Genomic DNA, 72,089 nt, shown 5'->3' with positions numbered 1-72,089 from the left:
TACTACTGACCCCACGTCAACAGTTATAATACTACTGACCCCACGTTCAACAGTTATAATACTACTGACCCCACGCTCAACAGTTATAATACTACTGACCCCACGTTCAACAGTTATAATACTACTGACCCCACGCTCAACAGTTATAATACTACTGACCCCACGCTCAACAGTTATAATACTACTGACCCCACGCTCAGCCATAATACTACTGACCCCACGCTCACTGACAGTTTATAATACTACTGACCCCACGCTCAGTTATAATACTACTGACCCCACGTTCAGTTATAATACTACTGACCCCACGCTCAACAGTTATAATACTACTGACCCCACGTTCAGTTATAATACTACTGACCCCACGTTCAACAGCTTATAATACTACTGACCCCACGTTCAGTTATAATACTACTGACCCCACGTTCAACAGTTATAATACTACTGACCCCACGCTCAACAGTTATAATACTACTGACCCCACGCTCAGTTATAATACTACTGACCCCACGCTCAACAGTTATAAAACTACTGACCCCACGTTCAACAGTTATAATACTACTGACCCCACGTTCAACAGTTATAATACTACTGACCCCACGTTCAACAGTTATAATACTACTGACCCCACGCTCAACAGTTATAATACTACTGACCCCACGCTCAACAGTTATAATACTACTGACCCCACGCTCAACAGTTATAATACTACTGACCCCACGTTCAACAGTTATAATACTACTGACCCCACGCTCAACAGTTATAATACTACTGACCCCACGTTCAACAGTTATAATACTACTGACCCCACGTTCAACAGTTATAATACTACTGACCCCACGTTCAGTTATAATACTACTGACCCCACGCTCAACAGTTATAATACTACTGACCCCACGCTCAACAGTTATAATACTACTGACCCCACGCTCAACAGTTATAATACTACTGACCCCACGCTCAGCAGTTATAATACTACTGACCCCACGTCAGTTATAATACTACTGACCCCACGCTCAACAGTTATAATACTACTGACCCCACGCTCAGTTATAATACTACTGACCCCACGCTCAACAGTTATAATACTACTGACCCCACGTTCAGTTATAATACTACTGACCCCACGTTCAGTCATAATACTACTGACCCCACGTTCAACAGTTATAATACTACTGACCCCACGTTCAACAGTTATAATACTACTGACCCCACGTTCAACAGTTATAATACTACTGACCCCACGTTCAACAGTTATAATACTACTGACCCCACGCTCAACAGTTATAATACTACTGACCCCACGCTCAACAGTTATAATACTACACCCCACAGTTATAATACTACTGACCCCACGTTCAACAGTTATAATACTACTGACCCCACGTTCAACAGTTATAATACTACTGACCCCACGTTCAACAGTTATAATACTACTGACCCCACGTTCAACAGTTATAATACTACTGACCCCACGTTCAACAGTTATAATACTACTGACCCCACGTTCAGTTATATTACTACTGACCTTCAACAGTTATTTCAGGGGTAACAATTTCCCACCTCAGTGACTAGGGCTGAACAGGTTTCTAAATGGGAATGCAGGGCTAAGGTACCTCCCAAATGACCTCCTAAAACCCTATATAGTGCACTACTGTTAACTTGGGTCCATGGGGAACTGGTCAAAAGTAGTGCACTATGTAGGGTTTAGGGTGCCAATTGGGACGGAGCAGAAGCTGGGTTGCAGAATCCAACGTAAGGGACGTGGATCAATACAGAGCTGCTCCACAGGAAACAGAAGGATCAATACAGAGCTGCTCCACAGGAAACAGAAGGTACTGAGTGGCAGTTCAATTCCCACTGAACCAGTTTAACAAGCCTCAATCTGGGAAGGCCTAATCAACTCGTGTTTGTATTTGACAACACCAGGAGGGGACAGACCAAAAAGGAGGTCAACTTGAGGTCATTTCCACGCGAAAGGATCCGTGAGCACCAACACGTGAAGTTTATAGGAGCATTGTCAAATTGGGTGTCAAATGAAACAGCATTTTTCAACCATTTTCCATAACCATTAAGCAAAGGAATAAGCAGAGACTTTAATTTCTGGTCAAACAAATGAAAACATCTCGCAGAAAAAGTCTTAAAGCACATTAATGTCGGGGGCCTCCCGGGTGGCGCAGGGGTTAAGGGCACTCTGGGTTCGCGCCCAGGCTCTGTCGTAACCGGCCGCTACCGGGAGGTCCGTGGGGCGACGCACAATTGACCTAGCGTCGTCCGGGTTAGGGAGGGTTTTGCCGGTAGGGATGTCCTTGTCTCATCGCGCACCAGCGACTCCTGTGGCGGGCCGGGCGCAGTGCGCGCTAACCAAGGTTGCCAGGTGCACGGTGTTTCCTCCAACACATTGGTGCGGCTGGCTTCCGGGTTGGATGCGTGCTGTGTAAAGAAGCAGTGCGGCTTGGTTGGGTTGTGTATCGGAGGACACATGACTTTCAACCTTCGTCTGTCCTGAGCCTGTCACGCCTTGGTCATAGTATTTTGTGTTGTCGTTATATATTTGGTCAGGCCAGGGTGTGACATGGGTTTAAATGTTGTATTTCGTATTGGGGTTTTGTAGGCATTGGGATTGCGGCTGAGTAGGGGTGTAGCATAAGTTTGGCTGCCTGAGGCGGTTCTCAATCAGAGTCAGGTGATTCTCGTTGTCTCTGATTGGGAACCATATTTAGGTAGCCGGGGTTTCACTGTGTATTTTGTGGGTGATTGTTCCTGTCTCTGTGTAGTGTTCACCAGATAGGCTGTAATTAGGTTTTCACGTTCCGTTTGTTGTTTTGTATTTATTTAGTTATTTCATGTAGCGCTATTTTTTTCATTAAAGAACATGAGTAACCACCACGCTGCATTTCGGTCCTCTCCTTCGACAGACGAACGCTGTTACAGAGCAGAGTTGTAGCGATGAGACAAGATTGTAACTACTAACAATTGGAAACCACGAAATTGGGGAGAAAAACGGGTAAAAAATAAATAAAACATTTTTTTATTTTATTTATGTTGATGTAAAGACACCTGCCAGCTAATATCAACAACTATATTTTGATTTAGAGACATTATTATTTCTGTAAGTCTAAAAAAGGGCACTGTCTTTTTATAATTCTGTTACCAAAAAAAACATCTCTGTAACATATTATTCCTCTCCATCATGAGGATAATGAAAGTTCAAACAAGTAACAAGTCAGTGTTTTTACTGCGTTTATGAATTCTTAAGTGTTTAAAACTCATAATTCTGTTACCAAATCAGTAACGGAATTACCGACAAAATCAGTAACGAAATTACTGCAATTGAATTGGCTGCAATGGGAAATCATAGTAGTTCACAATACTGTTACGTTCAGCTCATACAGAGCCTTCAGAAAGTATTCACACCCCTGTTACGTGCAGCTCATACAGAGCCTTCAGAAAGCATTCACACCCCTTCACTTTTCCCACATGATATTGTGTTTCAGCCTGAATTTAAAATGGATTACATTTAGTTTTTTTTGTCACTGGCCTACCCACAATACCCCACTGGCCTACCCACAATACCCCACTGGCCTACCCACAATACCCCACTGGCCTACCCACAATACCCCACTGGCCTACCCACAATACACCACTGGCCTACCCACAATACCCCACTGGCCTACCCACAATACCCCACTGGCCTACCCACAATACCCCACTGGCCTTCCCACAATACCCCACTGGCCTACCCACAATACCCCACTGGCCTACCCACAATACCCCACTGGCCTACCCACAATACCCCACTGGCCTACCCACAATACCCCACTGGCTTACCCACAATACCCCACTGGCCTACCCACAATACCCCACTGGCCTACCCACAATACCCCATAATGTCAAAGTGGAAGTGTTTTTCAACATGTTTACAAATTAATAAAAAATGAAAATCTGAAATGTCTTGAATCAATAAGTATTCAACCCCTTTGTTATGGTAAGGAGCCTGAATAAGTTCAGGAGTAAATATTTGCTTAAGTCATATAATAAGTTAAATGGACTCACTCTGTGTGCAATAATAATGTTTAACAGTATTTTTGAATGACTACCTCATCTCTGTACCCCACATTTACAATTATCTGTAAGATCACTCAGCCGAGCAGTGCATTTCAAACACAGATTCAACCTCAAAGACCAGGGAAGTTTTTCAATGCCTCTCTGAGGGAGGACACCTATTGGTAGATGGGTAAAAAAAAAAAAAAAGCAGACATTGAACATCCCTTTGAGCATGGTGAAGTTATTAATTACACTTTGAATGATGCATCAATACACCCAGTCACTACAAAGATACAGGTGTCCTTCCTAACTCAGTTGCCAGAGAGGAAGGAAACTGCTCAGGGATTTCACCATGAGGCCAATGGAGACTGTAAAATAGGTACTTAGTTTAATGCTTACCAAGAAGAGAGTGAATGTTCCTGAGTAGCCAAGTTACAGTTTTGACTTATTAAATCTGATTGAAAATCTATAGCAAGACCTGAAAATGGTTGTCGAGCAATGATCAACAACCAATTAGACAGAACTTGAAGATTTTTTAAAAGAATAATGGGCAAATATTGTACCATCCAGGTGTGCAAAGCTCTTAGAGACTTACCCAGAATGCTTCACAGCTGTAATCGCTGCCAAAGGTGATTCTAACATGTTTTGACAGGTGTTTAATTCTTCTGTAAATGAGATATTTCTGTATTTTCATTTTCAATATATTTGACAACATTTCGAAAAACATGTTTTCACTTTTTTCATGATGCTGTGTTGTGTGTCGACGGGCCAGAATTCATGTTGAATAAGTCAGCTTCAAGGGGTCTGAATACTTTCTGAAGGCTCTGTAACCATTTCCTGTTCATCTTTCTAGGGCACTCCCGAGTGGCGCAGTGGTCTAAGACACTGCATCTCAGCGCTAGAGGTGTCACTGTAGTCCCTGGTTCGAATCCAGGCTGTATCACATCTGGCCGTCATTGGGAGTCCCATAGGGGCGGCGCACAATTGGCCCAGCGTCGTCCATGTTTGGCCGGTGTAGGCTAAGAATTTGTACAGTAGAGTACAGTACTAGGTAGAGCCATGGCTACATGGAACTCTATTCCACATCAGGTAACTGATGCAGCAGGAGAATCAGATTTTAAAAAACAGATCAAAATACACCTTATGGAACAGCGGGGACTGTGAAGAGACACACTCACCAACCCGTGGCCTGAGGGAACACACTTAATGTGTTGTGAAACCATGTTGCTGGACCCCAGGAAGAGTAGCTGCTGCCTTGACAGGAACTAATGGGGATCCATAATAAACCCCAGGAAGAGTAGCTGCTGCCTTGACAGGAACTAATGGGGATCCATAATAAACCCCAGGAAGAGTAGCTGCTGCCTTGACAGGAACTAATGGGGATCCATAATAAACCCCAGGAAGAGTAGCTGCTGCCTTGACAGGAACTAATGGGGATCCATAATTAATACAAATACACATTACACATACCGTAATTCCCTTAGCGTGTATAAATCCACTTCCCTTCCCTTCAATAACCAAAAGAGATGTTTTCATACTCAAGGTGTGATGTCATAGTGACACCCCATTCTTTCTGCCAACATTCTAGAGTTTTTGGAAAATGTTGTCCCATAAAAACACTGAGGGAGATTTAACTCTGATTCTTGTTACCAAACATTGCATCTTCACTGTTCCTCCAGTGAATGTGTTTTTGTGATATTTTCCCAGGTTGTACATTGTTCAAAGTAGTCCTTATGCATACAGTTGTATGCAGTTGGTTTGTTACACTTTTTGTTTGGCATACATTTTAAAGTGAAAGATCTGAGTCAAAGCGTAATTCCGTTCCCATGGAAATGCCCTTTCCAAAGGCTGTAGAAAACAGACGCCCTGCTCACAGAATTTATTTATTTTAATCTTTATTTATCTAGGCAAGTCAGTTAAGAACAAATTATTGTTTACAATAACGGCCTACCGGGGAACATTGGGTTCACTGCCTTGTTCAGGGGCAGAACAACAGATTTTTACCTTGTCAGCTCGGGGATTCGATCTAGCAACTTTTCAGTTACTAGTCCAACGCTCTAACTACTAGTCTACCTGCTGGTTACTAGTCCAACGCTCTAACCACTAGGCTACCTGCTGGTTACTAGTCCAACTCTCTAACCACTAGGCTACCTGCTGGTTACTAGTCCAACTCTCTAACCACTAGGCTACCTGCTGGTTACTAGTCCAACTCTCTAACCACTAGTCTACCTGCTGGTTACTAGTCCAACTCTCTAACCACTAGGCTACCTGCCTCTAACCACTAGACTACCTGCTGGTTACTAGTCCAACACTCTAACCACTAGGCTACCTGCTGGTTACTAGTCCAACTCTCTAACCACTAGGCTACCTGCCTCTAACCACTAGGCTACCTGCTGGTTACTAGTCCAACTCTCTAACCACTAGGCTACCTGCTGGTTACTAGTCCAACTCTCTAACCACTAGGCTACCTGCCTCTAACCACTAGGCTACCTGCTGGTTACTAGTCCAACTCTCTAACCACTAGGCTACCTGCTGGTTACTAGTCCAACTCTCTAACCACTAGTCTACCTGCTGGTTACTAGTCCAACTCTCTAACCACTAGGCTACCTGCCTCTAACCACTAGGCTACCTGCTGGTTACTAGTCCAACTCTCTAACCACTAGGCTACCTGCTGGTTACTAGTCCAACTCTCTAACCACTAGTCTACCTGCTGGTTACTAGTCCAACTCTCTAACCACTAGGCTACCTGCTGGTTACTAGTCCAACTCTCTAACCACTAGTCTACCTGCTGGTTACTAGTCCAACTCTCTAACCACTAGTCTACCTGCTGGTTACTAGTCCAACTCTCTAACCACTAGGCTACCCTGCCTCTAACCACTAGACTGCCTGCTGGTTACTAGTCCAACTCTCTAACCACTAGGCTACCTGCTGGTTACTAGTCCAACTCTCTAACCACTAGGCTACCTGCCTCTAACCACTAGGCTACCTGCTGGTTACTAGTCCAACTCTCTAACCACTAGTCTACCTGCTGGTTACTAGTCCAACTCTCTAACCACTAGGCTACCTGCTGGTTACTAGTCCAACTCTCTAACCACTAGTCTACCTGCTGGTTACTAGTCCAACTCTCTAACCACTAGTCTACCTGCTGGTTACTAGTCCAACTCTCTAACCACTAGGCTACCCTGCCACCTCAGATTCTCAACAATGATCTCTGAAAAGGATGCCAAGGCTTGACTAGTATATTTACGAGTACAGCCTCAACCCACATGGGGGGGGGAATAACGTACTGTAAGTCAATATAATACAGGACAGGGTCCGCATTCAGAAAGCATCTAGGATCAGATCCCCCTGTGTCCTTATTCACTATGATCTTAAACGAGCTGCTACTCTGAGACCGAGCTCAACGCTGACCTACTTCAGCAGGTCTGCCTGTATCAAGCCAAGCCGTGACCAAACAGCTTCTAGGGCCAAGTGCTGCTGAAAGTCTTCCAAGCTTCCTCAGAGAAACAAGCTGTCGAGAGAGGATGCATCCCAAATGACACCCTATTCCCTGTCTAGTGCACACTATTCCCTGTCTAGTGCACACTATTCCCTGTCTAGTGCACACTATTCCCTGTCTAGTGCACACTATTCCCTGTCTAGTGCACACTATTCCCTATCTAGTGCACACTATTCCCTATCTAGTGCACACTATTCCCTATCTAGTGCACACTATTCCCTGTCTAGTGCACACTATTCCCTGTCTAGTGCACACTATTCCCTGTCTAGTGCACACTATTCCCTGTCTAGTGCACACTATTCCCTGTCTAGTGCACACTATTCCCTATAGTGTAGTACAAGCTCAGGTCAAAAGTAGAGCACTGTGTAGGGAATAGTTAGGGTGGCATCTGGGAACGCAAACAGTGTTCAAGAGATTTCTGCTACATCATTCTGTTTGTTTCAATGTTTAGATTCAAGTTCTGCCATTGGTCTAGGTCTATATTACTGTCCTGCCATTGGGCTAGGTCTATATTACTGTCCTGCCATTGGGCTAGGTCTATATTACTGTCCTCCCATTGGGCTAGGTCTATATTACTGTCCTCCCATTGGGCTAGGTCTATATTACTGTCCTGCCATTGGGCTAGGTCTATATTACTGTCCTGCCATTGGGCTAGGTCTATATTACTGTCCTCCCATTGGGCTAGGTCTATATTACTGTCCCCCCATTGGGCTAGGTCTATATTACTGTCCTCCCATTGGGCTAGGTCTATATTCCTGTCCTCCCATTGGACTAGGTCTATATTACTGTCCTGCCATTGGGCTAGGTCTATATTCCTGTCCTGCCATTGGGCTAGGTCTATATTACTGTCCTCCCATTGGTCTAGGTCTATATTACTGTCCTCCCATTGGTCTAGGTCTATATTCCTGTCCTCCCATTGGGGTAGGTCTATGATACAGTAAGGTGCCTCAAGAAAGAAATCAGAACATCTATTTTCTATGTTCTCCCTTGATGCAAGCACCATAAATTGCATCCAGATTGCTTTGTGCGACAATGGCTGTCTACGTAGGTCTGTCTTGTCCCTCCAGTGGGCTACCAGCACGAGCCTGGTGGAACTAAGCAGACTTCACTTTCACCCCCAGGCTAGGCTACCCTAAATAGCATCTGATTTCCTCTTCAGAAGATGTTTTCATGTTTGGCATGACAACAACCACAAGAGGTAAAGAATAGCCAACTCATATGGTCGTTGTCATGCCAGCCATATGGTCGTTGTCATGCCAGCCAAACATGAAAACATGTTATTACTCGCTCGCCACAGCTGATCATCACCAGATGTGGACATCATCCTTGGCACTTCATGAGAGGTCAGAAAAGGAGATGAGGGCATCCAAAACTTGAAAAAAAATCCATTGGGTGGCATTTTTAATATAAATCAGACTTATAAGCTCCACCAATATAGTTTCATTGCTATGCTATGGATGTCACTCTATCCATCACTGCTGTTGGCATTGGGAGGGAAAACTCATCGGTCCTTGTCCAAGGTTAGTGTCTCACTCAGCCTGGTCTCATACACTAGACGTAACATTGTAAACGAAAATCCGGAACGAACGCTGGTACGGTTACATGGGACAGAAGGTTATTTATTAAGGCTAAAACAAAAGGAGGGAGGTTGGTCGGGTGTAAGGGGTGGCCGTAACACACTTACATCTAGGATGCGTGTTCGAATCTCATCACGGATAACTTTAGCATTTTAACTCATTTACAACTTTGCATGTTAGCGAAACCTTTCCCTAACCTTAACCATTTAACCTACCTCTGAACCCTAACCCCTACCCTACCGAACGTTAGCCACCTACCTAACGTTTAGCCACATTGGCATACTTAGCCACCTACCTAACGTTTAGCCACAACACATTGGCATACTTAGCCACCTACCTAACGTTTAGCCACATTGGCATACTTAGCCACCTACCTAACGTTTAGCCACAACACATTGGCATACTTAGCCACCTACCTAACGTTTAGCCACAACACATTGGCATACTTAGCCACAACACATTGGCATACTTAGCCACCTACCTAACGTTTAACACATTGGCATACTTAGCCACCTACCTAACGTTTAACACATTGGCATACTTAGCCACCTACCTAACGTTTAGCCACAACACATTGGCATACTTAGCCACCTACCTAACATTTAACACATTGGCATACTTAACACAGCATACTTATTGTACATTTGAGGAATAATGTATGAATTGCAATTCGTAACATATCCTAACAATTGTAATGTCACATATGATTTACAATTCCTAACATATCATACAAAATGTATGAAGGACATCCACAAATGAATATCATACCAAACGTAATATATATATCATACCAAATTGGACACAACCGATTTTATTTACTATGTTACGTCTATCCCGTGAGTCCATGGTCTCTCGATATAGCGAACTAGCACTGCCTAAACTTTGGTAGAGTACTGCAGTGGTTAGCGAGCTATCCATCTTTGGAAGAAACGTTTTGGGATAGTCATTGTCGAAAATAGTCACACATTGTCTGCATTACCATAGGAGCTACATGACAGTCATTGCAATGGGCTGGTTGTTCTCAGGCGATAATACTGACGCCACTGCAGCTCGGCGGCTGTATGATTACAACGTAGCTATCATCAGCGCAAACTGTCTGCTTGCTGTGGCACTAACAAGTCTGACAAAGTCTTGATGCAGTGGGAGACAAAGAATGGGGGCTTACCTCGGGATGCAACTCGGGGAAGATCCATCTATTTCCCATGTGGCGAACAGGTTCATAGGCACGGGTCTGTTGAGTCCCCCTCCACCGAGGCTCAGCCGGCCACTTCGCTCCGCCATGGCTCGTTATGAGGCTGGCTAAACGTCCACACGAGCCGAGGCGGTAAAAAAATGATAGCTATCTGACTAAAATATGTCTTTGTCTTAATGTGCGTTAGCAAGTTTAATGAATTATTCATGCGGTTATTAAGTTGGTACAATGGGGAGTCAGCGCAGAGGCTTGTTCCAGGCGAACTGCTCCTCCTTTCTCCTCGCTTGTTTCCATGGAGGACTCGCGCGCACTGTTCGCTAGACCTGCAGTACCATGCCCACACTGCCACCCACAGGAAATAACGTCATTGCTGGCAATGCCATGGACACATTCTCGTTCAGCTTGGGCACAAGCTGACTCAGTTGCATGTATGCAATGTCCTTGCACCGCGGCGCTCTGTCCAACCTACATGCAAAAATATGTCAAGAAAATGTATAATGTAAAGTGCAGTGCTTTCAAGACAGTATTGATTTTCTTCCACATTTTGTTGTGTTGAGATTTTTTTTTAAATCACCCATCTACACACAATACCCCATACTGTCAAAGTGGAATTATATTGTTCAACATTTTTGCAAATTACTAAAAAATGTCAAGTTTAAATGTCTTGAGTCAATAAGTATTCAACCCCTTTGCTTTGACAAGCCTAAATAAGTTCAGGAGTTTTAAAAAAAAGTGCTTAACAAGTCACACAATAATTTGCATGGACTCACTCTGAGTGCAATAAATAGTGTTTAACATGATTTTTAAATGACTACCTCATCTCTGTAACCCCACACATACAGATAATTGTAAGGTCCCTCAGTCCAGCATTGAATTTCAAACACAGATTCAACCACACAGACCAGGGAGGTTTTCCCAATGCCTTGTAAAGAAGGGTACCTGTTGGTAGATGGATCAAAACATTAAAAAAAGCAGACATTGATTAAGGTGAAGTTATTAATTATACAATGCTCAAAAAAATAAAGGGAACATTTAAACAACACAATGTAACTCCAAGTCAATCACACTTCTGTGAAATCAAACTGTCTACTTAGGAAGCAACACTGATTGACAATAAAGTTCACATGCTGTTGTGCAAATGGAATAGACAACAGGTGGGAAATTATAGGCAATTAGCAAGACATCCCCAATAAAAGAGTGGTTCTGCAGGTGGGGCCCACAGACCACTTCTCAGTTCCTATGCTTCCTGGCTGATGTTTAGGTCACTTTTGAATGCTGGCGGTGCTTTCACTCTAGTGGTAGCATGAGACGGAGTCTACAACCCACACAAGTGGCTCAGGTAGTGCAGCTCATCCAGGATGGAACATCAATGCGAGCTGTGGCCAGAAGGTTTGCTGTGTCTGTCAGCATAGTGTCCAGAGCATGGAGGCGCTGCCAGGAGACAGGCCAGTCCATCAGGAGACGTGGAGGAGGCCGTAGGAGGGCAACAACCCAGCAGCAGGACCGCTACCTCCGCCTTTGTGCAAGGAGGAGCAGGAGGAGCACTGCCAGAGCCCTGCAAAAAGACCTCGAGCAGGCCATTAATGTGCACGTGTCTGCTCAAACGGTCAGAAACAGACTCCATGAGGGTGGTATGAGGGCCCGACATCCACAGGTGCAGGACGTTTGGCATTTGCCAGAGAAAACCAAGATTGGCAAATTCGCCACTGGCTCCCTGTGCTCTTCACAGATGAAAGCAGGTTCACACTGAGCACATATGACAGACGTGACAGAGTCTGGAGACGCCGTGGAGAACGTTCTGCTGCCTGCAACATCCTCCAGCATGACCGGTTTGGCGGTGGGTCAGTCATGGTATGGGGTGGCATTTCTTTGGGGGGCCGCACAGCCCTCCATGTGCTCGCCAGAGGTAGCCTGACTGCCATTAGGTACCGAGATGAGATCCTCAGACCCCTTGTGAGACCATATGCTGGTGCGGTTGGCCCTAGGTTTCTCCTAATGCAAGACAATGCTAGACCTCATGTGGCTGGAGTGTGTCAGCATTTCCTGCAAGAGGAAGGCATTGATGCTATGGACTGGCCCGCCCGTTCCCCAGACCTGAATCCAATTGAGCACATCTGGGACATCATGTCTCGCTCCATCCACCAACGCCATGTTGCACCACAGACTGTCCAGGAGTTGGCAGATGCTTTAGTCAAGGTCTGGGAGGAGATCCCTCAGGAGACCATCCGCCACCTCATCAGGAGCATGCCCAGGCATTGTAGGGAGGTCATACAGGCACGTGGAGGCCACACACACTACTGAGCCTCATTTTGACTTGTTTTAAGGACATTACATCAAAGTTGGATCAGCCTGTAGTGTGGTTTTCCACTTTAATTTTGAGTGTGACTCCAAATCCAGACCTCCGTGGGTTGATACATTTGATTTCCATTGATCATTTTTGTGTGATTTTGTTGTCAGCACATTCAACTATGTAAAGAAAAAAAGTATTTAATAAGAATATTTCATTCAGATCTAGGATGTGTTATTTTAGTGTTCCCTTTATTTTTTTGAGCAGTGTACTTTGGATGGTGTTCTCAACAACATGGAACACTGGTCACTTAATTCATGTTTACATACTGTATTCTACTGTATTCTAGTTAAAGCCACTCCTACATTGCTAATCCTAATATTTATTTCTTAATTCCATTATTTTACTTTGAGACTTACTTTGTATTGTTGTGAATTGTTACGATACAACTGCACTGTTGGAACTAGGAACACAAGAATTTAGCTACACACGCAATAACATCTGCTAAATATATATATATATATATATGTGTGTGACCAAAAACATTTTGATTTGCTTGTAATTGAGTTTTTCAGGGAAAAAAATTAAGACTGGAGCTAAGCACAGGCAAAATCCTAGAGGAAAACCTGGTTCAGTCTGCTTTCCAACAGACACTGGGAGATGACTTCACCTTTCAGCAGGACAATAACCTAAAACACAAGGCCAAATATACACTGGAGTTGCTTACCCAGAAGACAGTGAATGTTCCGTAGTTGCCGAGTTACAGTTTGAACTTAAAATCTACTTGAAATTCTATGGCAAGACCTGAAAATGGTAGTCGAGCAAATGATCAACAACCAAATTGGACAGAGCTTGAAGAATTTAGAAAAGAATAATGGGCAAATGTTGTACCATCCAGGTGTGGAAAGCTCTTAAGAGATTTACCCAGAAAGACTCACATCTGTAATCACTGACTGACAAAGGTGATTCAGACATGTATTGACTCAGGGGTGTGAATACTTACGTAAATGAGATCTCTATTTCAATACATTTGCAAAGATTTCTAAAACATGTTTTCACTTCGTCATTATGGGGCCATTGTGTGTATATGGATTAAATATACATGTTTCTCACCCATTTTTAATTCAGGCTGTAACACAACAATGTGTAATAAGTCAAGGAGTATGAATGCATTCTGAAGGCACTGTGCCTAGGCTTGCCATGACAAAGAGGGGTGGCAGGGTAGCCTAGTGGTTAGAGTGTAGGGGCGGCAGGGTAGCCTAGTGGTTAGAGTGTAGAGGTGGCAGGGTAGCCTAGTGGTTAGAGTGTAGAGGCGGCAGGGTAGCCTAGTGGTTAGAGTGTAGAGGTGGCAGGGTAGCCGAGTGGTTAGAGTGTAGAGGCGGCAGGGTAGCCTAGTGGTTAGAGTGTAGGGGCGGCAGGGTAGCCTAGTGGTTAGAGTGTAGGGGCGGCAGGGTAGCCTAGTGGTTAGAGTGTAGGGGCGGCAGGGTAGCCTAGTGGTTAGAGCGTTGGACTAGTAACCGGAAGGTTGCAAGTTCAATACCCCGAGCTGACAAGGTACAAATCTGTCGTTCTGCCCCTGAACAGGCAGTTAACCCACTGTTCCCAGGCCGTCATTGAAAATAAGAATTTGTTCTTAACTGACTTGCCTGGTTAAATAAAGGTAAAAGAGGTTGAATACTTATTTACTCAAGACAATTTCAGCTTTTTTATTTTTTTTTATTTAATTTGTAAAATATTTCTTAAAAACATAATTCCACTTTGACATTATGGACTACTGTGTGTGTAGGTCAGAGACACAAAATCGCAATTGAATAATTTTTTAAAAGTCAGGCTGCAACACCACAAAATGTGGAAAAGGTCAAGGGGTGTGAACACTTTCTGAAGGCCCTGTACTTAAGTAGAACCAGTACAGGTAATTGCTCAAATAAACAGAAGTATCAAAATTATAAATAATTTCAAATTCCTTAAATTAAGCAAACCAGACGGCACGTTTTTTATTTACGGATAGACTGGGGCACGCTCAGACATAATTTACGGATAGACTGGGGCACGCTCAGACATAATTTACGGATAGACTGGGGCACGCTCAGACATAATTTACGGATAGACTGGGGCACGCTCAGACATAATTTACGGATAGACTGGGGCACGCTCAGACATAATTTACGGATAGACTGGGGCACGCTCAGACATAATTTACGGATAGACTGGGGCACGCTCAGACATAATTTACGGATAGACTGGGGCACGCTCAGACATAATTTACGGATAGACTGGGGCACGCTCAGACATAATTTACGGATAGACTGGGGCACGCTCAGACATAATTTACGGATAGACTGGGGCACGCTCAGACATAATTTACGGATAGACTGGGGCACGCTCAGACATAATTTACGGATAGACTGGGGCACGCTCAGACATAATTTACGGATAGACTGGGGCACGCTCAGACATAATTTACGGATAGACTGGGGCACGCTCAGACATAATTTACGGATAGACTGGGGCACGCTCAGACATAATTTACGGATAGACTGGGGCACGCTCAGACATAATTTACGGATAGACTGGGGCACGCTCAGACATAATTTACGGATAGACTGGGGCACGCTCAGACATAATTTACGGATAGACTGGGGCACGCTCAGACATAATTTACGGATAGACTGGGGCACGCTCAGACATAATTTACGGATAGACTGGGGCACGCTCAGACATAATTTACGGATAGACTGGGGCACGCTCAGACATAATTTACGGATAGACTGGGGCACGCTCAGACATAATTTACGGATAGACTGGGGCACGCTCAGACATAATTTACGGATAGACTGGGGCACGCTCAGACATAATTTACGGATAGACTGGGGCACGCTCAGACATAATTTACGGATAGACTGGGGCACGCTCAGACATAATTTACAGATAGACTGGGGCACGCTCAGACATAATTTACGGATAGACTGGGGCACGCTCAGACATAATTTACAGATAGACTGGGGCACGCTCAGACATAATTTACGGATAGACTGGGGCACACTCAGACATAATTTACGGATAGACTGGGGCACGCTCAGACATAATTTACGGATAGACTGGGGCACGCTCAGACATAATTTACGGATAGACTGGGGCACGCTCAGACATAATTTACGGATAGACTGGGGCACGCTCAGACATAATTTACAGATAGACTGGGGCACGCTCAGACATAATTTACGGATAGACTGGGGCACGCTCAGACATAATTTACGGATAGACTGGGGCACGCTCAGACATAATTTACAGATAGACTGGGGCACGCTCAGACATAATTTACAGATAGACTGGGGCACGCTCAGACATAATTTACGGATAGACTGGGGCACGCTCAGACATAATTTACGGATAGACTGGGGCACGCTCAGACATAATTTACGGATAGACTGGGGCACGCTCAGACATAATTTACGGATAGACTGGGGCACGCTCAGACATAATTTACGGATAGACTGGGGCACGCTCAGACATAATTTACAGATAGACTGGGGCACGCTCAGACATAATTTACGGATAGACTGGGGCACGCTCAGACATAATTTACGGATAGACTGGGGCACGCTCAGACATAATTTACGGATAGACTGGGGCACGCTCAGACATAATTTACGGATAGACTGGGGCACGCTCAGACATAATTTACGGATAGACTGGGGCACGCTCAGACATAATTTACGGATAGACTGGGGCACGCTCAGACATAATTTACGGATAGACTGGGGCACGCTCAGACATAATTTACGGATAGACTGGGGCACGCTCAGACATAATTTACGGATAGACTGGGGCACGCTCAGACATAATTTACGGATAGACTGGGGCACGCTCAGACATAATTTACGGATAGACTGGGGCACGCTCAGACATAATTTACGGATAGACTGGGGCACGCTCAGACATAATTTACGGATAGACTGGGGCACGCTCAGACATAATTTACAGATAGACTGGGGCACGCTCAGACATAATTTACGGATAGACTGGGGCACGCTCAGACATAATTTACGGATAGACTGGGGCACACTCAGACATAATTTACGGATAGACTGGGGCACGCTCGGACATAATTTACAAATGAAGCATTTGTGTTTAAGATATCCGCCATATCAGTAGGGATTACCAGGGATGTTCCCTTGATTTTGTGTGTGAATTGGACCATTTTCCTGTCCTGCTAAGCATTCAAAATGTCACGAGTACTTTTAATAGTACTTTAAAATAGTTTTACACCTCTGGTCAGGGAGGTGACCAAAAACCAATTGACAGTACTACAGAGTTCCTTGGCTGAGATGGGAGATCCTGCCGGAAGGACAAGAGTCTCCAAAGCGCTTCACCAATCTGGGCTTTATGGAAGTGGGCAGACGGCATCCACTCCTGAGTAAAAGGTACGACAGCACACCTGGAGTTTCCAAAAAAGGGCAGGTGAAAGACTCAGGGCACAAGTCAAAAGATTGTGGTCTGACACAGAAAAAAATAAATGTGTTCTTTGGCCTGAAAGCAAAGTGCTACGTCTCGAGAAAACCAGACAGTTCATCACCGGTCTAACATCACCCGTGAGGCATGGTGGTGGCAACATCATACTAAGTAGATGCTTTTCAGCAGCAGGGACTGGGAGACTGGGAAGGAGAGGGAACAATGAATGGAGACAAATCATGAGAACCTGCTTCAGAGCACAAACGACCTTAGACTGGGGGGGGAAGATTTTACATTCCTACAGGACAATGACACCAAGCACACAGCCAACGCAACGGTGGAATTGCTTCAGAACAAGCTCTGACTTGTATCTCATTTAAAGTCCGTGGAAAGACTTGAAGATTGCTGTTCACCACCACTCCCCATCGAACGGCAGAAAATCCCCAAATCCAGATGTGCAAAGCTGATACAGAAATACTCAAAGACGACTGAAAGATGTAATCACCGACAACGGTGCTTCTACAAAGTACTGACTCGGGGGGTGTGAATATTTGTTGTAAATGAGATCTGTATTTCATTTACAATAAATGTGAAAAAAAAAAAAAAAAACTTTTGAAATAGGTTTTCACTTTGGCAATATGTGATACTGTTTATATGCTTAAACACAGACAAAATGAGGGCAAACCCAACAATGTCATTCATTTTCATTGTCCGTAATATGACTCTAGTAACAATTTGGAGGGGACAGCTGTCAGACCCATTATCATTTCAGATCAATCAACATGTGATGATCACTGAACATGTCTACACTACAGTTCAATTATGCCACCTAGTGGCATGAAAATCTGACTGTTGACACGTCTATAAGAGTAAAATATTAGCAGTGAGGATTAAGTCTACGAAAGCTACACACAGACTTGACAGCGGAGAACTTCCATTCTCCTTGGTACATGCTGTAAAGATCTGTTTCAGGACGTCACGCTGCTTGCTAAGGCACTGCATCTCAGCGATAGGGCCGTCACTAGTCCCCGGTTCGAATCCAGGCTGGATTTTTATTTATTTTACCTTTATTTAAACTCAGTTAAGAACAAATTCTTATTTTCAATAACAGTGGGTTAACTGCCTTGTTCAGGGGCAGAACAAGAGATTTGTACCTTGTCAGCTCGGGGGTTTGAACTTCCAACCTTCCGGTTACTAGTCCAACGCTTTAACCACTAGGCTACCCTGCCGCCTCTACACTAACCACTAGGCTACCTGCCACCTCTACACTCTAACCACTAGGCTACCCTGCCACCTCTACACTCTAACCACTAGGCTACCCTGCCACACCCGGCCATCATTGGGAGTCCCATAGGGTGGTGTATAATTGGCACAGCGTCATCCGGGTTAAGCCGCCACTGTAAAGAATTTGTTCTTAAATGACTTGCCTAGTAAAAAGGTCAACCTTTATTTTTTTTAAACAGGTAGCGATTCCTCGTCTGCTCACAGAGGATCGAACACAGGACATCTGCTAGCACATGACCGCCCTCCCTTCAGAAAACAGTCTTCACTGACACCACGCCAAAAGCTAGCTAAAATCAGCAGCAGAAGTGGGGCTGAGGATCACATCCACCCATGTGATCTATAAGATGCCAATTTACTCCCTTTTTTCAGGACCATTAATCCTTAAAAATCAGATAAATTTGCAAATAAAAATGGTTTTATTTGCAGCAACATGCAGACCCCGCTCTAAGATCACAAAATGTAGACGAGCAGAAAAACCAAGGACATTAGATCTCTGGAGCCACGTGTAAATTAGGGGCATTTTTTTTAGTTCAATCATTTTGAACAGAAAGAGTCAAATGATGACCAGAATATTCCAAACCTACTCAGGGCTCGCCCATCAAGATCAACAAAGCATGCACACTTAGAAGTGGTGGTTTACACTATGCAATTGTAGTCTTATGTTTATATATATATATTTTTTTTAATTAAAAAAAAATACAAAATCACTTAATTTGTGAAATACTTATTCAGTATACTCAATCATCGTTAAAACACAACAAAATCCTAATAGTAGATTAAATTACTTCACAACACCCATCCAAAACATTTTGGGTGCATTTTAACTTAACTATTAGAGTGTGGATTGGAACACAAATAAGACCAAAACAAGGGGAAAAAAACATTGTATTGATTAGACAAAGTTTACTTCAAAACAATTGTACATTTCATACAACTTATCAATCACAACGAGACTTACAAACCTGCAGGGACAACGATACACATGTTCAACAGGACAGCGACCCAATCAAAAGCTCTCAAATCACACTGTACATTTCATTAACAAAAATAATAAAATACGGTTTTCAAAAGGAAACGCTTTAATTATTCAGATAGCAATAAAAGACTAAATTAGAAGTTGAATTGGGGGACGCAGGGTCCAACTTATAATCATAAAATAACCAGTCCAGGGCCAAGAGGAACTGAACCAACCAGGACTAAAGCTCAGATTTTAAAATTAGATTGTAGGAGAGAGGGCATTACACCCAAGGCAAGGCTCCTCTTCATTACAACCCACTAGCAGGCAGGCAGGCAGGCTGGCACAACGCCAGGTGCCACGTTTCCAGCATGACATTCCCTTCAGTCCATACATACCACTACACCAGTGGAGACTGGTCACTTTTAAATCGGGAGGACAGACTCATTGGTATGGAACAAACAGAACTTTATCAGTGTTCCATTCCAACGAGTCTACTCCTTCCATTGGACTATTCCTCAACAGCTCCCCTCAGAGCGGCTCAGTGCTGGCTCTCCACCGAGGGGGACCGAGACCGGGACGGCTTCCGGGCCGGGGCAGGAGAACGGGAGCGTGCGGGAGGGGTACGGGAACGGGGGGCAGGGGAGCGGGAACGTGGGGGAGGTGTACGGGAACGAGAGCGTGCGGGAGGGGTACGGGATTTGGAACGGGAGGGGGAACGTGAAGTGGAGCGATGTGCAGCCCTGCCCCCTCCTCCTCCTCCTGAGGAAGGCTTCTTCTCCGGAGTACGGCTGGCAGAGCGGGGGCTCCTGGAGCGGTTACGGCTCCTGCTGCGGCTGGGGGACTTGGAACGGGGGGACCGGGAACGGCTACGGGACCGGGAGTAGCTGCGAGAGCCACGGGAACGACTCCTGCTGTGGCTGTTGGAACAGAATAATTTAATTAATTACATTTACCCCCCCCCATCCAACCACTAATGTAAGCAGCTCCCTAAAACACAAGTCTGCTGCATTCCAGTCCTTTATACTCCAATCTCAAGTCCCTTAGTAGTGCTCAACACTGCAGGCCAATCTTTGAAGCTCCATTTCTGTAGCTAGCTAGCTACACTGCCCCCAAACATCAAGACACGGTTGGGCTCACAATTCTAGATACAAACGGAAAAGCCCACAATCTTGTATTTATCCAACTTCACTACAAAATTGGAAGAGGGGATGCCTACCGGCTCTTGCGATCCTCAGACAGCTTCAGCTTTCGTCCATTCAAGTCTGTTCCATCAAGCTTATCAAGAGCGTTCTTCATATCACTGTGTGACGCGAACTCCACCACCCTGTCGAGTCAAATCACATTGAAGTTGACAGGTCAGTTCATAATAATAGCAGCAGGGCAGACCACATTTGTTTGTTTTATTAAAACAAGAGGGTTTCTAAATTGGACAGTCGTCCCTCATTTCAGCCCTTCCATTTTGTGGCTAACGAACAGGACCCTGGTCGGACAACTCACCCTTCATTCTTGTTGGTTCGGTGGGCATCCACAAAGGTGACCTCTCCAACTTTCCTCATGAGATCTTTCAGGTCCTGTGGTGAAGCATACATGAGTCAGTGACAGACCAGCACACGAATGTGGCTGAGAGAACTCTGAACCTGGGGCAAGAGAAAAATCAGTAAAGCAACACAACAGTAACACCCCCCCTGTAATACTGACCTCATCAAAACACAGTAAAAATGTGATGTTCTGGCATTTTCGGACGAGGGGCGTTTAAGTGACGAGCCACTGACATGGCTTCACAGCTAACCATTTCACTTAAAAAGGAGAAACCTGTTCCCTGGTATTGTATTTCAGGTTTGTTAAGTCAAATAGGATTGATGTGACAAATAGGAAGCTGGTGAGACGCGACAAATCCTTTGAGGTGTCGCGTCTTGGACATGTTGTCGGTTAGTGGCAACTATAGTGGTTTTTAGGGGGCGTCGCTAAACTAAAATGAAGTCTATGGAGATTAGAAGTATTTTCATTTCATCATGACCCATTTTGATCAAGGGGTTCTTTCAGTAACCTATTAATTGGCCTACTATAAATTTTCCATAAGTTTTCCCAGTAAGACTAAGGTATAGGATTTTCTACTTCCTGTTCCTCCCAACCCTTAAACCCAATCACATGAGTTATATGTTACTTACCGTTCCATACCCAGGAAGACATTAGCAAAGAGCCACGTGTCCAAATAGAGGACCAATGGGAACCAATGCAGTCACAGTGTTAAGCCCTTGAGAAACGACCTCCCTCAGCCTTGACAGACCCGGACTCCGGCCAGCCTCCACAAGTAAAGGACCACCAGAGATCAAGTAGGGGAAGGGACGAAGGAAGAGGGTGTGCAGTGTGCCCAACTGTCAACACACCCAGCTCCATCAGCAACAGATAAAAGAACCAAATGGGAGAGTGTAGGGAACGTGGGTTGAGGGAGTAACAGGCTGGCTGCAGTCGGGTGGGGGGGGTTTCCACCAGACCAGACCACAGAACCTCCAGACTGGGGCTTTACGAGGGACCATCCTAAGGCTATCCTGCGCTAGACCCCTTTCACCCGCTACGGGGCCCAGCCAAGATTTAGACCAGCGGCAACTGCGTGTAAGGAGAGGCACCAAATGGACACTATTGAAAACACAACCAGCAGAGGGCGCTATGCACATAACACCTCCAAGGAGGTTGTGCATGCAACTCCATTATAAACTAATAACCAGAATAAGAAAAAGCTGTTAAAATAAAACTACGATGTGATTGGTTAGATTTAACTTCTGGTATAAGTGCTTATATATATATATATATATATTTTGTTTTATTTATTGTTGAAAGAAACAGTAAAAACTAAGTCAATAAATAAAACAATGAATTCCTGAATCCAAAAGGGGCCTTGCCATTCTATCTACCCTAATGGACTTTTGAGCATATAGCCGTGTCCTTTGGTAATAAATCAAAGAAAAACATGTTTTCAATAACAATACAGCTTAATAAGGAGAAAAGAAAAAAGCAGTTATCAGTACAGAGTAATGGTCTGAAGCAGACGGGTTTAACCTCTCACCTGCCAACTGATGCGTGACGACAGGTTCTCCACGATGATTCTGTGCTCAGTGCGCACCGGAGGACCATACCTACTGCATGGGAGGAAGGCAGGGGGGGGGTGACCTGTTACTATTAGGACTGAAAGGTTTCATACACATGAGAGCCTGACATTAAATGAAGGTCAATAGATATAATACATGAATGTACAGCATTGTATCAAGACAGGGTCACAACGTATTCTAATCACACTGGGGAAATGACTCCTACAAGTGAAAGCGTTTAAATCGAGCTTGATAAGTCTTAATTATTCAGTTGGTATATTCAATACGTGTAAGACATGCTACTTCTGCACACGGAGCCACCAAGGAAGGTCAATGTCTCCGAGCGATGAATGGGGGGGGGAACTAAAAATCACACCGACCAAAGTCCATTCGCTGCAGGTGAGAAGGTTGAAAATGAAGCGGGTGTGGTCTGTATACCTGGAGCCGCCTCCACCGCGGCGATCACCAGACCCCTGGCGGTAGCTGCTGAAACGAGGCGAGAAACGTCCTCCTCCTCCGCCGCCGCCCATCCCGGGTCCACCACCCCTCCCTCTTCTGGAGCGGGCATGCTCTATAGTCACCCTATTAATAAAAATAAAGACCAGACAGACAGACACTTATAACAGGGCTGCAGAAATGACTAAAAGACTTAGTATTCTTTCTTCATCCTACGTAATCTATTTGTATTATCTGATTACCGTCTCTGAACAGGGGAGGGGGTCGTTGAAGGTGTTAGTAGATCCAGAATTTCCAATAATGGGTCGGATCCGATTGTCACTGGTCTCGGGTGTGTCGTGTTCAAACGGACTTCTCCGGAAGTGTCGTCCAGATTCGAACGTGACATGGTACAGTAGCCAGAGAAACTGTCTAATTTATGCCGCTGCCCTTGCATTTTATGAGGTGCGTGTAGCTTGTTGGCTAATCATTAATCAAAGCAGCAAAGTGCTGGGTGTGTAGCTTGTTGTTGGCTAATCATTATGCTACAGATAGAGACTTGCTCCGTGTGTCGCAAAAGTTTGGAGATAACTGTCAGAAGCTCGTGGTACAGCCCCTCCCGCTATACCAGCGTCATCTCCCTCTCGCCGGTTAGCGGGTTTGGATCCGACCAGGTCCATAAGGAATGCCTCCCGGGTCAGTTTGGAACATGTGTATATATTATTTTAGATGCATATCCATTTTGAAACTGGGCCCATGAAGACCTCTAGTTGTTATTACCAGGATCTGACCACTAGATGCTAATATTAGGTACCATTGAATTGCATTTGACCCACAAATTCCAAGTTTCAACAACAATAGCAACGCATGAATTGGCAACAACAACTGCCCGAGTTACACTAGGAACGCACAATTCCACCATCAGTGATCAGACTGTCCGCAATAGGCTGAGAGGGGCTGGACTGAGGGCTTGTAGGCCTATTGTAAGAAGAGATGCACTGCAGTACTTAATGCAGCTGGTGGCCACACCGGATACTGACTGTTACTTTTGATCCCCCCCCCCGTTCAGGGACACATTCAATTTCTGTTAGTCACATGTCTGTGGAATTTGTTCAGTTTGTCTCAGTTGTTGAATCAAGTATTTACACATGTTAAGTTTCCTGAAAATAAACGCAGTTTACAGTGAGAGGATATTTATTTCCATCAGCTCCATACTACACATCAGACAGAAATTATACTGTCTACTCGTTGTTGGGATTTGTGGCGGTTGACAATTCCCGATGTCAAACTTATTTTTTAAGAAACCAAAAGGTCCAATATGGTACTCTACTCATCGAATATTATTTTAATCCTATACATGAACAATTATAGCGCAATCAATTCACTTAAATCCTCTGTGATCAAATTACACTTCAACCAACTAATGTTGCGGGAAATCTATTTCCAACTCCAGAACAATCCGAGGTGCCTTGGGCTTTCTGGATGGAACAACCCAGTTGTGTACTTAAGTAGTACTTATACAAATTTCTACGTTTGAGTAGTTGTTTTTTTAGTATCTGTACTTTATCTTTTGTATTTTTGACTATTTATTTCACCTCTACTGGAAATAAATGTACTTTTTACTCCATTTTCCCCTGACACCCAAAAGTACTTGTTCCATTTCGAATGCTTAGCAGGACAGGAAAAATGGTCTAATTCACACACTTATAAAGAGAACATCCCTGTTCATCTCTAATGCCTCTGATATAGCAGACTCACTAAAACAAATGCATTGTTGGTAAATAAAAAAAACAAAAAAAACAAAGTGTCATCTGGTTTGCTTAATAAAGACATTTTAAATGATTTATACTTTTAGCACGCAAGTACATTTAAAACAAAATACTTTTAAGACTTACTCAAATTGGTATTTTACTGGGTGACTTTCACAAGTCATTTTATTCTACTCAAGTATGAAAATTGTGTACTTCTTCCAACACTGCCCGTGTGTATTAAATGTCCAAACATAACATGTTGCAATTTATCTTTCTTGAGACTTTACTCAATGTGTATCCAAATCATTACCTTTCACTACAGAGTTCCTTGCCATTCAGCTCGTAAACTGCATCATCAGCGTCTCTGTGGTCGTCAAACTCCTGATTAACGAGAGGGGGGGGGGGTTAACTAATCAACAAACAAAACATTCACAATAGGTGTTTGATCAAGACACGAGGCAAGGCCGACTTACCACAAAGCCGAATCCGTTCTTCAAATTTACTTCCCGGATCCTTCCATAACCTTTGAAGAACTTCTCCACGTCCCGCTCACGAGCATGAGGGCTCAAACGACCGATAAACACTCGACATCCACTCATATTTATCTGGAAAAAAATGTTGACTTGGTGATTAACAGAGAACATTTAACCCCCCCAAACAAGTAGGTTGCCGACAAGGCCCAGATCAGTGTGCTAACTAGCTAACGTTAGCTAAGAGTTATCAATACTAAAAGTGCACTTTAACCAAGTTAATTAGCCCTAATGCTGGTTAGTACTAGCCAGATAGCCGTCTAGTCTGGGTTCGGAACTTATACAGATTCACATATACGCTAAACGAATAAACTACATACCGTTTAATATGAATTAAAACAATCTTGATCATACGTTAGTAAGTTAACTAGCTAACGTTAGTCGCCAGCTATCCGGTCGCAGTTCGTTTTTTCCACGATTCCCAGTTGTCTTGAACGCGGCATTTACAAACAGGCGAAAAGGCCGCAATTATACGAAAAAAAATGTGTTAGTGGTGCTATTCTCTGGGCGCTGAAAACAGTAGTTGGGATTGTTTATTTTTTTTAATGTCATTGTATGTTACATCGGAGATCCAGCCAGTCCACAAAAATAATCGCAGTTTCGTCGGCTACGTACGTTATTAGCTAGCTAACGTTACCATGTCGTGCAGTTGCCCTTTCGCTATTCTAGTTTAGCTGTATTACTAGCTTAGCACTCGGGACAAAATATGAATCATTAACATTATTGATTCGCCAAAATATTTGTGCAAGTCTACTTACGACATTTACAATAATCGAAATTTGAACCTTACCCTTGCCGTTGTCTTCGTTACTTCTGGTAGTGTGCTTGCTTGGTTGATGTGTATCAAAATGGCGACTCCGAGTGAGAGAAAGATGAGGAAACCGGATGTTCATCAGCACCAAGGGTGGTGGGCGTGTTCCAGTCCTGTAGACCTATCAAAAAACGTTCCACAAGACCCATGCCACAGATATAACAATGAGACAGATATTTCACCGGATGTTTAAATGTGAAGCATCCGGTTGATGTTTCAACATTTGGTGGCGAGAGGAAACCAAGTGGGAGAAGATGAAAGCGAGATGGTTTATGGCCAATATTCTGCTAATGTTCTCATCGATTAAATATTTGATCTCAAAACAGTGTTCAAAACTAGAATATGATACGAACAGACTGGACTAAGTTTTCTAGACCTCACCCTTGGTCAAAGTTTTAAAAACTTGCGTTTAGGAGAGCAAGCGCAAATTGAGTTATTTTGCCGCCTGCTATAGACCACCCTCTGCCCCCAGCTGTGCTCTGGACACCATATGTGAACTGATTGCCCCCCATCTATCTTCAGAGCTCGTGCTGCTAGGCGACCTAAACTGGAACATGCTTAACACCCCAGCCATCCTACAATCTAAACTTGATGCCCTCAATCTCACACAAATTATCAATGAACCTACCAGGTACCCCCCCAAAGCCTTAAACACGGGCACCCTCATAGATATCATCCTAACCAACTTCCCCTCTAAATACACCTCTGCTGTCTTCAACCAAGATCTCAGCGATCACTGCCTCATTGCCTGCATCCGTAATGGGTCAGCGGTCAAACGACCTCCACTCATCACTGTAAAACGCTCCCTGAAACACTTCAGCGAGCAGGCCTTTCTAATCGACCTGGCCGGGGTGTCCTGGAAGGATATTGATCTCATCCCGTCAGTAGAGGATGCCTGGATATTTTTTTTAAATGCCTTCCTAACAATCTTAAATAAACATGCCCCATTCAAGAAAATTAGAACCAGGAACAGATATAGCCCTTGGTTCTCCCCAGACCTGACTGCCCTTAACCAACACAAAAACATCCTACGGCGTTCTGCATTAGCATCGAACAGCCCCGTGATATGCAGCTGTTCAGGAAGCTAGAAACCGTTATACACAGGCAGTTAGAAAAGCCAAGGCTAGCTTTTTCAAGCAGAAATTTGCTTCCTGCAACACTAACTCTAAAAAGTTCTGGGACACTGTAAAGTCCATGGAGAATAAGAACACCTCCTCCCAGCTGCCCACTGCACTGAAGATAGGAAACACTGTCACCACTGATAAATCCACCATAATTGAGAATTTCAATAAGCATTTTTCTACGGCTGGCCATGCTTTCCACCTGGCAACTCCTACCCCGGTCAACAGCACTGCACCCCCAACAGCAACTCGCCCAAGCCTTCCCCATTTCTCCTTCTCCCAAATCCATTCAGCTGAAGTTCTGAAAGAGCTGAAAAATCTGGACCCCTACAAATCAGCCGGGCTAGACAATCTGGACCCTTTCTTTCTAAAATTATCTGCCGAAATTGTTGCCACCCCTATTACTAGCCTGTTCAACCTCTCTTTCGTGTCATCTGAGATTCCCAAAGATTGGAAAGCAGCTGCGGTCATCCCCCTCTTCAAAGGGGGGACACTCTTGACCCAAACTGCTACAGACCTATATCTATCCTACCATGCCTTTCTAAGGTCTTGAAAGCCAAGTCAACAAACAGATTACCGACCATTTCGAATCTCACCATACCTTCTCTGCTATGCAATCTGGTTTCAGAGCTGGTCATGGGTGCACCTCAGCCACGCTCAAGGTCCTAAACGATATCTTAACCGCCATCGATAAGAAACATTACTGTGCAGCCGTATTCATTGATCTGGCCAAGGCTTTCGACTCTGTCAACCACCACATCCTCATCGGCAGACTCGACAGCCTTGGTTTCTCAAATGATTGCCTCGCCTGGTTCACCAACTACTTCTCTGATAGAGTTCAGTGTGTCAAATCGGAGGGTCTGCTGTCCGGACCTCTGGCAGTCTCTATGGGGTGCCACAGGGTTCAATTCTTGGACCGACTCTCTTCTCTGTATATATCAATGAGGTCGCTCTTGCTGCTGGTGAGTCTCTGATCCACCTCTACGCAGACGACACCATTCTGTATACTTCCGGCCCTTCTTTGGACACTGTGTTAACAACCCTCCAGGCAAGCTTCAATGCCATACAACTCTCCTTCCGTGGCCTCCAATTGCTCTTAAATACAAGTAAAACTAAATGCATGCTCTTCAACCGATCGCTACCTGCACCTACCCGCCTGTCCAACATCACTACTCTGGACGGCTCTGACTTAGAATACGTGGACAACTACAAATACTTAGGTGTCTGGTTAGACTGTAAACTCTCCTTCCAGACCCATATCAAACATCTCCAATCCAAAGTTAAATCTAGAATTGGCTTCCTATTTCGCAACAAAGCATCCTTCACTCATGCTGCCAAACATACCCTTGTAAAATTGACCATCCTACCAATCCTCGACTTTGGCGATGTCATTTACAAAATAGCCTCCAATACCCTACTCAACAAATTGGATGCAGTCTATCACAGTGCAATCCGTTTTGTCACCAAAGCCTCATATACTACCCACCATTGCGACCTGTACGCTCTCGTTGGCTGGCCCTCGCTTCATACTCGTCGCCAAACCCACTGGCTCCATGTCATCTACAAGACCCTGCTAGGTAAAGTCCCCCTTATCTCAGCTCGCTGGTCACCATAGCATCTCCCACCTGTAGCACACGCTCCAGCAGGTATATCTCTCTAGTCACCCCCAAAACCAATTCTTTCTTTGGCCGCCTCTCCTTCCAGTTCTCTGCTGCCAATGACTGGAACAAACTACAAAAATCTCTTAAATTGGAAACACTTATCTCCCTCACTAGCTTTAAGCACCAACTGTCAGAGCATCTTACAGATTACTGCACCTGTACATAGCCCACCTATAATTTAGCCCAAACAACTACCTCTTTCCCAACTGTATTTAATTTATTTATTTATTTTGCTCCTTTGCACCCCATTATTTTTATTTCTACTTTGCACATTCTTCCATTGCAAAACTACCATTCCAGTGTTTTACTTGCTATATTGTATTTACTTTGCCACCATGGCCTTTTTTGCCTTTACCTCCCTTCTCACCTAATTTGCTCACATTGTATATAGACTTGTTTTTTTTACTGTATTATTGACTGTATGTTTGTTTTACTCCATGTGTAACTCTGTGTCGTTGTATGTGTCGAACTGCTTTGCTTTATCTTGGCCAGGTCGCAATTGTAAATGAGAACTTGTTCTCAACTTGCCTACCTGGTTAAATAAAGGTGAAATTAAAAATTAAAAAATAAATAAAATATGCAAATCAATGCTAGAACGAGCCAATAGGCTCTCACTGGCTCGTGTTTAGCTCTGCCCACCTTCTTTGCTTGTTCTGCCCACTATGAGTAATTTACTCCCAGAGGAAACGACATGCTGTGGTCTATCTTGGGTTAGTTATAACAAAAATCTTTGTTAAGCACTCTAAACATCTCTGAACAAAAATGTACTGAAAATGGACATACAAAATAGCCAGATCTTTATGACACATTTCTCAACATCCTGCTGGTCATCTCATCTGACTGAACTCAAAATAAGATTTTTCTCCCATTCAATGGTGTTCATACGGTGTGGCCAAACTCAAGGACAGGACAACATATTACTGCTATTCTTGTAATCTTTACTCTATTACCATCCTTAACATTTGTGGCATCGTCTTACAATTCGGTAAAGCACATACATAATACAATAGAAAAGGTCTTCTCTGCAGAAAGTACCAAAAATTATTTCAATATAGAGCATGGAATACTGACCTTTACGGAACCCATTTCAATGAATACTGACCTTTACGGAACCCATTTCAATGAATACTGACCTTTACGGAACCCATTTCAATTTCAAGATGACAAAAAAAAAAAAATAATCTTCCTGAATTAAAAAAAAACCCCAAAACAAGGTAGATGACACTACACATTTAAAAAATTAATGAAAATATATAGATGATTTAAAAAATAGGTATATAATAAACAAATAAATATAGTTATTTTATTTTGCCCAGTTGTCATGGAGATGATGGATAATAATGAGACACCGGGTGTAACAAACAACAGGTCATGTGATTCCCTTCCTGAGAGGGGGATGGGATACAGAGGGGTGGAGGCAGACAGACAGACAGTAAACCAAGGAGGAGAAGAGAAAGAAAGGACAACATTGTCCTCCAGAAAGACTGATGTACGGAATGCAATGGACTGGACTTCAGAATGGATACTATTGACTCTACCAGAGCAGCTGTAATATAATGCAGGAACAGAACAGAATAACATGTAGCCTAACGTCTGTCTCATCTGGAAACAGCACTATTGATATTGTTTGATAGGATGGTAGTCAGTGTAATACTCTAGTCCAATACTTGCTGACTGGTAGGATAATTGACTGACTGGTAGGACAACTGGCTGACTGGTAGGACAAATCAAACTGACTGTCCGGTAGGATCAACTGACTGACTGGTAGGACAAATCAAACTGACTGACTGGTAGGATCAACTGACTGACCGGTAGGATCAACTGACTGACCGGTAGGATCAACTGACTGTCCGGTAGGATCAACTGACTGTCCGGTAGGATCAACTGACTGTCCGGTAGGATCAACTGACTGACCGGTAGGATCAACTGACTGACCGGTAGGATCAACTGACTGACTGGTAGGATCAACTGACTCAAACTGGTGACCAGGATCAACTGACTGACAACTGGTAGGATCAACTGACTGACCGGTAGGATCAACTGACTGACCGGTAGGATCAACTGACTGTCCGGTAGGATCAACTGACTGACTGGTAGGATCAACTGACTGACTGGTAGGATCAACTGACTGACTGGTAGGATCAACTGACTGACTGGTAGGATCAACTGACTGACTGGTAGGATCAACTGACTGACTGGTAGGATCAACTGACTGGATCAACTGACCGGCAATCAACTGACTGGTAGGATCCTGAGGTAGGATCAACTGACTGACCAGTAGGTAGATCAACTGACTGACTCTCGGTAGGATCAACTGACTGACCGACTGACTGGTAGGATCAACTGACTGACTGGTAGGATCAACTGACTGACTGGTAGGATCAACTGACTGTCCGGTAGGATCAACTGACTGATCGGTAGGATCAACTGACTGACTGGTAGGATCAACTGACTGACTGGTAGGATCAACTGACTGACTGGTAGGATCAACTGGTAGGATCAACTGACTGACTGGTAGGATCAACTGACTCTCCGGTAGGATCAACTGACTGACTGGTAGGATCAACTGACTGACTGGTAGGATCAACTGACTGACCGGTAGGATCAACTGACTGACTGGTAGGATCAACTGACTGACTGGTAGGATCAACTGACTCTCCGGTAGGATAAACTGACTGACCAGTAGGATAATTGACTGACTGGTAGGATCAACTGACTGACCGGTAGGATCAACTGACTCTCCGGTAGGATCAACTGACTGACCGGTAGGATCAACTGACTGACTGGTAGGATCAACTGACTGACTGGTAGGATCAACTGACTGACTGGTAGGATCAACTGACTGACTGGTAGGATCAACTGGTAGGATCAACTGACTGACCAGTAGGATCAACTGACTGACTGGTAGGATCAACTGACTGACTGGTAGGATCAACTGACTGACGAGACTGACCAGTAAGGACTAGGATAATTGACTGACCAGTAGGATCAACTGACTGACTGGTAGGATCAACTGACTGACCAGTAGGATCAACTGACTGACTGGTAGGATCAACTGACTGACTGGTAGGATCAACTGACTGACTGGTAGGATCAACTGACTGACTGGTAGGATCAACTGACTGACTGGTAGGATCAACTGACTGACCGGTAGGATCAACTGACTGACTGGTAGGATCAACTGACTGACTGGTAGGATCAACTGACTCTCCGGTAGGATCAACTGACTGACTGGTAGGATCAACTGACTGACTGGTAGGATCAACTGACTGACCGGTAGGATCAACTGACTGACTGGTAGGATCAACTGACTGACTGGTAGGATCAACTGACTCTCCGGTAGGATAAACTGACTGACCAGTAGGATAATTGACTGACTGGTAGGATCAACTGACTGACCGGTAGGATCAACTGACTCTCCGGTAGGATCAACTGACTGACCGGTTGACTGGTAGGATCAACTGACTGACTGGTAGGATCAACTGACTGACTGGTAGGATCAACTGGTAGGATCAACTGACTGACCAGTAGGATCAACTGACTGACTGGTAGGATCAACTGACTGACTGGTAGGATCAACTGACTCTCCGGTAGGATCAACTGACTGACTGGTAGGATCAACTGACTGACGAGTAAGATAAACTGACTGACCAGTAAGATCAACTGACTGTCCGGTAGGATAATTGACTGACCAGTAGGATCAACTGACTGACTGGTAGGATCAACTGACTGACCAGTAGGATCAACTGACTGACTGGTAGGATCAACTGACTGACTGGTAGGATCAACTGACTGACTGGTAGGATCAACTGACTGACTGGTAGGATCAACTGACTGACTGGTAGGATCAACTGACTGACCGGTAGGATCAACTGACTGACTGGTAGGATCAACTGACTGACTGGTAGGATCAACTGACTCTCCGGTAGGATAAACTGACTGACCGGTAGGATAATTGACTGACTGGTAGGATCAACTGACTGACCAGTAAGATCAACTGACTGACTGGTAGGATCAACTGACTGACCAGTAAGATCAACTGACTGACCGGTAGGATCAACTGACTGACCAGTAAGATCAACTGACTGACTGGTAGGATCAACTGACTGACCAGTAAGATCAACTGACTGACCGGTAGGATCAACTGACTGACCAGTAAGATCAACTGACTGACCAGTAGGATCAACTGACTGACTGGTAGGATCAACTGGTAGGATCAACTGACTGTCCGGTAAGATAAACTGACTGACCGGTAGGATAATTGACTGACCAGTAGGATCAACTGACTGACCGGTAGGATAATTGACTGACTGGTAGGATCAACTGACTGACTGGTAGGATCAACTGACTGTCCGGTAGGATAATTGACTGACTGGTAGGATCAACTGACTGACCGGTAGGATCAACTGACTGACCGGTAGGATCAACTGACTGTCCGGTAGGATAATTGACTGACCGGTAGGATCAACTGACTGACCGGTAGGATCAACTGACTGACCGGTAGGATCAACTGACTGACCGGTAGGATCAACTGACTGACTGGTAGGATCAACTGACTGACCGGTAGGATCAACTGACTGACCGGTAGGATCAACTGACTGACTGGTAGGATCAACTGACTGACCAGTAAGATCAACTGACTGACTGGTAGGATCAACTGACTGACGGTCAACTGACTGACCAGTAAGATCAACTGACTGACTGGTAGGATCAACTGACTGACCGGTAGAATCAACTGACTGACCAGTAAGATCAACTGACTGACTGGTAAGATAAACTGACTGACCGGTAGGATAATTGACTGACCAGTAGGATCAACTGACTGACTCAACTGACTGTTGACTGACCAGTAGAATCAACTGACTGACTGGTAGGATCAACTGACTGACTGGTAGGATCAACTGAACCGGGGATCAACTGACTGACTGGTAGGATCAACTGACTGACCGGTGGGATCAACTGACTGACGGTGGATCAACTGACTGACTGGTAGGATCAACTGACTGACCGGGCTGGATCAACTGACTGACTGGTAGGATCAACTTGACCGGTAGGATCAACTGACTGTGGTAGGATCAACTGACTGACTGACTGACGGTAGGATAATTGACTGACTGGTAGGATCAACTGACTGACTGGTAGGATCAACTGACTTCTTAATTGACTGACTGGTAGGATCAACTGACTGACCGGTAGGATCAACTGACTGTCGGTAGGATAATTGACTGACCGGGCTGAGGATCAACTTGACCGGTTCAACTGACTGACCGGTAGGATCAACTGACCCGGTAGGATCAACTGACTGACTGGTAGGATCAACTGACTGACGGTAGGATCAACTGACTGACGGTAGGATCAACTGACTGACTGGTAGGATCAACTGACTGACCAGTAAGATCAACTGACTGACTGGTAGGATCAACTGACTGACCGGTAGGATCAAGTGACTGACCAGTAAGATCAACTGACTGACTGGTAGGATCAACTGACTGACCGGTAGAATCAACTGACTGACCGGTAGGATCAACTGACTGACTGGTAGGATCAACTGACTGACCAGTAGGATCAACTGACTGACTGGTAGGATCAACTGACTGACCGGTGGATCAACTGACTGACTGGTAGGATCAACTGACTGACGGTCACAAGGATAATTGACTGACTGGTAGGATCAACTGACTGACTGGTTCAACTGACTGTCCGGTATAATTGACTGACTGGTAGGATCAACTGACTCCGGTAGGATCAACTGACACCTTTGTAGGATCAACTGACTGTCCGGTTAATTGACTGACCGGTCAACTGACTGACGGTAGGATCAACTGACTGACCGGTAGGATCAACTGACTGACCGGTAGGATCAACTGACTGACTGGTAGGATCAACTGACTGACCGGTAGGATCAACTGACTGACCGGTAGGATCAACTGACTGACTGGTAGGATCAACTGACTGACCAGTAAGATCAACTGACTGACTGGTAGGATCAACTGACTGACCGGTAGGATCAACTGACTGACCAGTAAGATCAACTGACTGACTGGTAGGATCAACTGACTGACCGGTAGAATCAACTGACTGACCAGTAAGATCAACTGACTGACTGGTAAGATAAACTGACTGACCGGTAGGATAATTGACTGACCAGTAGGATCAACTGACTGACCGGTAGGATCAACTGACTGACCGGCAGGATAATTGACTGACCAGTAGAATCAACTGACTGACTGGTAGGATCAACTGACTGACTGGTAGGATCAACTGACTGACCGGTAGGATCAACTGACTGACTGGTAGGATCAACTGACTGACCGGTAGGATCAACTGACTGACCGGTAGGATCAACTGACTGACTGGTAGGATCAACTGACTGACCGGTAGGATCAACTGACTGACTGGTAGGATCAACTGACTGACCGGTAGGATCAACTGACTGACTGGTAGGATCAACTGACTGACCGGTAGGATCAACTGACTGACCGGTAGGATAATTGACTGACTGGTAGGATCAACTGACTGACTGGTAGGATCAACTGACTGTCCGGTAGGATAATTGACTGACTGGTAGGATCAACTGACTGACCGGTAGGATCAACTGACTGTCCGGTAGGATAATTGACTGACCGGTAGGATCAACTGACTGACCGGTAGGATCAACTGACTGACCGGTAGGATCAACTGACTGACTGGTAGGATCAACTGACTGACCGGTAGGATCAACTGACTGACCGGTAGGATCAACTGACTGACTGGTAGGATCAACTGACTGACCAGTAAGATCAACTGACTGACTGGTAGGATCAACTGACTGACCGGTAGGATCAACTGACTGACCAGTAAGATCAACTGACTGACTGGTAGGATCAACTGACTGACCGGTAGAATCAACTGACTGACCAGTAAGATCAACTGACTGACTGGTAGGATCAACTGACTGACCGGTAGGATCAACTGACTGACCGGTAGGATCAACTGACTGACCGGTAGGATCAACTGACTGACCAGTAAGATCAACTGACTGACCGGTAGGATCAACTGACTGACTGGTAGGATCAACTGACTGACCGGTAAGATCAACTGACTGACTGGTAGGATCAACTGACTGACCAGTAAGATCAACTGACTGACTGGTAGGATCAACTGACTGTCCGGTAGGATCAACTGACTGACTGGTAGGATCAACTGACTGACCGGTAGGATCAACTGACTGACCAGTAAGATCAACTGACTGACCAGTAGGATCAACTGACTGACCGGTAGGATCAACTGACTGACTGGTAGGATCAACTGACTGACTGGTAGGATCAACTGACTGACTGGTAGGATCAACTGACTGACCGGTAGGATCAACTGACTGACCAGTAAGATCAACTGACTGACCAGTAGGATCAACTGACTGACCAGTAGGATCAACTGACTGACCAGTAAGATCAACACAATATTATTGTAGAAAGACAACTTCCTCCCCGTTGTTTCAGGGATCACCTGTGAATCCAACACATTAAGAGACATAGCCAATCAAAAGACAGCTCACAACCACAACAAAACCTTTTTCCTTCACACAATGCCCTAACTGTAACACCCCCCCCTTCCTTCACACAATGCCCTAACTGTAACACCCCCTTCCTTCACACAATGCCCTAACTGTAACACCCCCCCTTCCTTCACACAATGCCCTAACTGTAACACCCCCTTCCTTCACACAATGCCCTAACTGTAACACCCCCCTTCCTTCACACAATGCCTTAACTGTAACACCCCCTTCCTTCACACAATGCCCTAACTGTAACACCCCCCTTCCTTCACACAATGCCTAACTGTAACACCCCCCTTCCTTCACACAATGCCCTAACTGTAACACCCCCTTCCTTCACACAATGCCCTAACTGTAACACCCCCTTCCTTCACACAATGCCCTAACTGTAACACCCCCTTCCTTCACACAATGCCCTAACTGTAACACCCCCCCTTCCTTCACACAATGCCCTAACTGTAACACCCCCTTCCTTCACACAATGCCCTAACTGTAACACCCCCCTTCCTTCACACAATGCCCTAACTGTAACACCCCCCTTCCTTCACACAATGCCCTAACTGTAACACCCCCTTCCTTCACACAATGCCCTAACTGTAACACCCCCCTTCCTTCACACAATGCCTAACTGTACACCCCCTTCCTTCACACAATGCCCTAACTGTAACACCCCCCACCTTCCTTCACACAATGCCTAACTGTAACACCCCCACATTCCTTCACACAATGCCCTAACTGTAACACCCCCTTCCTTCACACAATGCCCTAACTGTAACTTTCCTTCACACAATGCCTAACTGTAACACCCCTTCCTTCACACAATGCCCTAACTGTAACACCCCCTTCCTTCACACAATGCCCTAACTGTAACACCCCCCTTCCTTCACACAATGCCCTAACTGTAACACCCCTTCCTTCACACAATGCCCTAACTGTAACACCCCCTCCTTCACACAATGCCCGAACTGTAACACCCCCCTTCCTTCACACAATGCCCTAACTGTAACACCCCTTCCTTCACACAATGCCTAACTGTAACACCCCCCTTCCTTCACACAATGCCCTAACTGTAACACCCCCCTTCCTTCACACAATGCCTAACTGTAACATCCCCCTTCCTTCACACAATGCCCTAACTGTAACACCCCCTTCCTTCACACAATGCCCTAACTGTAACACCCCCTTCCTTCACACAATGCCCAAACTGTAACACCCCCTTCCTTCACACAATGCCCTAACTGTAACACCCCCCTTCCTTCACACAATGCCCTAACTGTAACACCCCCTTCCTTCACACAATGCCCTAACTGTAACACCCCCCTTCCTTCACACAATGCCCTAACTGTAACACCCCCCTTCCTTCACACAATGCCCTAACTGTAACACCCCCCTTCCTTCACACAATGCCCTAACTGTAACACCCCTTCCTTCACACAATGCCCTAACTGTAACACCCCCTTCCTTCACACAATGCCTAACTGTAACACCCCCCTTCCTTCACACAATGCCCTAACTGTAACACCCCCCTTCCTTCACACAATGCCCTAACTGTAACACCCCCTTCCTTCACACAATGCCCTAACTGTAACACCCCCTTCCTTCACACAATGCCCTAACTGTAACACCCCCCTTCCTTCACACAATGCCCTAACTGTAACACCCCCCCCTTCCTTCACACAATTCCCTAACTGTAACACCCCCCTTCCTCGACGGGCCTCCAGACCCCTCATACACCTACTCAATCACTCTCTGGGGAGGAGGGGTCAAGACAAGAGGAGTTGTATGAACAGAAAACTGTGATTCAACAACTATGAGTTTCACTTTCACTGCTGAGATTTCTTATGTTGTGTGCCGACTGATCGGTCACAAGGGCTGAGATTTCTTATGTTGTGTGCCGACTGATCGGTCACAAGGGCTGAGATTTCTTATGTTGTGTGCCGACTGATCGGTCACAAGGGCTGAGATTTCTTATGTTGTGTGCCGACTGATCGGTCACAAGGGCTGAGATTTCTTATGTTGTGTGCCGACTGATCGGTCACAAGGGCTGAGATTTCTTATGTTGTGTGCCGACTGATCGGTCACAAGGGCTGAGATTTCTTATGTTGTGTGCCGACTGATCGGTCACAAGGGCTGAGATTTCTTATGTTGTGTGCCGACTGATCGGTCACAAGGGCTGAGATTTCTTGATCAGGTTTCTGTTTCATCTCCTTTTTATGTATTTACTTTATTTAACCTTTATTTAACCGGGCAAGTCAGTTCAGAAAAAAATCTTATTTTCAATGACGGCCTACCGGGGAACAGTGGGTTAACTGCCTGTTCAGGGGCAGAACGACAGATTTGTATGTTGTCAGCTCGGGGGTTTGAACTTGCAACCTTCCGGTTACTAGTCCAACACTCTAACCACTAGGCTACCCTGCCGCCCCTACACTCTAACCACTAGGCTACCCTGCCGCCCCTACACTCTAACCACTAGGCTACCCTGCCGCCTCTACACTCTAACCACTAGGCTACCCTGCCGCCTCTACACTCTAACCACTAAGCTACCTGCCACCTCTACACTCTAACCACTAGGCTACCCTGCCACCTCTACACTCTAACCACTAGGCTACCCTGCCGCCTCTACACTCTAACCACTAAGCTACCCTGCCGGTTACTAGTCCAACACTCTAAAGATTGATTGGTTCCCATTGTAGAAGTGTATAAATGAGACATCTGCCAGTGTTATTCATCACATGATGGTAGTAAATAGCTAATTATATGGGGGGGGACAATGTCTTGTTAAGCAATACATGAGACCATGAAATAGACAAATAACACCCAAATATATAATACTAATACGATAAAATGTAATCATTGAAATCAATATGGTCCAAAACTAACTTGGATGTCTTCACTTTTGTCCAATCCTTTGCTCTTGGCACATCATTTTCAGTTAAGAATGACATTTAACAGAAATGTGCTGGTTTAAATCCCACATGTAATTACTCCTTCTAAACAGAGCACATATCACTATATATATCAGGTTCATATCACTATAGTGCACTACAACGTCCAAAAAATGGCCAGAATATTAACTCCACCCCCCCACACACACACACACACACACACCCACACAACCATAAACAAAGCAAAACATCTTTGAAGTTAAGACTGAAGGCCCAAGTAGGGAGGTTAAGTACCTCTTGAAGTGAGCAGCAAGTAACATCCTGCTAACGTCACAATACCAGTAGTCTCAGGCGTCGTCCCAAATGGAACACTATGCCCTGGATAGGGCACTTATTTTGACCAGAGCCATAAGGGCCCTTGCAACAACAACAAAACATTGTGCACTATATATAGGGAATAGGGTTCTATAGGGCTCTGGTCTAAAGTAGTGCACTATATATAGGGAATAGGGTTCTATAGGGCTCTGGTCTAAAGTAGTGCACTATATATAGGGAATAGGGTTCTATAGGGCTCTGGTCTAAAGTAGTGCACTATATAGGGAATAGGGTTCTATAGGACTCTGGTCTAAAGTAGTGCACTATATATAGGGAATAGGGTTCCATAGGGCTCTGGTCTAAAGTAGTGCACTATATATAGGGAATAGGGTTCTATAGGGCTCTGGTCTAAAGTAGTGCACTATATATAGGGAATAGGGTTCTATAGGGCTCTGGTCTAAAGTAGTGCACTATATATAGGGAATAGGGTTCCATAGGGCTCTGGTCTAAAGTAGTGCACTATATATAGGGAATAGGGTTCTATAGGGCTCTGGTCTAAAGTAGTGCACTATATATAGGGAATAGGGTTCCATAGGGCTCTGGTCTAAAGTAGTGCACTATATATAGGGAATAGGGTTCTATAGGGCTCTGGTCTAAAGTAGTGCACTATATATAGGGAATAGGGTTCCATAGGGCTCTGGTCTAAAGTAGTGCACTATATAGGGAATAGGGTTCTATAGGGCTCTGGTCTAAAATAATTCACTATAAATAAGGAATAGGGAGCCATTTGGGACGTACATTTAGATGTATCTTTGTGGTGTCTGATATCCGTTTACTCTACAATAGAAGGAGCTCTGCAAGAAGAGAATCAGGGTGGATCTGGGATGAAGGCTGACAAAGGTTTAAAAGTTCATGGAAAAAGAGAAATGAGCAGAAAGTAGCCCAGACCTACAGTACATCATGTAGCTGTGGTCAATCTAAAAGAGCCATGCCATGCTCTGAGTTAGTTTGTCAACAAACCTATAACAAATCTCCCTCCGGATATATATCTACCATATCTAAAAGGGAGAAAACCAGGGAAAGGATCTAAGGATCTGTAGGTTTTGCAGGACCCCCGGCCCCGTACTACCAGGCTAGCTAATCATCCGTCGTCCTCGTCTCTGTTCTCAGGGGTGGTACTATGAGGTCAGGTGGTTATTCAGTCAGGCCCACAGATATTACATCACTACATCCCCTGCAGAGGGGACTTGGTGACCTTCTGGTCCAGGGTTCGAAGGTCAAAGGTAATTGAGAGAGTCCTTATTGGCTGTTCTCTTCAGACCTATACAGTCATTGGCTCAGACCCGTGTATGGCGACAGCTGTGTGAGGATCCGGTGCCCGCCCCAGCGGTCCCAGAGGCTGAGTTGGGGTCCTCGTCGCTGGACTCTCCAGCCTCCCGCTCCTCCTTGTGGAGCCCCATGCTGATGTGGCTCTGGAGGGCAGCGGGGGTCAGCCACTCCTTAGGGAGGCAGGTCTGGAGGAAGGGCACGCAGGAGCTGAAGTAGGCCAGGCGGTTCACCCAACGAGGGATCTCACGCCCACACAACAGCTGGAATAAGAACGAAAAACAAACATGTTTTTCACTTGGCAAGTTTTTAAAAAACATACTCCACAAAATATGTATGCCTGTCAATAGGGCAATGTTCCTATTGACAGTAATGGCTCTATCAGATCGTTCACAATACATGTCAATATGTAATGTATAATTCAAAATGTATAATCAAACAGTGATGAAACAGACACTGACCTCAGACAGCGAGGATGAGAAGTGGTTGCAGTTCTTGTGCATTAGATGGTAAGAGTTGCCCTTGAAATCCCTCCCCAGCTCCTCCATGATTTTATCCATGTCCTCCACAGCAAAGTCTGTTGTGCCCAAAGCGATGGCCTCCCTGTGTTAGAAAAAATATGTTTTGTAACCATTAGCAACAGCTAATGGGGATCCTAATAAAATAGCAAAATGAAAGGTGGTAATCAAATCAAATCAAATTTTATTTGTCACATACACATGGTTAGCAGATGTTAATGCGAGTGTAGCGAAATGCTTGTGCTTCTAGTTCCGTCAATGCAGTGATAACCAACAAGTAATCTAACCTAACAATTCCAAAACTACTACCTTATAGACACAAGTGTAAGGGGATAAAGAATATGTACATAAAGATATATGAATGAGTGATGGTACAGAGCAGCATACAGTAGATGGTATCGAGTACAGTATATACATATGAGATGAGTATGTAAACAAAGTGGCATAGTTAAAGTGGCTAGTGATACATGTATTACATAAGGATGCAGTAGATGATATAGAGTACAGTATATACATATGAGATGAATAATGTAGGGTATGTAAACATTATATTAAGTAGCATTGTTTAAAGTGGATAGTGATACATCATTTCCCATCAATTCCCATTATTAAAGTGGCTGGAGTTGAGTCAGTGTGTTGGCAGCAGCCACTCAATGTTAGTGGTGGCTGTTTAACAGTCTGATGGCCTTGAGATAGAAGCTGTTTTTCAGTCTCTCGGTCCCAGCTTTGATGCACCTGTACTGACCTCGCCTTCTGGATGATAGCGGGGTGAACAGGCAGTGGCTCGGGTGGTTGTTGTCCTTGATGATCTTTATGGCTTTCCTGTAACATCGGGTGGTGTAGGTGTCCTGGAGGGCAGGTAGTTTGCCCCCGGTGATGCGTTGTGCAGACCTCACTACCCTCTGGAGAGCCTTACGGTTGTGGGCGGAGCAGTTGCCGTACCAGTCGGTGATACAGCCCGACAGGATGCTCTCGATTGTGCATCTGTAGAAGTTTGTGAGTGCTTTTGGTGACAAACCGAATTTCTTCAGCCTCTTCACGATGCTGTCTGTGTGGGTGGACCAATTCAGTTTGTCTGTGATGTGTACGCCGAGGAACTTAAAACTTACTACCCTCTCCACTACTGTTCCATCAATGTGGATAGGGGGGTGTTCCCTCTGCTGTTTCCTGAAGTCCACAATCATCTCCTTAGTTTTGTTGACGTTGAGTGTGAGGTTATTTTTCTGACACCACACTCCGAGGGCCCTCACCTCCTCCCTGTAGGCCGTCTCGTCGTTGTTGGTAATCAAGCCTATCACTGTAGTGTCGTCCACAAACTTGATGATTGAGTTGGAGGCGTGCGTGGCCACACAGTCGTGGGTGAACAGGGAGTACAGGAGAGGGCTCAGAACGCACCCTTGTGGGGCCCCCGTGTTGAGGATCAGCGGGGTGGAAATGTTGTTGTCTACCCTCACCACCTGGGGGTGGCCCGTCAGGAAGTCCAGTACCCAGTTGCACAGGGCGGGGTCGAGACCCAGGGTCTCGAGCTTGATGACGAGCTTGGAGGGCACTATGGTGTTAAATGCCGAGCTGTAGTCGATGAACAGCATTCTCACATAGGTATTCCTCTTGTCCAGATGTGTTAGGGCAGTGTGCAGTGTGGTTGAGATTGCGTCGTCTGTGGACCTATTTGGGCGGTAAGCAAATTGGAGTGGGTCTAGGGTGTCAGGTAGGGTGGAGGTGATATGGTCCTTGACTAGTCTCTCAAAGCACTTCATGATGACGGAAGTGAGTGCTACGGGGCGGTAGTCGTTTAGCTCAGTTACCTTAGCTTTCTTGGGAACAGGAACAATGGTGGCCCTCTTGAAGCATGTGGGAACAACAGACTGGGATAGGGATTGATTGAATATGTCCGTAAACACACCAGCCAGCTGGTCTGTGCATGCTCTGAGGGCGCGGCTGGGGATGCCGTCTGGGCCTGCAGCCTTGCGAGGGTTGACACGTTTAAATGTTTTCCTCGCGTCGGCTGCAGTGAAGGAGAGTCCGCATGTTTTAGTTGCGGGCCGTGTCAGTGGCACTGTATTATCCTCAAAGCGGGCAAAAAAAGTGATTTAGTCTGTCTGGGAGCAAGACATCCTGGTCCGCGACGGGGCTGGTTTTCTTTTTGTAATCCGTGATTGACTGTAGACCCTGCCACATGCCTCTTGTGTCTGAGCCGTTGAATTGAGATTCTACTTTGTCTCTATACTGACGCTTAGCTTGTTTGATTGCCTTGCGGAGGGAATAGTTACACTGTTTGTATTCGGTAATTGGGTGCATATAGTGTTATTCTATCCCTGTATAAAAACTGGTATCAGTGACTCTCGTCCCAAACACCAACCATCACGATACAATGAATGATTACAAGGCCACTGCTCAGTAGGACATGTCTCCGTCCCAAATTGCATGTCTGTGTCCCAAATTGCATGTCTGTGTCCCAAATTGCATGTCTGTGTCCCAAATTGCATGTCTGTGTCCCAAATTGCATGTCTCCGTCCCAAATTGCATGTCTCCGTCCCAAATGTTGTCTTTATGGGCCTTGGTCAAAAAGGGAATAAGGTGCAATTTGGGATACAGGGTAATGTTGTCTTTATGGGCCTTGGTCAAAAAGGGAATAAGGTGCAATTTGGGATACAGGGTAATGTTGTCTTCACATCACTACTGTAAACAAAGACAGTCTTTGATTTCCTGTTGCTGTCATGAAACAGCGGCCATTGACCACTTCTTTATGTGATTAGGCACTTTGTGTACCCGTGTGTGTGTTTTAATGTAAACTCACTTGAACTTGAAGGTCTCTCCTAATTCAGTGGCGTTTCCGGGATTGATTTCAAATATGCCACTGAAGGGATACGGGTGGCCCCCATATGCAAACTCTGTAGTAAAGAGGAGGAATAAGGAACACACTTGGTAAATGTGCTATCTTCATTGAGACAGCTCATGATACGGGCATGAGAAAAATGATGGCTGTCTCCACCTTGCTTTCCAACAAAGGTACATGAACCGTGTGGCAAACTGAAGGTGAGACGATATCGTGTGGTGTTAGACGATATCGTGAGGTGTGAGAAGATATCGTGTGGTGTGAGAAGATATCGTGTGGTGTGAGAATCTCTATAGAATAGAAGCTGTGTTATAGAATCTCTATAGAATAGAAGCTGTGTTATAGAATCTCTATGGAAAAGAAGCTGTGTTATAGAATCTCTATAGAATAGAAGCTGTGTTATAGAATATCTATGGAATAGAAGCTGTGTTATAGAATCTCTATAGAATAGAAGCTGTGTTATAGAATCTCTATGGAATAGAAGCTGTGTTATAGAATCTCTATAGAATAGAAGCTGTGTTATAGAATCTCTATAGAATAGAAGCTGTGTTATAGAATCTCTATAGAATAGAAGCTGTGTTATAGAATCTCTATGGAATAGAAGCTGTGTTACAGAATCTCTATAGAATAGAAGCTGTGTTATAGAATCTCTATGGAATAGAAGCTGTGTTAGAGAATCTCTATGGAATAGAAGCTGTGTTACAGAATCTCTATGGAATAGAAGCTGTGGAGAGAAACATTCCACATTTCCTCTCCATTTTGTCAACAACACAATGAATAAGTGAGGGAATGAGAAAGTAGTGAAGGTATTCCTCTGTACCTCGGCCATAGATCTCAATGCCTGAGTGGTAGACTCCAACACCCAGAGTGGAAGTGTACTCGTTGATCCAGTACTAGAACGAGAGAGAGAGAGAGAGAGAGAGAGAGGGGGAGATAGACACACAGAGAGAGAGAGAGAGAGAGAGAGAGACAGGGAGAGAGAGAGAGAGAGAGACAGGGAGAGAGAGAGAGGGAGAGAGAGACAGGGAGAGAGAGAGAGAGAGAGAGAGAGAGAGAGAGAGAGAGAGAGAGAGAGAGAGAGAGAGAGAGAGAGAGAGACAGGGAGAGAGAGACACACAGAGAGAGAGAGAGGGAGGAGAGAGAGAGAGAGAGAGAGAGAGAGAGGAGACAGAGACAGAGACAGAGAGAGAGACAGAGAGAGAGAGAGGCAGGGAGAGAGAGAGAGAGAGAGAGAGAGAGAGAGAGGAGAGAGAGAGGGAGACAGAGAGAGAGACAGAGAGAGAGAGAGAGAGCAGAGAGAGAGAGAGAGAGAGAGAGAGAGGCAGAGAGAGAGAGAGAGAGAGAGAGAGAGAGGGGGATAGAGAGAGAGAGAGAGAGACAGAGAGAGAGAGAGAGAGAGAGAGAGAGAGAGAGAGAGGGAGAGAGAGAATAGAGAGAGAGAAGTGGTTTTAAACAATTAGATACAGTATCCTGGAAAGGTTGGAATGCTCTTTTTCAATTGATTCATTCTCCCAGGGATACAGAGTAGATCGTAGTACAACATATCTGGAGACTATTTATGGTATTGATCAGCTCCATACACCAGGGTTTAGTTTGTTAAGTGCATACAAACCTATCATACATCTCCATTATGACATGGCTTCCACTGAATGCAGGGTAAGTGGCTGGTTGACATGGCTTCCACTGAATGCAGGGTAAGTGGCTGGTTGACATGGCTTCCACTGAATGCAGGGTAAGTGGCTGGTTGACATGGCTTCCACTGAATGCAGGGTAAGTGGCTAGATGACATGGCTAGATGACACAGTCTGCTAAATGACTCACTACTGTATGTCTTTCTGGATAAGAGAGTGCTAAATTACTCACTACTGTAAGTCTCTCTGGATAAGAGTCTGCTAAATGACTCACTACTGTAAGTCTCTCTGGATAAGAGAGTCTGCTAAATGACTCACTACTGCCAGTCTCTCTGGATAAGAGTCTGCTAAATGACTCACTACTGTAAGTCTCTCTGCATAAGAGAGTCTGCTAAATGACTCACTAATGTAAGTCTCTCTGGATAAGAGAGTCTGCTAAATGACTCACTACTGTAAGTCTCTCTGGATAAGAGAGTCTGCTAAATGACTCACTACTGTAAGTCTCTCTGGATAAGAGAGTCTGCTAAATGACTCACTACTGCCAGTCTATCTGGATAAGAGAGTCTGCTAAATGACTCACTACTGCCAGTCTCTCTGGATAAGAGAGTCTGCTAAATGACTCACTACTGCCAGTCTCTCTGGATAAGAGAGTGCTAAATGACTCACTACTGTAAGTCTCTCTGGATAAGAGAGTATGCTAAATGACTCACTACTGCCAGTCTCTCTGGATAAGAGAGTGCTAAATGACTCACTACTGTAAGTCTCTCTGGATAAGAGAGTCTGCTAAATGACTCACTACTGTAAGTCTCTCTGGATAAGAGAGTCTGCTGAATGACTAAATTGTATATCATCTCCACCAATCCATTCTGGTTATAGTTCACACAAAGGGAAGAAAACTGGGATGAAGCCTATGACTCTCAATCTAAGCCATGATCACTCTTTCTGGTTGCCTGGCTACCCATCCACATCACCCAGCCAAACTGGTGTTTCTTCTCCACCATGAGTCTGGATTCAACATGAGTCTGGATTTACCATGAGTCTGGATTCAACATGAGTCTGGATTCACCATGAGTCTGGATTCACCATGAGTCTGGATTCAACATGAGTCTGGATTCGCCATGAGTCTGGATTCACCATGAGTCTGGATTCACCATGAGTCTGGATTCACCATGAGTCTGGATTTGCCTCCCCCTACGATATCTAGAATGCGAACACATTCTGACAGTTCTGAATGGTCTCAGAATCTGATAGGTTGGGCAAGAGCCTACATGATGATGTCATTAACTTTCATACTCTGATTGGTTAGAGACAATCCAATCACTGATTCATTTGTTTTGAACAACGGCCCTCGTTTTGACTTCTAGGAGGGCAGCTAAAGACAATGTATGTAGCGATGGATAGAGCAGGGGAATTATATTCAGGCTGAGTCGTCATGGCGATCTTTCTGGGGTTGTGACACGCAGCCCTTGCATGACCTGTAGTTTTCCAGCCAATGACTTGGTCCTAGACAGGAAATGGGCTGGCTGATGGGCTAGTCAGTCTTTAGCCCAGTGGGACTAAATTAGGTGTTTTACGCAAACTTATAATGATTTTAAAAAAAGTATAATTATTTAACCTGGTAGGCTGGTTGAGAACAATTTCTCATTTACAACTGCGACCTGGCCAAGATAAAGCAAAACAGTGCGACAGAAACAACAACACAGAGTTACACATGGAATAAACAAACGTACAGTCAATAACACAATAGAGAAAAAATAAAGTCTATATACAGTGTGTGCAAATGGCGTGAGGAGGTGAGGCAATAAATAGGCCTCAGTAGCGAAGTAATTACAATTTAGCAGATTAACACTGGAGTGATAGATGAGCCGATGATGATGAGCAGATGATGGTGTGTAAGTATTGATACTGGTGTGTAAGTATTGATACAGGTGTGCAAAAGAGCAGCAAAGTAAATAAAAACAATATGAGGATGAGGTAGGTAGATTGGGTGGGCTATTTACAGATGGCCTACGTACAGCTGCAGTGATCGGTTAGCTGCTCAGATAGCTGATGTTTAAAGTTGGTGAGGGAAATGTAAGTCTCCAGCTTCAGCGATTTTTGCAATTCGTTTAAGTCACTGGCAGCAGAGAACTGTAAGGAGAGGCGGCCAAAGGAGGTGTTGGCTTTGGGGATGACCAGTGAGATATACCTGCTGGAGCGCATGCTACGGGTGGGTGTTGTTATCGTGACCAGTGAGCTGAGATATGGCGTAGCTTTACCTAGCATAGACTTATAGATGACCTGGAGCCAGTGGGTCTGGTGACTAATGTGTTGGGAGGGCCAGTCGACTAGAGCGTACCGGTCGCAGTGGTGGGTGGTATATGGGGCTTTGGTGACAAAACGGATGGCACTGTGATAGACTGCATCCATTTTGCTGATAAGAGTATTGAAAGCTATTTTGTAGATGACATCGCTGAAGTCGAGGATCGGTAGGATAGTCAGTTTTACGAGGGTATGTTTGGCGGCGTGAGTGAAGGAGGCTTTGTTGCGAAATAGAAAGCCGATTCTAGATTTAATTTTGGATTGGAGATGTTTGATGTGAGTCTGGAAGGAGAGTTTACAGTCTAACCAGAAACCTAGGTATTTTGTAGTTGTCCGCGTAATCTAGGTCAGAACCGTCCAGAGTAGTGATGCTAGTTGGGCGGGAAGGTGCGGGCAGCAAACGGTTGAAAAGCATGCATTTGGTTTTGCTAGCGCTTCAGCTAATAAGGGGTGCTTCTAGGGATTTTTTTGGGCTGGTGTGGGAGTCTTAATGAGAACAACTGGGCCAGTGTGTTTGAAATGCCTGGGACGATTTCTGGTCCCAGCCCATCCCTCATCCCAGCAGAACAGAGCTACAGTGGGGCGGAAGGTAGCCTAGTGGTTAGAGCGTTGGACGAGTAACCGCAAAGGTTGCAAGATTGAATCCCCAAGCTGACAAGGTAAAAATCTGTCGTTCTGCCCCTGAACAAGGCAGTTTTTCCTAGGCTGTCATTGAAAATAAGAATTAGTTCTTAACTGACTTGCCTAGTTAAATTAAGTTTTTTTTTTAAACAGTGGGATTTAATTAGGTGTTTGAGCACTGTCACTTTCAGACATCCTCATCTGTGACTGCTGGCCTGGAGATATCTGAGGGGAGGAGGGGCCAACACTGTGACTGCTGGCCTGGAGATATCTGAGGGGAGGAAGGGCAACACTGTGACTGCTGGCCTGGAGATATCTGAAGGGAGGAGGGGCTAACACTGTGACTGCTGGCCTGGAGATATCTGAGGGGAGGAAGGGCCAACACTGTGACTGCTGGCCTGGAGATATCTGAGGGGAGGAAGGGCAACACTGTGACTGCTGGCCTGGAGATATCTGAAGGGAGGAGGGGCCAACACTGTGACTGCTGGCCTGGAGATATCTGAAGGGAGGAGGGGCCAACACTGTGACTGCTGGCCTGGAGATATCTGAGGGGAGGAAGGGCCAACAGTGTGACTGCTGGCCTGGAGATATCTGAGGGGAGGAAGGGCCAACACTGTGACTGTTGGCCTGGAGATATCTGAAGGGAGGAGGGGCCAACACTGTGACTGCTGGCCTGGAGATATCTGAAGGGAGGAGGGGCCAACACTGTGACTGCTGGCCTGGAGATATCTGAAGGGAGGAGGGGCCAACACTGTGACTGCTGGCCTGGAGATAACTGAAGGGAGGAGGGGCCAACACTGTGACTGCTGGCCTGGAGATATCTGAAGGGAGGAGGGGCCAACACTGTGACTGTTGGCCTGGAGATAACTGAAGGGAGGAGGGGCCAACACTGTGACTGTTGGCCTGGAGATAACTGAAGGGAGGAGGGGCCAACACTGTGACTGCTGGCCTGGAGATAACTGAAGGGAGGAGGGGCCAACACTGTGACTGCTGGCCTGGAGATATCTGAAGGGAGGAGGGGCCAACACTGTGAATGGCTGGTTGTCTAACAAGGGACTCAATATCCATTATTGTGTGTGTGTGTGTGTGTGTGTGTTTGTGTGAGAATAAATAGTAGGCTAGTACGTTACATTGATTCCCATGCACAGAAAACTTCCAACACACAATCTTACCATATCATACACATTAAGGATAACAGGTTCATTGGCCATGGTTTAATCCTGAGATGGGAAGGCAACGTCCTCCCGCTCCGACGTTATAGTAGCACCTTCAGGCCCCCGACACCCCAAAGGTGCATATAGGATGCGATTCTGCTGATGTGCGCTTCCCGGATGGGCTACTCACACTGCGCCGTATAGGATGGAGCACCGGGATAGAAGGATGGATCGAATGTCTCTCATGCCTCAGCCAAAACAAAAAAATCGGTCCAAGAATTCTACCCGTTCCAAGGCCAAGGGTATCTCGATTGTAGATGTTGAAAAAATTACTGTATCAAATATCAAGGCAGCGAAACGTGAACGACGAATGTTTCGCTTTTTGACTGTAAAGAACACAGGCACGCACATAACGGTACTAGATCCCGACCGGAGATAGCTTGCTACAGTAGCTAGCTCGAGCTAGACAGTTACAGAACTGTTGAACACGGCCCATTTCTATTCCCAAAGCAAGACAAATAGGTCCTCTGGAAATCAAATGAAGGTTAGCGTTAGTTTCACTTAGCTTGCCTCCGTTGTCACATAAATAGCGATCAATTGCGTGTATATTGAGACGCTAAAACAACACCGCTGGGAGGATGAATATGCGAGTGTTCGAATCCGGAAATGTCAGCCAGGTCGAGAGCCACCTAATTTCACTTTTCTCTCAAATAGTATATAAAAGCTAGCTGGCTATAGATTCACCTATTGTTTTACGGTTCACTTTTGGCTTGTCAGCTGTGTGGTGAAAAGCTAGCAACAGCGTAGACGGTATCAGTGGTGGATGATGTGGCCCTCATCACACAGACAAACCGTTAGAGTCGTGTCGTTTTGCCGTAGGTAGTCAACTACCGTCCTCTGTCTCTGTCCGTTCGATGAGATATCCTCCCCTTCCCAATCGTATCTCTCACCGCAACACAAAAAACGGTGTCCTCCGGTCTCGTGAAAACTGCTCAAAAGAAAGTGAATGACATCATCCGAACCGTGTCTCACAGCTGGCGGAACGTCCTGTGGACGAGCCGGGTTCTCTGTGAATGGGAATGGGGGGATTCGATTATGTTGAGCGGTGGCAAACCGGTCTATGGCCCGTGACTAGAACGGGCAAACGTGGTGAGGGATGAGCACCCATCTCAAATAGAATAGTAATTGTTTGTAATTATATTTAACTTTTATTTTTCTAGGAAAGTCAGATAAGAACAAATTATTTTTTTAAATGACGGCCTACACCGGCCTACTCACTTAACAGAGAACATCCCTGGTCCTCCCTACTGCCTCTGATCTGGAGGACTCACTAAACAGAGAACATCCCTGGTCATCCCTACTGCCTCTGATCTGGAGGACTCACTAAACAGAGAACATCCCTGGTCATCACTACTGCCTCTGATCTGGAGGACTCACTAAACAGAGAACATCCCTGGTCATCCCTACTGCCTCTGATCTGGAGGACTCAAAAAACAGAGAACATCCCTGGTCCTCCCTACTGCCTCTGATCTGGAGGACTCACTAAACAGAGAACATCCCTGGTCATCCCTACTGCCTCTGATCTGGAGGACTCACTAAACAGAGAACATCCCTGGTCATCCCTACTGCCTCTGATCTGGAGGACTCACTAAACAGAGAACATCCCTGGTCATCCCTACTGCCTCTGATCTGGAGGACTCACTAAACAGAGAACATCCCTGGTCATCCCTACAGCCTCTGATCTGGCGGACTCACTAAACAGAGAACATCCCTGGTCATCCCTACTGCCTCTGATCTGGAGAACTCACTAAACAGAGAACATCCCTGGTCATCCCTACTGCCTCTGATCTGGAGGACTCACTAAACAGAGAACATCCCTGGTCATCCCTACTGCCTCTGATCTGGAGGACTTTGTTTGTAAATTATGTCTGAGTTTTGGAGTGTGCCGTTGCTATCCTCAATAAGTTTTTTTTTAATGAAAATTGTGCCATCTGGTTTGCTTAATATAAGGAATTTGAAATGATGTATACATTTACTTTTGATGCTTAAGTATATTTAAAACCAAATACTTTTAGACTTTTACTCAAGTAGTATTTTACTGGGTGACTTTTACTTGAGTAATTTTCTATTAAGGTATCTTTACTTTTACTCAAGTATGACAGTTGAGTACTTTTCCCACCACTGGTTAAAAAACAAGCTCCAACGGGTAAAAATCGATTTGAACAGTCAACCAACTCCAGATCTCTGTCTCTTTCCAGAGCTCAGACTTTCCGAACTGAAAATCACTAACGTCATGATTTGACCTCTTATTTTTCCCGAGTTGCCAGTTGTTTTTGAACACAGTATGTATGACTCAACGCCCGGGAGGCAGCCCGGTTCCCAAAACGAATACAATCAATTTTCACCCGGTGCGAAACACGCCTACACGGGCGCCCGAGACAGATTTATCGAGCCCCCCTCAATGAGTGAGGAGGGGAAAAAATGTTGATTACGTCATCGTGCTAGTGCTACTGGCTGCCTCGGGTCCAAGAACCCCCCCAATCCCGCCACCACCAATTGACAATGGACTGCATACATGAGAGAGGGGGGGGGCATGTTGTTGAATTTACCGAGAGATCTATGCTTTTATTTGTAACTTTGTAACTTTTATTTTTTAATCGTCGTCATGAATTATCATAATCCTCATTAACATCATCGGCATTTTACAGAGCAATTCATTTGGGGAATTTCCACTAGGAATCTTTATGGAGGACCCACATGTATTAGGCTACATCATAACACAAATAAATACTCGCTGCTTGGAAGATATATAAAGCGACGAGGATGAACAAATATTTGCGAGAATAAAAAAAGAGGCACATGCTGACCATAAAGGTTGATATCTTTAGGATTGTTTTATCCATTGTGAAAACAAACTGATTTATTTTAAGGCAAACGTTATACAGTCCATAACATTGAAAATCTGCAAGCATATGATTGCCTAACAACAACGTACATACATAGTGAACTTTAATGTGCTGCATACAGTATGCCTCATACAGATAAGTAATCATAAAATGGACAAATATAACTCACGTTCAGCCATTATTTCAAGCCTCATTGTGATTATTTCATACGCACGTCATGCGTATGAAAGGCAGGTAGCCAAGTGGTTAGAGCGTTGGTCTTGTAAACCAGTAAAAGTTGCAAGATCAAATCCCCGACTTGACAAGGATTTTTTTTTTTTTATAAAAAAAATTGTCGTTCTCCCCCTGAACAAGGTAGTTAACCCACTGTTCCTAGGTCGTCATTGAAAATAAGAATTTGTTCTTAACTGACTTGCCTAGTAAAATAAAGGTAAAAGGTTGGAGTGTAGGGTGCTCAGGTTGGGGTGTAGGGTGCTCAGGTTGGGGTGTAGGGTGCTCAGGTTGGGGTGTAGGGTGCTCAGGTTGGAGTGTAGGGTTCTCAGGTTGGGGTGTAGGGTGCTCAGATTGGGGTGTAGGGTGCTCAGGTTGGGGTGTAGGGTGCTCAGGTTGGGGTGTAGGGTGCTCAGGTTGGGGTGTAGGGTGCTCAGGTTGGGGTGTAGGGTGCTCAGGTTGGGGTGTAGGGTGCTCAGGTTGGGTGTAGGGTGCTCAGGTTGGGGTGTAGGGTGCTCAGGTTGGGGTGTAGGGTGCTCAGGTTGGGGTGTAGGGTGCTCAGGTTGGAGTGTAGGGTGCTCAGGTTGGGGTGTAGGGTGCTCAGGTTGGGGTGTAGGGTGCTCAGGTTGGGGTGTAGGGTGCTCAGGTTGGAGTGTAGGGTGCTCAGGTTGGGGTGTAGGGTGCTCAGGTTGGGGTGTAGGGTGCTCAGGTTGGGGTGTAGGGTGCTCAGGTTGGGGTGTAGGGTGCTCAGGTTGGGGTGTAGGGTGCTCAGGTTGGAGTGTAGGGTGCTCAGGTTGGGGTGTAGGGTGCTCAGGTTGGAGTGTAGGGTGCTCAGGTTGGGGTGTAGGGTGCTCAGGTTGGAGTGTAGGGTGCTCAGGTTGGGGTGTAGGGTGCTCAGGTTGGGTGTAGGGTGCTCAGGTTGGGGTGTAGGGTGCTCAGATTGGGGTGTAGGGTGCTCAGGTTGGGGTGTAGGGTGCTCAGGTTGGGGTGTAGGGTGCTCAGGTTGGAGTGTAGGGTGCTCAGGTTGGGGTGTAGGGTGCTCAGATTGGGGTGTAGGGTGCTCAGGTTGGGGTGTAGGCTGCTCAGGTTGGGTGTAGGGTGCTCAGGTTGGGGTGTAGGGTGCTCAGGTTGGGGTGTAGGGTGCTCAGGTTGGAGTGTAGGGTGCTCAGGTTGGGGTGTAGGGTGCTCAGGTTGGAGTGTAGGGTGCTCAGGTTGGGGTGTAGGGTGCTCAGGTTGGGGTGTAGGGTGCTCAGGTTGGGTGTAGGGTGCTCAGGTTGGGGTGTAGGGTGCTCAGGTTGGAGTGTAGGGTGCTCAGGTTGGGGTGTAGGGTGCTCAGATTGGGGTGTAGGGTGCTCAGGTTGGGGTGTAGGGTGCTCAGGTTGGGGTGTAGGGTGCTCAGGTTGGAGTGTAGGGTGCTCAGGTTGGGGTGTAGGGTGCTCAGATTGGGGTGTAGGGTGCTCAGGTTGGGGTGTAGGGTGCTCAGGTTGGAGTGTAGGGTGCTCAGGTTGGGGTGTAGGGTTCTCAGGTTGGGGTGTAGGGTGCTCAGGTTGGGGTGTAGGGTGCTCAGGTTGGAGTGTAGGGTGCTCAGGTTGGGGTGTAGGGTGCTCAGGTTGGGGTGTAGCGTTTGAGCCTGAAGGTAGGCAGGGACAGTTCCTCTTGCTGTTTCTATAGATAAACACCATGGTCTAATACTGGATTCGTAGTTCGACTGGAAGTCAATGGAGTGTGCAGAGGAGCGGGGAGACATGAGAGAACTTGGAAAGGTCGACAACAAAGCGGGCTGTTGCAAGGGTTTAATGGCAATAACATTTTTGGTCATTTAGCAGACTCTCTTATCCAGAGAGACATACAGTAGTGAGTCATTTAGCAGACTCTCTTATCCAGAGAGACTGACAGTAGGGAGTCATTTAGCAGACTCTCTTATCCAGAGAGACTTACAGTAGTGAGTCATTTAGCAGACTCTCTTATCCAGAGCGACTGACAGTAGTGAGTCATTTAGCAGACTCTCTTATCCAGAGAGACTTACAGTAGTGAGTCATTTAGCAGACTCTCTTATCCAGAGAGACTTACAGTAGTGAGTCATTTAGCAGACCCTCTTATCCAGAGCGACTGACAGTAGTGAGTCATTTAGCAGACTCTCTTATCCAGAGACTTACAGTAGTGAGTCATTTAGCAAACTCTCTTATCCAGAGCGACTGACAGTAGTGAGTCATTTAGCAGACTCTCTTATCCAGAGAGACTTACAGTAGTGAGTCATTTAGCAAACTCTCTTATCCAGAGAGACTTACAGTAGTGAGTCATTTAGCAGACTCTCTTATCCAGAGCGACTGACAGTAGTGAGTCATTTAGCAGACTCTCTTATCCAGAGAGACTTACAGTAGTGAGTCATTTAGCAGACTCTCTTATCCAGAGAGACTTACAGCGGTGAATGCATACATTTTCATATGCAGGGAGCCGAGCCAGTTGCAGTAGCCCAGACAGGAGAAGTGACTGGATTAGAACCTGCACCGTTCCCTGTGTGAGCTCAGCTAGTCTTTGAGCAGGCATGCCTGCCCTGTGTGAGCTCGGCTAGTCTTTGAGCAGGCATGCCTGCCCCTGTGTGAGCTCGGCTAGTCTTTGAGCAGGCATGCCTGCCCCTGTGTGAGCTCGGCTAGTCTTTGAGCAGGCATGCCTGTCCCTGTGTGAGCTCGGCTAGTCTTTGAGCAGGCATGCCTGTCCCTGTGTGAGCTCGGCTAGTCTTTGAGCAGGCATGCCTGTCCCTGTGTGAGCTCGGCTAGTCTTTGAGCAGGCATGCCTGTCCCTGTGTGAGCTCGGCTAGTCTTTGAGCAGGCATGCCTGTCCCTGTGTGAGCTCGGCTAGTCTTTGAGCAGGCGTGCCTGCCCCTGTGTGAGCTCGGCTAGTCTTTGAGCAGGCATGCCTGCCCCTGTGTGAGCTCGGCTAGTCTTTGAGCAGGCATGCCTGCCCCTGTGTGAGCTCGGCTAGTCTTTGAGCAGGCATGCCTGCCCCTGTGTGAGCTCGGCTAGTCTTTGAGCAGGCATGCCTGCCCCTGTGTGAGCTCGGCTAGTCTTTGAGCAGGCATGCCTGTCCCTGTGTGAGCTCGGCTAGTCTTTGAGCAGGCATGCCTGTCCCTGTGTGAGCTCGGCTAGTCTTTGAGCAGGCATGCCTGTCCCTGTGTGAGCTCGGCTAGTCTTTGAGCAGGCATGCCTGTCCCTGTGTGAGCTCGGCTAGTCTTTGAGCAGGCATGCCTGTCCCTGTGTGAGCTCGGCTAGTCTTTGAGCAGGCGTGCCTGCCCCTGTGTGAGCTCGGCTAGTCTTTGAGCAGGCATGCCTGCCCCTGTGTGAGCTCGGCTAGTCTTTGAGCAGGCATGCCTGCCCCTGTGTGAGCTCGGCTAGTCTTTGAGCAGGCATGCCTGCCCCTGTGTGAGCTCGGCTAGTCTTTGAGCAGGCATGCCTGCCCCGGGGAGGAAGAGCAGTTCCATCTTGTCGAGGTTGAGCTTGAGGCCGACATCCAAGTTGTGATATCTGCCAGGCACGCAGAGATGCATGTCGCCACTGTTGTGGAAAAATATTGACTCAAATACTTCTCGGATACCAGAGCTTGTGAATTCAATTAGACTTTTATCACAGAGAGCAACAAAGCCAAGTTAGTTCATGAAACAACTGAATCTTTATTCTTAGTGCTTGGTTTTTATACAGTCTTACCCTTACATAACGTCAACACCCCTTTTTATGAATCTTGTTGTCTTACTTAGTTTCCATTCTCTAATTGGCTCAGACATTGGGGCATAGATTCTATTGGTGGCATGACATGCATACCCCCTTAGCTAATGTTCCTGTCCAAAGGTCTTTACAAGTTCAGATCTACATTGTATATGTATGCTTAACTTATGTATGTGCGTGACCAGTAGCCTTCACAAGATCAGATATGGCCCAGAGCAGTCACATCTTGTTAGTTTACCTTGTCTCGTCTACACAGATTCTGCTTACGTTCTGTTCTGTACATGTCCAATGGTCAATTCCATGTTGATCCAGCTTTGTACAGTCACATGGGCTTCAGCCTTCATTCTGCATACACATGTCTAATATTTAAGCTTATATTGATTATTCTTTCTACTTCAAAGATAACAGTATAGGTACTGAGAATCATCAGATGACTGGAAAATCTCCAACACCACCTGGGTTTCAGAATGGGGGGGTGTCATCCACATAGCAATGTTAGGAGAGACCATGTGAGGATATGACGGAGCCTAGTGACTTGTTGTATAGAGAGAAGAGGACCTAGAACCGAGCCCTAGAAGAGGACCTAGAACTGAGCCCTGGGGGACACCAGTAGTGAAAGTACGTGGTGCAGACACAGATCCTCTCCACGTCACCCTCACGTCAGGAGAGGGAGACCTGGAGGGGGTAGGGACTGAGTGGTTAGGGTTGGAGGAGAGGGGGACCTGGAGGGGGTAGGGACTGAGTGGTTAGGGTTGGAAGAGATGGAGACCTGGAGGGGGTAGGGACTGAGTGTAGGTACTGAGAATCATCAGATGACTGGAAAATTGGTGTATAGAGAGAAGAGGACCTAGAACCGAGCCCTGAGGGACACCAGTAGTGAGAGTGCGTGGTGCAGACACAGATCCTCTCCACATCACCTGGTAGGAGCGGCCTGCCAGGTAGGATGTGACCCAGGAGTGTGTAGAGCCTGATACACCCTGAGAGGAAGGAGAGGAAGATCTGATGGTTCACAGTGTCGAAGGCAGCGGATAGATCTAGAACAGAGGAGAGACCGAGGAGGATGAGAACAGAGGAGAGAGTCTGACTGGTTAGGGTCAAGAAGATCGTTCTGAGAGAGATAACGAGAAAGTTGATCAGAGACAGCACGCTCTTATAGTTTGACGTCAGATGAGTTGAGTATTGGTTTCTTGACCAGGGGAGCAACTCGGGTCATTTTGAAGTCAGAAGGGACGCAGCTTGTGCTCAGGAATGAGTTTGACGAGGGACGTGAGGAATGGGTGAAGGACTCCAGAGAAGGGAGGAGGGGATGGGGGTCGAGTGGGCAGGATGTCGGGCAACCATACCTCACTATTCGCAGGATGCCATCTGGAGAGAGAGAGGGGAGAAAGAGGTCAAGGAGTAGGGTAGTTCTGTGTGAGTGAGACCAGTGGACTCAATAGGCTGAGTGAATGAGACCAGTGGACTCAATAGGCTGAGTGAATGAGACCAGTGGACTCAATAGGATGAGTGAATGAGACCAGTGGACTCAATAGCATGAATGACTGAGTGGGACCAGTGGACTCAATAGGATGAGTGAATGAGTGGGACCAGTGGACTCAATAGGATGAGTGAATAAGTGGGACCAGTGGACTCAATAGGATGAGTGAATGAGTGGGACCAGTGGACTCAATAGCATGAGTGAATGAGTGGGACCAGTGGACTCAATAGGATGAGTGAATGAGTTGGGACCAGTGGACTCAATAGGATGAGTGAATGAGTTGGGGATGTCGTCAACCTTTTTCCAAAGTGGTTGACAAAGTCGTCCGCGGAGGGATGAGGGATGAGGGATGAAGAAAAATTAGTTTCCTAATGTTGTGGAAAATCCGATCCAAAAGATCAAGGAGGAGAGTATTTAATTATGTAATAGAAATATCTTTAATCAAGCTACTGCAGGGGAGATCTAACTCTGATTTCAAGTAATAAATGGTTACATGTCCCTTATATAATGGGAGGTGATAAAATATTGTTTACACAACAGTTTTGTCGATACAAGCAACCGTTTCGGAAACACAGTGGCTTTTGTGCATAACATTACAGAACATATCCCTGCCACCACACTATGGTTAGAGGCAGAAGCTCGACATTTAGAGTGGTTAGAAAGTGGCTTTGTGCATAACATTACAGAACATATCCCTGCCACCACACTATGGTTAGAGGCAGAAGCTCGACATTTAGAGTGGTTAGGTAGAAGGTAGAGAAGGAGGAGTGAAAGGATGATAGGTCCTCCGGAAGTTGAGTTTTCCTTCATTTTCTCTCGGCTGTCTGCAACCCTGTTCTGTAAACATACAATGAGTCACTCAGCCATGGAGCAATAGGGGAGGGCTGAGGCTGCTGAGAGGAAAGGGACCGTGTGAGCAATGCAGGGGAGAGGGCCAAATGGAGACAGAAGGGAGAATATTTAGCAGAGGGGAGAGATGATAGGATAGAATAGGAGAGAGTAGAGGGAGAGCTAGAACAAAGACTGCGATGGAGCATGACCATCTGGGTAGGGACTGAGTGGTTAGGGTTGGAGGACAGGGAGACCTGGAGGAGGGACTGAGTGGTTAGGGTTGGAGAAAGGGGTAGGAGAGTGGTTAGCATTGGAGAGAGGAAGACCTGGAGGGGGACTGAGTGGTTAGGGTTGGAGAGGGAGACCTGGAGGGGTAGGGACAGGGTTGGAGGAAGGGAGACCTGGAGGGGGGTAGACAGTGACAGGGTTGGAGGGAGGAGGGGTTATGGTTAGGGTTAGGAGGGGAGTGAGATTAGTAGGAGAGAACCTGGAGGGGTTACAGTGAGATTAGTAGGAGAACAGAGACCTGGAGGGGGTTACTAGAGAACAGAGACCTGGAGGGGGGTGAGAGACCTGGAGGGTTAGGGACAGTGATTAGGGAGAACAGAGACCTGGAGGGGGTTACCATCCTGGAGGGGGTTACAGTGAGATTAGGGACCTGAGGGGGTACAGTGGTTTAGGGTTGGAGGAGAGGAGACCTGGAGGGGGTTAGGGACTGAGTGGTTAGGGTTGGAGAGAGAGGAGAGAGACCTGGAGGGGGTTAGGGACAGAGACCTGGAGTGGTTAGCATGGAGGGGTGGAGGAGAGGAGAACAGAGACCTGGAGGGGTGAGGGACTGAGACCTGGTTAGGGTTGGTAGGAGAGGGAGACCTGGAGGGGGTTACAGGAGATTAGTAGGAGAACTGAGTGGTTAGGGTTGGAGGGACAGGAGAGACCTGGAGGGGGTTAGGGACTGTAGTGGTTAGGAGTTGGAGGAGAGGGGGGGTTAGACCTGGAGGGGTTACAGTGAGATTAGTAGGAGAACCTGGCTGAGTGGTTAGGGTTGGGAGGGAAGGGAGACAGAAAAGGAAACAAAGTTGTGATCAGAGACCTGGAGGGGGTTACAGTGAGATTAGTAGGAGAACAGTGGAGATTAGTAGGAGAACAGAGACCTGGAGGGGGTTACAGTGAGATTAGTAGGAGAACAGAGACCTGGAGGGGGTGAGATTAGTAGGAGAACAGTGAGATTAGTAGGAGAACAGAGACCTGGAGGAGGATTACAGTGAGATTAGTAGGAGAACAGAGACCTGGAGAGACAGAGACCTGGAGGGGGAGAACAGAGACCTGGAGGGGGTTACAGTGAGATTAGTAGGAGAACAGAGACCTGGAGGGGGGTTTAGTAGGAGAACAGAGACCTGGAGGGGGGGGTTACAGTGAGATTAGTAGGAGAACAGAGACCTGGAGGGGGTTACAGAGACCTGAGATTAGTAGGAGAACAGAGACCTGGAGGGTGAGATTAGTAGGAGAACAGAGACCTGAGATTAGTTAGAAGAAGAACAGAGACCTGGAGGGGGGTTACAGTGAGATTAGTAGGAGAACAGAGACCTGGAGAGGGGGTTACAGTGAGATTAGTAGAAGAACAGAGACCTGGAGGGGGTTATAGTGAGATTAGTAGGAGAACAGAGACCTGGAGGGGTTACAGTGAGATTAGTAGGAGAACAGAGACCTGGAGGAGAGTAGGAGAACAGAGACCTGGAGGGGGTTACAGTGAGTAGGAGAACAGAGACCTGGAGGGGTTACAGTGAGATTAGTAGGAGAACAGAGACCTGGAGGGGTTACAGTGAGAGATGAGTTAGAACAGACTGAGATTAGTAGGAGAACAGAGACCTGGAGGGGGGTTACAGTGAGATGTAGGAAACAGAGACCTGGAGGGTCAAATTAGAGGAGAACAGAGACCTGGAGGGGTTACAAAAGGCAGAGGGAGGGGAAAGATTAGAGAACAGACCTTGTGAGATTAGAAAGAAATTCATCAAAGGCAGACGTGGGGAGGTTGAAGTCACCAAGTACGACAAATGATGAGCCATCGTGAGGAAATTATCTTATCAGGGTGGCAAGTTTATCTGGTGGGCGACTAGATGCTCTCGAACTATGAGAGAACAGTCGGATGAAGACAGAGCAGCTGGAGTAGCAGTGTTTTCTGGGGTGATCCGTGTCTCCGTCAGGGACAAAAAGACAAGGGACTGAAGGGCAGCATAGACTGAGATGAACTCAGCGTTCTTGACCACAGATCGGCAGTTCAAAACGCTGCCAGACACCCGGGTGTGAGCGCAGGGTAGGTACACTAAATTAGAAGGGTTGCAGCCAAGGGGTGGGGAGCGTCTCTAAAGCCTACAGGGAGAGGTGCGAACAGGTAAAGAAAAACACACACATAGTTGACAAAGCCACAAAAGAGCAAAACAAGATAATCTGTAAATAACTAAGATACTCAAGTGAGAGAGTGGAGACTTCTCGACCACATTTCCGCAGAAACAAAACTGACACGACCGTCACTTACATCTGCCCCTGTGAAACCAGGGGAGACTGAAGAACTAACGCTAATTACCGAGCAGAGGTGAAGAGTACCCCGCCGTGTACTAATCACTGATTGCCTAGGAAGAGGAGAAACCCCTCCAATAGAGCCTCTGATAACCAAAACAAGTCACAAATCGCCCTGCCCCTTAATCCTGGTTGATGTGTCAGCAACTATCTGCAAATGACGAGCTGTCAACAACTATCTGCAAATGATGAGCAGTCAGCAGTTCACACATCAAGTAGGCTACTGGGAAGACAGGCAACACTTAAAGTAGATGGACCTAGCTAGCAAAAAGACAGTACTAGACCACAACAGATAAAGACAACACGGCAGTACTAGACCACAACAGATAAAGACAACAAGGCAGTACTAGACCACAACAGAAAAAGACAAGACAGTACTAGACCACAACAGATAAAGACAACAAGGCAGTACTAGACCACAACAGAAAAAGACAACAAGGCAGTACTAGACCACAACAGATAAAGACAACAAGGCAGTACTAGACCACAACAGATAAAGACAACAAGGCAGTACTAGACCACAACAGATGAAGACAACAAGGCAGTACTAGACCACAACAGAAAAGACAACAAGGCAGTACTAGACCACAACAGAAAAAGACAAGGCAGTACTAGACCACAACAGAAAAAGACAAGGCAGTACTAGACCACAACAGAAAAAGACAAGGCAGTACTAGACCACAACAGATAAAGACAACAAGGCAGTACTAGACCACAACAGAAAAAGACAACAAGGCAGTACTAGACAACAACAGAAAAAGACAACAAGGCAGTACTAGACCACAACAGAAAAAGACAAGGCAGTACTAGACCACAACAAAAAAAGACAACAAGGCAGTACTAGACACAACAGATAAAGACAACAAGGCAGTACTAGACCACAACAGATAAAGACAACAAGGCAGTACTAGACCACAACAGAAAAAGACAAGGCAGTACTAGACCACAACAGATAAAGACAACAAGGCAGTACTAGACCACAACAGAAAAAGACAACAAGGCAGTACTAGACCACAACAGAAAAAGACAAGGCAGTACTAGACACAACAGATAAAGACAACAAGGCAGTACTAGACCACAACAGATAAAGACAACAAGGCAGTACTAGACCACAACAGAAAAAGACAAGGCAGTACTAGACCACAACAGATAAAGACAACAAGGCAGTACTAGACCACAACAGAAAAAGACAACAAGGCAGTACTAGACCACAACAGATAAAGACAACACAATTATACTTACTCCTGGAGATATCACGAGTCCTCTCGATATTGAATGAAGTAATGACACCCTATTGCCTATACAGTGCACTATGGGCCATGGTAAAAGTAGTCTTCAGTCTCGTTTGGGCCACCACAAGCCCGCCAGAACAGCTTCAATGCACCTTGGCATAGATTCTATAAGTGTCCGGAACTCTATTGGAGGGATGCAAATCTATTCTTCCAAAAGAAAGTCAATAACTTGGTGTTTTGTTGATGCTGGTGGAAAACGTCATCTCATGCAGCGCTCCAGAAACTCCCATAAGTGTTCAACTGGGTTGAGATCTGGTGACTGAGACAGACACACTTGTCAGTCTAAACAGTTTGCGCATATATTTTGACAAAATGTGATGTTTCGGCTGTTCGCTCACACAATACGTTTTCTTGAAGCAAGTCGAGCAAACCGAACATAGCATACGGACTGGAGGGAGGGAAGGACACACACACACACACACACACTTTATTAAAACCCTATGCTCTTTTGAGACCCTTCTTCCCAAATCACTGAGCTTCTAGCAAAGGTAGTAAACATATTTGGGAAAGTGGGGCATTTTTAATAGATGACCCTAAACACGATGGGATGTTAATTACTGAATTAACTCAGGAATCACACCTGTGTGGAAGCACCTGCTTTCAATATACTTTGTATCCCTCATTTACTCAAAAGTGTTTCCTTTATTTTGGCAGTTACATGAGCAGCACATTGATGCCACACTTGTTCTACATGATGGCACTCGCCTTTAGCCTGGTCCAATTCAACTTCGTCTTGAAAATATATCTGGTACAAAAGTATCATTTAGAACCAGGAGCAGATATAGCCCTTGGTTCACCCCAGATCTGACTGCCCTTGACCAGCACAAAAACATGTGGCGTACTGCATTAGCGTCGAGTAGCTCCCGTGATATGCAACTTTTCAGGGAAGTTAGGAACCAATATACACAGGCAGTTAGGAAAGCTAAGGCTAGCTTTTTCAAGCAGAAATTTGCATCCTGTAGCACAAACTCAAAAAAGTTCTGGGACACTAAAGTCCATGGAGAATAAGAGAACCTCCTCCCAGCTGCCCACTGCACTGAGGCTAGGAAACACTGTCACTACCAATAAATCCAATATAATTAGAGAATTTCAAGAAGCATTTTTCTACGGCTGGCCATGCTTTCCACCTGGCTACCCCTACCCCGGTCAACAGCCCTACACCCCCCACAACAACTTGCCCAAACCTCCCCCATTTCTCCATCACCCAAATCCAGATAGCTGATGTTCTGAAAGAGCTGTAAAATATGGACCCCTACAAATCAGCCGGGCTGGACAATCTGGACCCTCTCTTCCTAAACGTATCTGCCAAAATTGTTGCAACCCCTATTTACTAGCCTCTTCAACCTCTCTTTCATATCGTCTGAGATCCCCCAAAGATTGGAAAGCTTCCGCGGTCATCCCCCTCTTCAAAGGGGGAGACACTCTAGACCCAAACTGCTACAGGCCTATATCCATCCTACCCTGCCTTTCTAAGGTCTTCGAAAGCCAAGTTAACAAACAGATAACAGACCATTTCGAATCCCACTGTACCTTCGCCGCTATGCAATCTGGTTTCAGAGCTGATCATGGGTGCACCTCAGCCACGCTTAAAGTCCTAAACGATATCATAACCACCATCAATAAGAGACAATACTGTGCAGCTGTATTCATTGACCTGGCCAAAGCTTTCGACTCTGTCAATCACCACATTCTTATCGGCAGACTCAACAGCCTTGGTTTCTCAAATGACTGCCTCGCCTGGTTCACCAACTACTTCTCAGACAGAGTTCAGTGTGTCAAATCAGAGGGCCTGTTGTCCGGACCTCTGGCAGTCTCTATGGGGGTGCCGCAGGGTTCAGTTCTCGAGCCGACTCTCTTCTCTGTATATATCAATGATGTCGCTCTTGCTGCTGGTGATTCTCTGATCCACCTCTAAGCAGACGACACCATTCTGTATACTTCTGGCCCTTCTTTGGACACTGTTAACTAACCCTAACCTCCAGACGAGCTTCAATGCCATACAACTCTCCTTCCGTGGCCTCCAACTGCTCTTAAATGCAAGTTAAACTAAATGCATGCTTTTCAACCGATTGCTGCCCACAACTGCCTGCCCGTCCAGCATCACTACTCTGGACCGGTTCTGACTTAGAATATGTGGACAACTGCAAATACCTAGGTGTCTGGCTAGACTGTAAACTCTCCTTCCAGACTCACATTAAGCATCTCCAATCTAAAATTAAATCTAGAATCGGCTTTCTATTTCACAACAAAGCATCCTTCACTCCTGCTGCCAAACATACGTAAAACTGACTATCCTACCGATCCTTGACTTCGGCGATGTCATTCACAAAATAGCCTCCAACACTCTACTCAGCAAATTGGATGCAGTCTATCACAGTGCCATCCGTTTTGTCACCAAAGCCCCATATACTACCCACCATTGCGACCTGTATGCTCTCGTTGGCTGGCCTTCGCTTCATATTCGTTGCCAAACCCACTGGCTCCAAGTCATCTATAAGTCTCTGCTAGGTAAAGCCCCGCCTTATCTCAGCTCACTGGTCACCATAGCAGCACCCACCCGTAGCACGTGCTCCAGCAGGTATATCTCACTGGTCATCCCCAAAGCCAATTCCTCATTTGGTCGCCTTTCCTTTCAGTTATCTGCTGCCAATGACTGGAACGAAATGCAAAAATCACTGAAGCTGGAGATTCCCATCTCCCTCACTAACTTTAGGCATCAGCTGTCAGAGCAGCTCACAGATCACTGAACCTGTACATAGCCCATCTGTAAATAGCCCATCCTACTACCTCATCCCCATACTGTATTTATTATTCTTGCTCCTTTGCACCCCAGTATCTCTACTTGCACACTCATCTTCTGCACATCTACCATTCCAGTGTTTAATTGCTATATTGTAATTATTTCGCTATCATGGCCTATTTATTGCCTTGCCTCTCTTATTTGCACACACTGTATATATACCTTTTTCTACTGTGTTATTGACTGTATGTTTTGTTTATTCCATGTGTAACTCTGTGTTGTTTGCGTCAAACTGCTTTGGCTTATCTTGGCCAGGTTGCAGTTGTAAATGATAACTTTTTCTCAACTGGCATACCTGGTTCAATAAAGGTGAAATAAATAAAATAATAATAACTTAACATACACTATACTAGACCAATGTGTTTGGTCTGGTATTGCTCAGCTTTTGATTAAATGAAACCTTGACAATGAATTTGTACCGTATGAAACTGGATCGGTGAACTTTACTTTGGACCAGAAGAGACACTGTTGACTCAGAGACATATTAGTGTACTGAAAACAGTTGGAATGACTGCTCACTGAATGACTGATCTCTGAATGACTGTTCACTGAATGACTGTACACTGAATGACTGTACACTGAATGACTGTAATCTCTGAATGACTGTACACTGAATGACTGTAATCTCTGAATGACTGTACACTGAATGACTGTACTCTGAATGACTGTAATCTCTGAATGACTGTTCACTGAATGACTGTACTCTGAATGACTAATCTCTGAATGACTGTAATCTCTGAATGACTGTACACTGAAGTACTGTACTCTGAATGACTAATCTCTGAATGACTGTACACCGAATGACTGTAATCTCTGAATGACTGTACTCTGAATGACTGTAATCTCTGAATGACTGTACACCGAATGACTGTAATCTCTGAATGACTGTACTCTGAATGACTGTAATCTCTGAATGACTGTACACCGAATGACTGTAATCTCTGAATGACTGTACTCTGAATGACTAATCTCTGAATGACTGTAATCTCTGAATTACTGTAATCTCTGAATTACTGTACTCTCTGAATGACTGTACACTGAATGACTGTACTCAATGACTGTAATCTCTGAATGACTGTAATCTCTGCAGTAACCAGGTTTCCATCCAACCGTTTAAATGCGGATTAATTTACCTGACGACATGGGGGTTAACGGAAACAGGAAATGGCGACAGATGGTGGGATCTTTTTTTTTGTGTCTGTAGAATTAATTATGCAAGAAATAGCCGTGGGAATACCTTTATGTGCATATGTTGATATAGAAACATTCCAGTACATGGGACAGGGCAGCTTATTTCTGCTGACATTTCATCTATTTTCATTCTAGCTTGATAAATTGTTTCATGGACAGTGTGTAGAGAAGTGTAAACCCAGAAAGGTTATAACACCACAGTAATCGATCAATTCAATCAAATCAATGCCATTTGAGAGGTGATATTCTATACTCAAGTAAACAGACAGTCAAGTGTCCCAATAGCCTGGGCCAACCAGAGGCCTATATACAGAATGATTATATAGCCTATACATCAATTGGCTCCAACTCAGCGGCTGGCTAGGAACCCAGTTGGGTGTCCCGACTCCAGGCTCGTTTCCAAGGAGACGCTTGAACAGTCTAAAATGTACATGACAATGATTCACGCTGGTGCACGACGCCAATCCAACAAGACCCCCGATCATCATGAAACAGACATTACTCCAAGTGCAACTGTCCTGAGCTCTCTTTATTGGCATTCATAGGATAATATAAAATGTACTTATTTTTGCTTCATACAAGGTCAGTAGGGTGACGACACACACCTATATACAGATTATACAAAATACATGGAATGTAAATGTTAAACATCGACCATGATTGAGTACCAAATGGCACCCTATTCTCTACATAGGACTCTGGTCAAAAGTAGTGCACTACTTAGGGAATAGGGTGACAAAAAAAAATAATAAAATGATTTATACACAATCCACCCCTCTATTACAGTGATTGGATGAGCTGCAGGACTGCTAAACATCCACTAGGTGGCAGCATCGGACCTTTAGGATTAAATTAATGGCTCCATAAGGCTTTCAAAACAGCATCAAACGGTCTGTTTTTAAAGTCATATTTGTTTGAAAGTCACATTTTGTTTTCTTTCTTTGCAAACAATAGTAAAGTAGATAAAGCGATAAATGTCCCTTTTTCCATAAAAACTATTCTCTTACTGCTGTTAAATGTGTAAGTGATGCACACCACATGGATTAGATTAACAGATAACACCAGCCTCAATGTGAACCTGGAAACATTTAAAATAACATTTCTCTTTTAGGGACACACATTAGTGACATAGTCCAGACAGATATAAAAACATGTCTCTCCTACTTTACAACATGGACAGCGTAACCGTCATCACTGTACATTCTAATGAGACGCCTGATTTATATAGTAGCCTGATGATGCCAGTTTGTGCCATCATGTCAACTCCTTGTCAACACGCCAAACAGTTTGTCTTGATAGGGACAGCAGTGGAGTAGGCAAGAGCACAAACAGATCTGAGACCAGGCTATAGAATGAGACAACAGATCTGAGACCAGGCTATAGAATGAGACTGCAGATCTGAGACCAGGCTATAGAATGAGACAGCAGATCTGAGACCAGGCTATAGAATGAGACAGCAGATCTGAGACCAGGCCATAGGAGGAGACAGCAGATCTGAGACCAGGCTATAGGAGGAGACAGCAGATCTGAGACCAGGCTATAGGAGGAGACAGCATATCTGAGACCAGGCTATAGGAGGAGACAGCAGATCTTAGACCAGGCTATAGGAGGAGACAGCAGATCTGAGACCAGGCTATAGGAGGAGACAACAGATCTGAGACCAGGCTATAGAATGAGACAGCAGATCTGAGACCAGGCTATAGGAGGAGACAGCAGATCTGAGACCAGGCTATAGGAGGAGAAAGCAGATCTGAGACCAGGCTATAGGAGGAGACAACAGATCTTAGACCAGGCTATAGGAGGAGACAGCAGATCTGAGACCAGGCTATAGGAGGAGAAAGCAGATCTGAGACCAGGCTATAGGAGGAGACAGCAGATCTTAGACCAGGCTATAGGAGGAGACAGCAGATCTGAGACCAGGCTATAGGAGGAGACAGCAGATCTGAGACCAGGCTACTATGTTAACAACACATCACTGATTCAACATCCATCACGAGCCTCAATGTGACTAGTCTGAACCACCTCTCAACCTCAAACTCAAATGTTATCTTTACACATATAGAGCTACTCAATCTGAAATGATTCTGGTACAATTAGAGACATTTTAACCACAGGAGGGACAAAACATAAACATAAGAATGATGAAATCAAAACACATAGCTAATTTGCATCTGTACAGACGGACAAATCAAAACACATAGCTAATTTGCATATGTACAGACAGACAAATCAAAACACAAAGCTAATTTGCATCTGTACAGACGGACAAATCAAAACACAGGGTACCAGTGAGTTCTCAGCCTACTGGCTCACCAAAAAAAAAACAGATCAGCCATTCAGTTACAAAGGCTACTCTGAGTGACTGAACACAACATGGCCTTTCAGTTTCCAAAAACACCCTGTAAGAACAGGAAACTGGTGAGCAGGCAGGCCCCTTGAGTGAGTCAGGCTCAACCTCTGCCTAGAAACTCTACAAATAAATCTCTATCCTGACAGAGAACGATATCTTTGGGATAAATAAGCTTTTTAGGTCAGCCAAGTCCTTCTGTCTGAGGAGCACAGCTCTGCCCAGCAGAGGGAATGCCATGCGCACATCTTTTTAATTTATTTGTACAATTACAAAGTTCTCATTATCTAGTCGGTGTTATACCTGTAGCAAGAAAGTAAAGTTTAGCATTTTGGTAATCACAAAAAAATATATGTATATACAGTACCAGTCAAAAGCTTGAACACACCTACTCATTACAGGGTTTTTCTTTATTTGGACTATTTTCTACATTGTAGAATAATAGTGAAGACATCAGAACTATGAAATAACACACATGGAATCATGTCGTTACCAAACATTTCTTGATTATTTTTTTTTTTAATAAACTTAAATCAACATACATTTTATATTTGAGATTCTTCAAAGTAGTCACCCTTTGCCTTGATGACAGCTTTGCACCCTCTTGGCATTCTCTCAACCAATACGGTAGGGGTGGGTACACAGAAGAGAGCCCTATTTGGTAAAAGACCAAGTCCACATTATGGCAAGAACAGCTCAAATAAGCAAAGAGAAACAACAGTCCATCATTAATTTAAGACATGAATGTCAGTCAATCTGGAAAACTTCAAGAACTTTGAAAGTTTCAAATGCAGTCGCAAAAACCAACGAGCTCTATGATGAAACTGGCTCCCATGAGGACCGCCACAGGAAAGGAAGACCCAGAGTTACCTCTGCTGCAGAGGATAAATTCATTAGAGTTACCAGCCTCAGAAATGGCAGCCCAAATAAATGCTTCACAGAGTTCAAGTAACAGACACATCTCAACATCAACTGTTCAGAGGAGACTGCGTGAATCAGGCCTTCATGGTCGAATTGCTGCAAAGAAACCACTACTAAAGGACACCAATAAGAAGAAGAGACTTGCTTGGGCCAAGAAACACAAGCAATGGATATTAGACCAACCGCCGTGTCTTTGTGAGATGCAGAGTAGGTGAACGGATGATCTCCGTATGTGTGGTTCCCACCGTGAAGCATGGAGGAGGAGGAGGTGTGATGGTGCTTTGCTGATGACCCTATTTTTTTTTGACTCAAAGGCACACTTAACCAGCATGGCTACCACAGCATTCTGCAGCGATACGCCATCTCATCTGGTTTGCGCTTAGTGGGACTATCATTTGCTTTTCATCAGGACAATGACCCAACACACCTTCAGGCTGCGTAAGGGCTATTTGACCAAGAAGGAGAGTGATGGTGCGGCATCAGATGACCTGGTCTCCACAATCACCCGACCTCAATCAACCCAATTGAGATGGTTTGGGATGTGAAGGAAAAGCAGCCAACAAGTGCTCAGCATATGTGGGAACTCCTTCAAGACTGATGGAAAAGCATTCCAGGTTAAGCTAGTTGAGAGAATGTCAAGAGTGTGCAAAGCTGACAAGGCAAAGGGTGACTACTTTGAAGAATATAAAATATATTTTGATTGGTTTAACACTTTTTTGGTTACTACATGATTCCATATGTGACATTTCATAGTTTTGATTTCTTCACTATTATTCTACAATGTAGAAAATAGTAAAAATAAAGAAAAAAACCCTTGAATGAGTAGATGAGTTCAAACTTTTCACTGGTGCTGTATATTTTCTCTTTGGGGGGGGGCTTCAACAAAGTGTTCAGTCCTAGGTTTTGGGGGGCTTCAACAAAGTGTTCAGTCCTAGGTTTTTTTTGGGGGGGGGGGCTTCAACAAAGTGTTCAGTCCTAGGTTTTGCCTTTAAAAATGCATTGGAGGAGAAAGATACATAGGGTTTAAAAATGCCTCCTCAGTTGTGGTTGGAAGCGCATGAAGAGGACAGTAACGGCTGCAGCAGCTCCCAGGACAGCCACAAGTATTCCCAAGGAGGAGACAGACGAGCCCCCGTCAGGTCTGGAACTGGGGGGACCATTCATGGCCATGGTGGGCTGTTGGGAAAGAGGGACTACTTCACTGGCAACAAAGTGACATGTTACAACACATCCCAGTGTGTTCAGTAGGCACGAAAAGTGAAACGGGGAAAGGTAGGTGCTATCTGCAAAACGCTTTGCTACAATGTTCCCTAATGAATACGACCAAACCTGCCGAAGATGTTGGTTGATTTTTTTAATGTATATATTTAACCAGGCAAGTCAGTTAAGAACAAATTCTTATTTTCAATGACGGCCTACCGGGGTTAACTGCCTGTTCAGGGGCAGAACGACAGATTTGTACCTTGTCAGCTCGGGGGTTTGAACTTGCAACCTTCCGGTTACTAGTCCAGCGCTCTAACCACTAGGCTACCCTGCCGCCTCCACTCTAACCACTAGGCTACCCTGCCGCCTCTACACTCTAACCACTAGGCTACCCTGCCGCCTCTACACTCTAACCACTAGGCTACCCTGCCGCCTCTACACTCTAACCACTAGGCTACCCTGCCGCCTCTACACTCTAACCACTAGGCTACCCTGCCGCCTCTACACTCTAACCACTAGGCTACCCTGCCGCCTCTACACTCTAACCACTAGGCTACCCTGCCGCCTCTACACTCTAACCACTAGGCTACCCTGCCGCCTCTACACTCTAACCACTAGGCTACCCTGCCGCCTCTACACTCTAACCACTAGGCTACCCTGCCGCCCCTACACTCTAACCACTAGGCTACCCTGCCGCCCCTACACTCTAACCACTAGGCTACCCTGCCGCCCCTACACTCTAACCACTAGGCTACCCTGCCGCCCCTACACTCTAACCACCAGGCTACCCTGCCGCCCCTACACTC

The 72,089-nt window shown here is 45.5% G+C and overlaps 4 protein-coding genes across 6 annotated transcripts in view; all 4 read right to left on the bottom strand.

Annotated features, from left to right (window-relative positions):
• Positions 1-10,615, bottom strand: part of LOC115115846 (phosphofurin acidic cluster sorting protein 2-like) — a 172,276-nt gene extending 161,661 nt beyond the window's left edge. For all 3 annotated transcript variants that reach the window (XM_065025913.1, XM_065025914.1, XM_065025915.1), the window contains exon 1: positions 10,289-10,615. In XM_065025913.1, the coding sequence (XP_064881985.1) occupies positions 10,289-10,404 (116 nt within the window). In that variant the 5' untranslated portion in view covers positions 10,405-10,615. The remainder of the gene's footprint in view (positions 1-10,288) is intronic.
• An 8,590-nt stretch (positions 10,616-19,205) lies between these two features.
• On the bottom strand, positions 19,206-25,979 carry LOC115115840 (serine/arginine-rich splicing factor 5-like). Its single transcript, XM_029644325.2, has 8 exons — positions 25,889-25,979; positions 25,042-25,173; positions 24,879-24,949; positions 22,821-22,964; positions 22,361-22,433; positions 20,794-20,867; positions 20,513-20,620; positions 19,206-20,213 (listed from the first exon to the last, which is right to left on the bottom strand). Exons 2-8 carry the CDS (start codon positions 25,165-25,167, stop codon positions 19,835-19,837), a joined length of 975 nt encoding a protein of 324 aa, XP_029500185.1. The 5' UTR covers positions 25,168-25,173; positions 25,889-25,979; the 3' UTR covers positions 19,206-19,834.
• A 13,328-nt stretch (positions 25,980-39,307) lies between these two features.
• On the bottom strand, positions 39,308-50,886 carry LOC115115842 (deubiquitinase DESI2-like). Its single transcript, XM_029644328.2, has 5 exons — positions 49,831-50,886; positions 44,926-44,998; positions 44,067-44,160; positions 41,213-41,354; positions 39,308-41,014 (listed from the first exon to the last, which is right to left on the bottom strand). Exons 1-5 carry the CDS (start codon positions 49,867-49,869, stop codon positions 40,763-40,765), a joined length of 600 nt encoding a protein of 199 aa, XP_029500188.1. The 5' UTR covers positions 49,870-50,886; the 3' UTR covers positions 39,308-40,762.
• Positions 50,887-67,323: 16,437 nt separating this feature from the next.
• LOC115115845 (synaptojanin-2-binding protein-like) overlaps positions 67,324-72,089 on the bottom strand; it is a 7,387-nt gene continuing 2,621 nt past the window's right edge. Inside the window, exon 4 of the mRNA XM_065025912.1 lies at positions 67,324-71,256. Coding sequence (XP_064881984.1) covers positions 71,104-71,256 — 153 coding nt within the window. The 3' untranslated portion in view covers positions 67,324-71,103. The remainder of the gene's footprint in view (positions 71,257-72,089) is intronic.

This window comes from Oncorhynchus nerka, linkage group LG12 (assembly GCF_034236695.1).
Source record: "Oncorhynchus nerka isolate Pitt River linkage group LG12, Oner_Uvic_2.0, whole genome shotgun sequence".
NCBI lineage: Eukaryota > Metazoa > Chordata > Actinopteri > Salmoniformes > Salmonidae > Oncorhynchus > Oncorhynchus nerka.
Note: the sequence above shows the minus strand (reverse complement) of the source record. Positions and strands in the feature narration are given on the sequence as shown.

Coding starts and splice junctions, on each gene's coding strand:
- LOC115115840 (XM_029644325.2), bottom strand. CDS start 25,167: ATGAGTGGATGTCGAGTGTTTATCGGTCGTTTGAGCCCTCATGCTCGT. Junction 22,434..22,820: donor CGCGGTGGAGGCGGCTCCAG/GTATACAGACCA, acceptor CCTCCCATGCAG/TAGGTATGGTCCTCCGGTGC. Junction 20,868..22,360: donor CGTCACGCATCAGTTGGCAG/GTGAGAGGTTAA, acceptor GCTTCACCACAG/GACCTGAAAGATCTCATGAG.
- LOC115115842 (XM_029644328.2), bottom strand. CDS start 49,869: ATGGCCAATGAACCTGTTATCCTTAATGTGTATGATATG. Junction 44,999..49,830: donor TCCTTAATGTGTATGATATG/GTAAGATTGTGT, acceptor CTCTCGTTCTAG/TACTGGATCAACGAGTACAC. Junction 41,015..41,212: donor TCTCATCCTCGCTGTCTGAG/GTCAGTGTCTGT, acceptor TTCTTATTCCAG/CTGTTGTGTGGGCGTGAGAT.